The sequence below is a fragment of the Triturus cristatus genome, chromosome 1_1, assembly GCF_964204655.1.
Source record: "Triturus cristatus chromosome 1_1, aTriCri1.1, whole genome shotgun sequence".
Classification (NCBI taxonomy): Eukaryota; Metazoa; Chordata; class Amphibia; order Caudata; family Salamandridae; genus Triturus; species Triturus cristatus.
In genome coordinates this window covers 416,854,800-416,926,888 of record NC_140579.1, presented here as the reverse complement: position 1 = coordinate 416,926,888, position 72,089 = coordinate 416,854,800, and positions in this window count along the sequence as shown.

The following is a 72,089-nucleotide window of genomic DNA, read 5'->3' as shown; positions in this document are numbered from 1 at the left end:
TTACAAGAGACCCACATTGAAGGCTCACGGAGAGATGTCCTAAATACTCTTGGCTATAGGTTGATTGTGGGGACCTCTCAAAGTGTTCAGAAATGGAGGGTGGCGATTTTGGCGAAAGGTAATAAAATACAGTTCATGCAAGTTCAAGCTGACAGACAAGGTAAATGGGTGATTATAAGATGTCATATTAAAAATGGAGGTGTACTGACATTATGTTCTGTGTATGGGAGTATTTTGGACGACCCACATATTATTAAAGACTTATCTAATGAATTAACTCATCGGCCTCTGCTGAAAATGGTATGTGGGTATTTGAATATCAATCAGCCCAGTGGTTGGGATAGGGGCATATCTAAAAAGTAAGTGGGTTAGAAACCGAACATTTTTCGTGCCATAGTGAAGATCATGGGCTTATTGATGTCTGGAGAAGGAAGAGACCTCTAGAGCATGGGTTCACTTATTATTTGGCCCCGCATAGTTTGCATGCCCGTCTAGACAATTTCTTTATCTCAAATACACTTTTGATGAACTGTAGAATTGAACGATACCCAGATTTATGTGAGATCATTATCCTTTAGAGCTGGAAATTCAAGGGGGGGGGGTGAAACTAAAACAAAGTGGAGTTTTGAGCAGGCCTTATTAACAAATGTGAATTATCGCAGTCGTATGAGAAAATGCATCCCAATAGTTTTAAGGAAAATAGTGGTAGTGCACCAATGGGGTAGTTTGGGACACACTGAAGGAGTGTATACGTGGGGAGATGCTGAGGTTCTCATTGAATAGAGAGAAGGAAGAAAAACAACTCATTCAGTGTAAACAAGATATGGTAGCCACTGCTGAGGAGGACCTGGTTAGAATAGTCCAGTAGGGAGGGGAGGTAGGGGAGGCTTAACTAAGGGTCACCTTAGCTAGAACAACACTTAATCAGATTTTTGCAGATAGAGCAGCTGAAAAAATGGCAGCCTGGAGGGAAGGAGTGTATGAATGTAGTGAGCACGCCAGGCATCATCTGGCTGTAAGAGCTAGACAGGAAAGCTCAGCAAATGAAGTGAGAGAAATATGTGATCCTACTTTCGGGGTAGTTTCTGAGACCAAGGGGATCAGGGAGGCATTTCGGGCATATTAGCAACAGCTATATACTGAGAGTACAACAGCCAGCTCAGATCAAATAGCCGATTTTTGAGAGGAATGCCGCTGAGGAAATTGTCCCCAGAAGTTAGAGAGTCTCTGGATGGGGAAATATGTTGGGAGGAGATTTATACCGCTTTAGCTGGTATGGCTAAAGGTAAGGCCGTTGGGCCTGATTCGATCCCAGTGGAATTTTATAAAAGGTTTGCGCCCCAATTGAAAGAACATCTGACTGATTTATTGAACCAAATTTATAGAGGAACTCCCCCTCCAGGATCATGGTCTACGGCCAGAATGGTTGTTTTCTTAAAAAAAGAATAAAGCAGCCACAGTTCCTAGTTCATACCGAACAATAACTTTAATGAAAGCGGATGCAAAGGTTTTTACTAAGATTTTAGCTGCATGGTTGGCACAGGTTATGCCACAGATAATGTCCAGCCGACAACATGGCTTTATAGTAGGGCAGGACACGACAGATCATATCAGAAGAGTGGTCACGCTGTTCAATGCAGTACAAATGTCAGGGGACCATATGGATCTGGTCTTATTGGATGCAGAGAAAGCCTTTGATAGGGTCTCCTGGAACTTTTTCTGGCAGATTATGGGATTTGGGACAAAGTTTATACAAGCGGTTAAGGCCCTATATTACAAACCAGGAGCTAATATTTTGATCTCAAGTGATTTGTTGGAAAATATAGAGATCACACGGAGATCACGGCAAGGGTGTCCCTGCTCCCCCTTGCTGTTTGCACTGTATATAGACCGTCTGATACATAAATAAGAGCTAAATTTAACAATTGCACAAGCGGTAGTACAAGGTTACGAAAACAAAATCTTAGCATATGCAGACGATATAGCCATGGTGACCCCTAAACCTAAAATGGCCCTTAAAACAATCGACAGGGAGGCGGTACTCTTTGAGGAGGTTTCCGGATACTCGTTGAATAAACATAAGACCCAAGTGGTGATAAATGATAAGATAAAGATGGTGGCTAAAAGGGTGGTAAAAAAAGCTGTCTATTTGGGTGTTAGCATCAACTCTGAGGTAGACAAAATTGTTAAAGACAATCTGGACCCTCTCATAGGAAAGATGAAAAAAGATCTCGGCAGATTAGACAATTTACATCTTACAATTGCGGTGAGATGTAATTTAATCGAAATGATTTTTTGCCCTAAAATTCTTTATTTGTTTAGGTCAACCCCTTCAGAATTCTCGAACCATTGGTTGAAGACACTCAAGGCAGTGTTCTCAAGGTTTTTATGGGCCTACTCCAAACCTAGAAGGGCATTGAAATACTTTTCACTTCTAAAAGAAAAAGGAGGGTGAGAATTACCAAACCTCAAATTATATTATTGGGCTACTATATTGCATTATAGCTCCATATTACTTGGGAAACCGCACATTATTAAGCCTCAAGAGGATATACCTTCAAGTTATGAGTTATTGATTGGCAATGAATCCTGGGGTTGCTTCTGGAGACAACTAGAGTTTAGCTATTACAAGAAAGTTAGATTCAAGTGTATTTTGGGTGCCTAAGTCTGGGCCGGGGTACGCAAACTGCTGAAAATAGGAAGAATGAACTTTTACACACCGTTGCTGACTAATTAAAATCTGCCCTTAATTTTTAAGGATCAATGTATACAAAGATGGTCGCAATTAGGTACCAACAGTCTAGGGGCTTTTTATCCCTCAACTCGGATTGTCTCGTTTGATGAGTTAAAACTTTAGTATTAACCACAGAGACTTTTTTAAATATCTGCAAGTCAGGGACGATCTGCAGTGTATGGGTGGTGGCTAGGTGGGCTTTGGTAGACTTGAGCTGGTTGAGAAAATAACAGCATGAGGCGAAAGCAGAATTGGGATTTATATCATATTCTCAGAGATGAAAGATGATCTTGAAAAGTTCTCGTCAAAATGACAAGAGAAAGTATTGTTATCGGATTCGGATTTCTATAAAGCTGTTAATTTCTTGCAATCCATTTTTATGTCAGCTTATTTGCAAGCTCAATTCTTTAAGACCTGCTTTGTGTTATACTGCACGCTCGCTAGGATAGGAAAATGGGGCACGGCAGATGTACGAACTGTCCTCGCTGTTCAATGTTTTGTGCTGATTTAGTGCACATATTTGCCACTTGTAGTGCCATGAGCCCTTTAAAAGACATAACCACCTGTTTTCTTGAATATAAACTAGAGATAAAAGTCATTCTGACCACAAGCCTTATTTTATTGGGAGTTCAAAAAGACGGACGGTTATTGAAGGCAAAGCCTTTTTTGGATTGGCAATGGCTTTTTTAAGACTGACTATAGCATCGGCCTGGCTATATCCGAATCCCCCGTCATTCCAACAATGGTTGAGCCGGCTATTGGCGTGCCACAATCTGGAGAAGGCTATTTATGCTAGGAAACGCAGAGAAGCAAAGAATTGGGGAAGTAAAATTTGGACACCCCTAAGTGATTGGGTAAACAACTATATATGTGAAGGGTTCTTCGGGGGATTTGTATTTACTATATATGGCCGTGGGGGACCCATGAGGTCAGGCTATAACTTTTTACATGTCTTTTTAAAATAGCCAAACTAGATTTAAAGGTTATATTGTGTGGATAGCAAGACGGTTAGGAATTTGTAAATGTATATAAGGATTGCTCCATTGTTTGTATGTCCTGTGGACTAATTGAATGCTAATGGTGTATGACACCCTCAAGTTGAGGGGAGTGGGTCTGTCACCTTTACTGGTATTTTTGGTGGGTTGTATTTATCTTCAATATTTATTCTTGCACAATACACATTAAAGTAGGACAGATGACATAGTTAGAGGTAAATCTGCCAGAGGTTGGTCTGCTCCAACTCTGGGGCCGATTCGGATCCTGGAAAAATTTCCCCGTACGAATTGTATCCGGAGTTTTTTCCATACGAATCGTACAAGTAGCGTACAAACTGCCAAGTACGATTCGCATGGGCAAAACTCCATACGAATCACATCCGGTACATTTCCCCACACGTCCTCAGGTCGGAAAATGTGTCCGACACATCCCCGGACGATTTACTGTACGATTCAGAAAAATGAAGTCGGACCGCGCAAGTACGATCACTCCCGTCCTTTCGATTTTACAACTGTATGGAGAAATCACCGTACGGACCGAACTCCTATAGCAACCATGGAGACATGTGCCCGCATACGCGCCGAACACCCCACCCCAGACCCCGTATGTATGCGCAGAACACCCCCCCAGCCCTCGTATGTACGCGCCGAACCCCCCCATCCCCGCATGTACGTGCCAAACGCCCCCCTGCCGCGGAGGTACGCGCCGAACCCCCACCAGTGTATGTATTGAGTGCACCCACACCCCACCCGTGTATGTATGGACCGTACCCCCACCCGTGTATGAATGGAGCGTACCAACTCCCCACCCGTGTATGTACGGACCGTACCCCCACCCGTGTATGAATGGAGCGTACCAACACCCCACCAGTGTATGTACGGACCGTACCCCCACCTGTGTATGTACGGACCGTACCCCCACCCATGTATGCATGGAGCGTACCAACTCCCCACCCGTGTATGTACGGACCGTACCCCACCCGTGTATGAATGGAGCGTACCAACACCCCACCAGTGTATGTACGGACCGTACCCCCACCCGTGTATGAATGGGGCGTACCAACACCCCACCAGTGTATGTACGGACCGTACCCCCACCCGTGTATGTACGGACCGTACCCCCACCTGTGTATGCATGGAGCGTACCAACTCCCCACCCGTGTATGTACGAACCGTACCCCCACCCGTGTATGAATGGAGCGTACCAACACCCCACCAGTGTATGTACGGACTGTACCCCCACCCGTGTATGAATGGAGCGTACCAACACCCCACCAGTGTATGTACGGACCGTACTCCCACCCGTGTATGTACGGACCGTACCCCCACCCGTGTATGCATGGAGCGTACCAACTCCCCACCCGTGTATGTATGGACAGTACCCCCACCCGTGTATGAATGGAGCGTACCAACACCCCACCAGTGTATGTACGGACCGTACCCCCACCCGTGTATGAATGGAGCGTACCAACACCCCACCAGTGTATGTATGGAGCGTACCCCCACCCGTGTATGTACGGACCGTACCCACACCCCACCAGTGTATGTACAGAGCGTACACCCAGCCCCCCCTGTATGTATGGTGCGAAACACCACCACCGATGGACGGTGCGGCCCAACACCCTGCCCGTGTCTGTACGCACCCTACCCCAAGCCCACACACCAGCACCCTCACCCAACATCGCGCATGCACGAGTCGTACTAAGCCATAGCAAAGGACAGCACTGTACAACAACATGGCCCATGTACGCACCGTACAGACGCAAAAAGCACTCGTACTGAACCAGGACAAACCAAAAAAAGACAAGGAGAGTCAATTCGATGCACACAACACCACAAAACAAATCCAACAAGCCCAAATACATCCTATACACTGACCTGCAACTGACAAACAGCTAAACAGAGGCCCAAACCACTACCACTCCTTATAACACACCCACCCAAAGTTCAAACACAGCCACACCCACAAATGGACCAATAAAAAGGCCCAGCACACACAAACCATGATCCTTTGCAACAGATCCCCTACTGCCAGACCACAGAGACAACGCACTGCACCATACTACATACATCAATACACCTTACACTTGCACTCCTTCACACAACCACCATCACAAACACCCCCTCATCACATTCATACACACACACCTGCACAACCACACTCACACACACACAACCATCCACACCCACACCCCCACAACCATCCACACCCACACCCCACACCATGGCCACTAACAAGTTCACAAAGGAGGAGCTGGAGGTCCTTGTCGACGAAATCGTCAGAGTCGAGCCACAGCTCTTTGGAACATTGGTCAGACGGACCAGCATATCCGAAAAATCTGCCATGTGGGAGAGGATTGTCAATTCTGTGAATGCTGTTGGGTCCACCAGAAGGACCAGGCATGAGTGCCAAGCCAGGTGGTACGATCTGCGGAGGACGGTCCGCCGCAAAATGACGGACGAGCACAACCAGGCCAACATCACTGGAGGAGGGCCGGCCCGCAGACCGGTACACTACCATCCCTGGGAGGAGAAGGTGATGGCCACGCTGCCGCCGGTGGGAGTAGACGGAGTAGAAGGAGTCCGAGAGCCTGGTGAGTACACAAACAACTCACCTCACATGGGGGGAACGCCATACACAACCAAAATACCAATCAAGCACGCAACCCCCCCAAAGCCTGCACCCTACACAATCACACTCCAAAAACACACACATGCCACTAGCGCCTCCATGCCCCATGCCCCAATCAAGGCCATGCCAAGTCACAGGCCACACAAAACACCAACACAAGACAGGATGTCCCCGGTGCCCGGAGGGTGGGCCTCAAAACTAACATAGAGCAACTCTGAAGCACACAACAATGCCCTCAGCCCATATGGCTTAGGTCACAGCCATACAAACAGTGTGTCCCCACACAGTACTGTTTTGCCTGCTAATGGTGGCCGCGTTGCAGGACGACATGGGTATGAAGGCACAATTTGCACATAACAGCAGCTAATGAAGAAGCATCACTCTGAAAGAGTGTCAGCACACACCGCCACAGCAGCAGTGCAGACTCAGACACTCCGCCCAATGGGTGCCCGCAGAGAAGAAACAAACCCACATGAACAAGCCAATGGCCTTTGAAAGACCTGCAAACTGTGTGTGCCCAGGAAGCTGGGCTGAGGTGACAGAGGGTGACACACAGAGGGAGGGAGAGGGGCAGAGAGAGGGACAGAGACAGAGGTGGACACAGGGAGACAGACAGAGGGAGGGAGGAGGCTGACAGAGGGAGGGAGAAAGGGAGACAGAGGGAGACGGACAGAGGGAGAAGGCTGACAGAGGGAGGGAGAAAGGGAGACAGAGGGAGATGGACAGTGGGAGGAGGCTGACAGAGGGAGGGAGAAAGGGAGATGGACAGTGGGAGGAGGCTGACAGAGGGAGGGAGAAAGGGAGACAGAGGGAGACGGACAGAGGGAGGAGGCTGACAGAGGGAGGGAGAAAGGGAGACAGAGGGAGATGGACAGTGGGAGGAGGCTGACAGAGGGAGGGAGAAAGGGAGATGGACAGTGGGAGGAGGCTGACAGAGGGAGGGAGAAAGGGAGATGGACAGTGGGAGGAGGCGGACAGAGGGAGGGAGAAAGGGAGACGGACAGAGGGAGGAGGCTGACAGAGGGAGGGAGAATGGGAGACGGACAGAGGGAGGAGGCTGACAGAAGGAGGGAGAAAGGGAGACAGAGGGAGATGGACAGTGGGAGGAGGCTGACAGAGGGAGGGAGAAAGGGAGACAGAGGGAGACCAAATCACCCTTGGGTGGTGTGGCCATGTCCGCTCGTCAGCAGGTGGACTGTGTGCATGTAGACAAGGTTTGGCAGTGCGTGAACCCCCCCTTCAACCTTTGATAAACACTGGGCCATGTGTCAATCAGTGCACGAGTACATCCGTGCTGCAGGCACAAACAGAACCTTACACCCAGTATACCCACCCACTGTGTTTGTCAGAACCCTGTCACAAATTGTTAATTTACCTACCTGCATTCTCAAATAGCATGGAAAAAACACCATTTGGCCACGTACAGTGCAACACGTAAGGCGGCTCTGCATGGCTTGCTACGCCCGCTCACTACACTGCTGACTGCGTTCCCAAAAGATGCATCAACTAAGATTGTGTCACACATAGGTAAAGTGTCGAAAGCTGTGGCCAAGGGACATACCCATGCACAAGTGCACTGTGAGAGGAATGCTAGCCAAATCCAACCACCCAGAGGAACTGTGCCGAATCAAAAATGAATGAAACATGGATGTCGCATGTAACACAATTAACACTGTCTCTCTCACACACAGGTCAACGTCGTCGATCTCCCCCCAACACTGGGGGGGAAGACTCACAGGACCAGGCTCTGCGTGAAGAGGACCCCACCGGCAGCGACGACTCTCACCACTCCGTGGATGACCCAGACCAACCTGGCCCCTCTGGTGTCCAACCACCTGCAGCACCTGTGTCAGGTACAACTGTGCCAACCACCACCCCCATTCCTGCCACATCCCAGGAGACACCCAGGAGCCCTGCCCGCAAACAGCCAGTCTGTCCACGAGGGACAAGGTGCTCCGGGCACCCAGGAGGAGGCAGGCGACACCGCAAATGCCATCCCTCAGGGGTCCCGGAGACCCGATGTGCCCACAATGGCAGGCCAGGCGCAAGTGGGCAGGGGTGGTGGGAGTGGAGGACGGCGGAGGCGCGAACCTGACCAGTTGGCTCAGGAACCGGTAATGTCACACATCAGCACCATCCTCGACTCATACTGGCGTGACACCAGGGGCATCAGCCAGGTTGTGTCCACCCTCGAGGAGATGAAGACCCTGCAGGCCGAGCAACATGCCAGTCAACAGCTACACCAAGGACGGATGGAGGCAAGACTGGCTGAGCTCGTGGCGGTGCAAACGGACATGACCCGTGTACTCCGTCGGATTGCCGAAAACATGGGCAACCCTCCCTGTGCCACCAGGCGTAGAACATCACCACCCACAGGGAGGGATCAGGAGGAGGAGGATTCATCCGACGGAGCATCACAAGCATCGTCACGGTCTGCTTCTGAGGGTCCCCGCAGGAGGGTGGTTCGTCCACGCAAAAGACCGTGAGAGTCAGCGGAACATCACCATATCCCAGGTCACCTGGCCTGGCACCTGGCCCTCTGGCCCAACAGCAGCACATCAGCAAATGACATTCTCTGCCACATGGCCTTGCTGGTCACTGTCTGACCAATGTTGACAAAGACTGTGGCATAGACTCTGATGACTTTCAATGGCAAGGATACCAACTCCCCTTGTGAACTTTGGATTCTACACTCCCGCCAAGCACCTCTTGTCATCCCCCCCAAACACGAGCCCCACCACAAATAAAATTCATCACAATCACGAGATGATGCCGTCATTTTGCATTGTTCCACTACATGTGTGTGTTGCAAAGTCAAACCATGCCTGATTTCAGAAGTTACTCCAACCATCCATACCCTGGGGTCTGAGTCTGGCACAGGACACTCATGGGTCACAATGTATCATCCAATACAGACATGGAGCACCATACTCACCCGTGATGGGCCAAACCAGCTGAGGGGGTGCCCGCACAACTGTGCCCACAGACCTATTTAGAAGAGCAACAGTCATGCGCAGAGGTCAGGGATCATGTGGAGTGTCCTGGGGTGGGAGTCCCAGGTATGTGTAGACACGTGGCAGAACCATGTCCTGCATGCTTGAGTCAGGTAGATGTGGAGAATGGTGGGCCGGCCAAGGTTGGATGCATGGAGATGGCACAATGGGGTGTGGGATCACAGTGCCACAAGGTTGTGTTGTGGTTGTGGGCTGCATCCTGAGTGTGTGCGTGGATTGAGAAGGTCATCCTGCAGCTGGCAGTGGTCCATTCCCCCCATCTCTGTTGGACGTTGATGTGGCCTGGTCGCCGGATGTAGAAGCAGAGCTGAGCAGATGCACCCTGGATGTGGACAACTATCATGGGAGTTGTGACGCACATGTCCGTAGAGTGCAGGGTAGGATTACACACGGATGTCGTAGTTGTCCTGGGGATGGTCTCCCTCTTGCCTTGAGGTGGATGGATCTGGGGATCTTGTGCATAATGCAGAGTGTGCTGCAGCATGAGGCACAGATGCTGCTGATCAGCATAGCACATGTCAGCAAACAATCCATGATGGACACCAGCTCGTTTGCGTGGACACTGGGTGCCCTTGCTGCAGGGCCTGCAGCAGCATGCGCCATGTCAAAAAAACAATGCCACAAGTAGCACACAAAGACAAGGATCTCAGGAAGGAACTATGCAAAAGGTGTATGTCAAGGAAGGAATGTCTGGTTCAACATGGTACACACACACACAATGGATTCCCATGCAGCACAGTGGCCGTCGTGGATACTGACATGCAACAATACCTACACAGCCATGGACATCATGCACAATACAGATTCTAATCCCTGACAAACAGCTTGCATCTTGCTACTCTACACATAGACTCATATGCACCAGCTCTGAGAACAATGCCAGACATGCCACATGCACAGTGGCAACAGACCACCATTGACAGAGATGAGGCACCTTGGAGGCAGAGGGACACCTTTATTACTCATGTGTGTCGGAATGCTAATGCAACTCTGTCAACACATACACAGGTCATGTGGATGAACACGTGGGACCAACACTGGCACCCCCCTTTGCACCACATATGCTGGAAATCCATAGAACTGGCACACAAGTGACGGGTTACAGCTAAACACCCCCTGCTACTCACTGAGAGGCTGCTATACACCATTGAGCCCCTAATGGGGAATTCACACACCATGTCAAACCGGTGCAACCCGTATGTTTCCGAGGGCAGTGTTACACACATTGATGGCTTCATCACAATCCACAATCCCATTACAGATGACTGTCACCAAGCGTGACCATTAATTCAGGTGAATTCAGCTCCATGTCATGTGCCCCATGTTGATTCTACATGTATGTAAAGTATCCAAACATGAACAGGAGCAGTGCACACACATTCAAAACAAATACCACTCCCAAAAAGCCGTGCTGCATCCCTTACCCTAAGGAGATTTTCAAACGTGTCCGTGCATGTAACGCTGATTCAGCACATGTTGCTGTGTTCATGAGGAATAGCAGGAGCACAACAATGCCACCAGCAGACAGCATGCACAAGTACCTGTGGATGAGAGACACACCAAAAGTCAGCCAAAAGAAGCACATCTGCATGCATGTGCATGTACTCGACACATATAAGGTTGTCAACATGCTAGGTGACAATGATGACTCTGGAAAAACACTTGAGTGACACATCCAAACACACCTCTGACTCACTTGGCAGACATGCAGATGGACACACACATTGCAACACATGCCACACACGGCCCAATGTGTGCACACTCAGACACTGGAACTCACCACTAAGCAAAGAAGTTGCGTATGAGCCGACTCCGGATGTCCTCTACCGCCTCCTCCTCCTCCACATCACTTGCCTCGTGACCAAGCCCTTCATCCTCCACGGGTGGATGGTCCTGCTCATCTGGATCCAGGATGAGTGGCACAGCTTTCTCCACTGCCATGTTGTGCAGCATGCAGCACACGAGGAAGATCTTGCAGACCTTCACCGGTGCATATGGGAGTGTGCCACCGGTCTTGTGGAGGCAACGGAATCGGCTCTTCAGGAGGCCAAACGTCCTAAATGTAAATGTAAATGTAAATTGATACTTGTATAGCGCACTTCTCACCCGCAAGGGTCTCAAGGCGCTTGTACGAATACCGCTGTGTAACCCATCCTGGCTTTCCCTGTGAGGCGTCCACTCCTGGGCACCCCCAAGGTGGAGGCCAGGCATCCTTAGCGTTGTGGGGGCCGTTGTGGAGATTAAGCAAGCTATTGCCCAGAGTTGCAGAGTGGGACTCCATGATTGGAATGGCACCGAGACAAGAATTATCAGGTCCGAGTAATTTTTTAGCCCAAGACCCGCCGAGGCGGGGAATTGAACCCTGGTCCCGGGCTAGACCTCTGCATCAGGGTCTGCCGCTCTAATCATTGAGCCACACTTCTCCTCTCTATCACTCGCCTGGTCCACCCATGGACGTTGTTGTAGCGGTGATTGGCAGCCGTGCTGGGGTTGCGGAGAGGCGTGATCAGCCATGGCATGTTGGGATAGCCAGCGTCCGCTACATGGAAATATCATGGACAACAGTGGTTCAGGAGAAGCAGTAAGACAGGGAGATGACGTTAAATACAGGACTGCCAGAGTATACCCACCAACAATACATGCTTGTTCGTTGCGCAGCTGCAGCATCATTTCAGGCACCCTGCTACGCCTCATGATGTAGGCATCGTGTGCTGATCCTGGAAAACGAGCACAAACATGTGAAATCACCATGTTGGCAAGACACACCACAAGGGCATTAATGGAGTGGTAATGCTTGCGGTTCCTATACGCTACCTCCTGTGCCTGTGGTGGTACCAAAGCCACATGTGTTCCATCTATGGACCCAATGACATGGGGCATCCCTCCCAGGGCATAGAACTCACGCTTGACACCTGTCAACTGCTCAGGAGTTGGGAATTTGATGAACTCATCCAGGTGATCCAACATGGCCTCTAAAAAATCATGCAGAACATGGCTGAACATGGTTTGGGACATGCCACCAACATGGGCAATGGTATGTTGAAAGGTACCCGTGGCAAAGAAATGTAGGGCTGCCATCACCTTCATCTTGGGTGTCAGTGCAGTAGGATACCTGTGTAGCGGTTGGAGGTGTGGTGCCAGCCGTGTCGTCAAGTCCTCAATCAAACATTGGGGGAAGCGGTAGCAGCGTATACAGTCATGTTCCCTCAGGTCAGCCAAGTCCGGAATTGGTCGAGGGAGAGGCGGAGCCCTGCAGTGAATTAGAAGGAACAACGAAGAGTGAGTACAGTACACCACCAATATCAATGTACTAAGCACATGTTCAACAGGCAATACACATATGCTCCATACAGAGTCAGGTCTGTGCAATATGCCCTGGACACGTATGCCAGGCAGGTGACACTCCTACCAAGAGCCAGCTACAAACGATGATTCTCAACCTCAATATGCCATGCCATGAAACTAGCTGTGGGCCAGTGTAAGTGAGCAGGCAGACGCATTACAGGAGTTACAGACATCCAAATATGTGCAGAAGAAGGATGTTTATTGTACAGACAGGTTGCGGAACACTAGAGACACAGGTCACATGTCATAGAAAAAGGACAGACCACACACTTTGCGATGAAGGATTACATGTCAAGACTGATCACACATACATTGAGAGTATGCAGATATGTCCTTGTTTTGAAACTCCGTGTCGATGCATACATACACACCTTACGTCGGATTACACATGTGTGCTGGTGTGCGTAACAGTGTTCCATGCCCATCTACACACAGACACATGTTGGTTGCAGCAACTGCAGATGCATTTGACCAAACACCTACAGCAAACCTATGGGGACACATGACACACACATGACATAGTTACAGCGTGCAACGCGGGCATTCACATGTCAGGGATAATATTCCGTGTACCTGGCATCAGGGGACATTTGCGGGTGTCAGTGACTGTGCCATGCCAGTGACGCATGGCTCAACAAGTCTGTACTACATGCACACATGTCAAAGGAGTGAAGGGGATGTGTGGCACATAGGGCACCATCACACATGACATGTGAACACAGCTCATCATACTTTTATTAGCTTCACACCTCAGGAGTATAGTGCCACATCACAGCCTGACCCACCTGTGCCCGACACATGTAGTACTGCACAGACAATACCTTGATGTCCAGCCTTGGCCAAGTAGGACAGCTCAATTGCTTTCTGTGTGCCGCCTGTCACCACTGTCAGGTGTGAAACGCACCGTACATACGCTCTGAGGGTGTGTGTAGGGTCCCTATCACTATGGGAGTGCTGGCGTATGCGTACGCCACAGTGATACGGACCGTACACGCGTGTGTAGGGTCCCTATCACTATGGGAGTGCTGGCGTATGCCTACGCCATAGTGATACGGACCGACCCTACACACGCGTGTACGGTCCGTATTACTATGGCGTACGCATACGCCAGCACTCCCATACTGATAGGGACCCTACACATGCGTGTACGGTCCGTATCACTATGGTGTACGCATACACCAGCACTCCCATAGTGATAGGGACCCTACACACGCGTGTACGGTCCATATCACTATGGCGTACGCATACGCTAGCACTCCCATAGTGATAGGGACCCTACACACGCGTGTACGGTCCGTATCACTGCATTTGGGGTGCCCTAGGGCCATGGAACGGACCGTACCTGTGTGTAAATATTGAAATAACATAGGGGACACATGAGGGACAAGTATAAGGGCCTAAATGCATGCTGGTTGTCATGGAGACCCAGTTTAAAGTTTGAATTATTGCATCAGGTGGCCAGCAGAAGTCGGTTGGAAACAATATACTTTGTTGCAAAGTGGTTGTTGACTTGACATCATGCTCAATTTTTAAACCATGCAAAGCCACTCAATGGGGTAGGTTTAAAGGGATTGGAGGAAACGTAGGATGCTAATGTGACTGACCAATCATTCTGTACTCCTGTAAATGAAACAGGCCAGCAAGGCAGATATAAGGCAGCCAGGTCCCATGAGAGAGCACTTGCCTGCACATCCTTTCATTCCACAACACTGCTGCTGCTCGTGATTCCTCTGGCACCATGTCCAGGTCTGTGGAGAGGGCCCAGCCATTCACCATGGAGGAGAATATGGCGTTGGTGGATGTGATCCTCCCACAGTACACCATGCTGTATGGTCGACCAGGGGAGCAGGTGAGTGCAGACTCCACTAGCTTAGACTGTGCCCCTTTTTTGTGACTGTGTCTTCTGGCATTGTGTCCCTGTGTGACAGACATGCAATGTTGTTTCGAGTGGGTCCCAGGGTGGGGAAGGCCTCATGTCTCCCATGCAGAGCATGCTGTGGTTCCTGTGTGCACTCCTCACTTGCATTGTGCTTACTGTGGCAATCAATGCATGGTGCATGCCACATTCTGCCTGGCTACTCCTCCTGGGAATGTTGTTGCTACAGTCCTGATGTGATTCTGTGGTCCCCCCAGTGTGACAGGTGACAGTACCCATAGATGTGTGTTTGTTTAGTGTACCTGTGCTGTGAGTGTCCAAATGATGTGTTCGTCCCCTGGACATTGGTCTGTGTGTAAGTCCCCTGTCATGTGGGTGAGTGCATATGGGGAGTGTTGCACACCAGCTGCATGAGGGATGGATATACCCTGCCCATGTGATGTGAGCGGGGAGCAGTGCTGTGTGACTGCCGTGCTGAGCCAGCCCCACACCTGTGACACCCCCCAGTCTAGTGGCACATGGGCAGAGTGAGGTTTGTACCCGCAGTTGGCAATGGCAGGTGATTGTCCTGTGCCTGTGTGTGTCTGTGTACTCTGCTGAGGTAGCGTCAGTGGGCTGGGGCATGTGACTGCTTTGAGGTGCTGTAGATAATCCTTGTGTAGCTTGTGATGCACAGTGTGATCCAGGATCATTGATTGTGTGGCACCCCTCATGCCACCTGTGTACTTTCAATGCCACGTAGTGCATTTTGCCTTCCACAGTGGATTATGTCCCTATGACAAATGTGCAATGAGTTGCCTGCATACCATGGCCTGTTCAAAGAAGACAATTTGTTAATACGTGTGTCTCTGTGTCATTGCTCAGGTGAATTAAAGTATTCTCACTTTTGCATCCTCACAGGTAGGCGTCCATGCCAAGGGGGAGATATGGAAGCAAGCCATCAGTGCCGTGAGGAATACGGAGGGTCGGAAGCGGCGGCTAGCCCAGGTGAGGAAGCGCTGGCAGGATATCCGGTGCTGGACGAGGAGGATTGCACGGGTCCTGCTGGGGGACTCACCTGAGAGCCGGAAGAACCGTGGGCGCCGGCGTCTGACCCACATCCATAAGCGTGTGCTGGCGGTGGTCTTCCCCGACTTGGAAAGGCGCTTACAGGAGAAGCAGCAGCAGGAAGGGGGTAGGTGCATGTGTGTTTGTTGTGTGTCACCAGCTTTTGGAAGTGCGCAGTTGCATGGATACACTGCCAGGGTTTACATGTGCAGTGCATAACCAGTTCCCCAAAGTAAACCGGTGCTGTTCTTCCTCCCTTCCCCTCCTTGCCATGTGTTCCCTGGTCTGTGTGTAGTCACTCTTGCACAAGGTAATCTAAGCTGGCAGTCAATCCAAGTGCCCAATGCTTGCAGCATCATGTGTGTGGGTGGAGTGTAACAGGTATTGGGACCTTGGCTGCGCCCTGGCCAGTTCAGTCATTGTGGGGTCCATGTCAGTTGGCACTGATGCTGAGTCCCAACATAGGAGTGTGTCTTTAAAGTGTACTGCCTTCCCGCATGCATGTCCAATGTTGTGCCCTCTGACATAATGTCCATGAGTGGGATTAATGCATAGTGCAGGGACGGTTGCTTCAGTTGCAGTCATATCCATCCAGGACCATGGAGGTGTGTGGCCACTACCGTCCCCTGGGGCACCTTTTCCTAGGTATCATGTGTGTCATCCAACTATGTGGACATTTTCTGTGTCTTCGGCATAGGTTGGGCTCTGTGGCATTGTACCCTGGCCTCATCTGTATTGACGTAAACTGTGCTACATGTGTCCACTGTACAGTGTGACCCAATTTTGCTTGTGCATACTCACAGTGGGCAGTGCCTGTGTGTCTTGGAACGACAATCTGATGATGGTTGATTGTCAATGATATGTGGACAGGCGCACCAGGGGTATTTTGTGTGCAATCAGGATTTAGTGCAGGCCATGTGTTTTTATCCCAGAGTAAGAGGTGTAAGTACTTCCTCTGTCTCAATCACATTGTCTCAGGTAGGGGGTGCTTTGTGCGGGCAAGGCCTACATGTCCAAATCTGAAGTCTCCCTGCTAGGTCTGGCCTGTGTGTGATGTTTGTCTGGACATACACTCAAGGTGCAGTGACCCAGTCATGTTGTGCATGTTTTCATGTATTAGCTTTGCAGCATGTGCAAAAAGTTAATAGACATGGTTCCTGCTCATCCCTTTTTTGTCAACGCTGTGTGGTACAGATGCTGTGCACGATTGTCCCCAGAGCCTGGCTCCTCTGTCCTATTTGATATCAAGTAATTTGCTGTTGGGTCATGCTCTCCATTGTTTCTCAGTGGCATGGTGGGTCAACCAGCTGGGTGTTGCAGGGCCTACATATGTACCTTGTGTTGTAGATGTTACTCATGTTGCTTTTCAGGCTATGCACTGGGACCTATGTTGATTTGACTCATGTGACATATGTATACAGGTGTCTGATCATTTCCCGTCTCTTCACCTTGCCCACAGCATCGTCGGGGGACTCCGAGGGAGACACTGGCACGGACCGTGAGGAGGGAGCGGGCACCATTGGCAGCAGTGCTGTCTTGTCTGGCGCATCAAGTGGCACGGAGGCCGAGGGGAGTGAGGCGGAGGACCTGTCCAGTAACACCACCGACTATGACGCTGACTGGTCCGAGGCTGATCTCCCAGAGGGGGCAGAGGCTGCTCCCACAGCTGACAGCAGCACTCGATCTCTACCCGCCCCCTCGATTCCCATCACCGGCCTCCCACTTGCTCTGGTCCCTTCCCGCCGTGCTAGGTCACCACGTGTCTCCTTCTTGCCAGGCACCGCACCCCCTGCCCTGTCTCCACTGCTGCCGCCAATGCCGAGTCTGTGGACATCCTGCGCCAGTTGCAGGTTGGTCAGACTGTGATGCTTAATGTCCTCCATGGCCACACACGAGTGCTCACCCAGATGGAGGCATACATGGAGGGCATCTCAGCTGCGCAGTCTGACCAACGCCAGTTGCTGAGGTCCATTGACTCGACACTGACTGCAGCAGTGGGTCTCCTACAGCGCTACGTCCCCCCCTACCCCTGCACCATCCACACTTCCCACTCCCATGCCTGACCAAAGCACACCCAGATGTACCCATGCACGCACCCCACCAGACACAGGCACCACACCACCAGGGAAGGCCAAGCGCACACCTCCTGTCACGCACACACAGGGTGAAGTAGGCACACCCACTGGGTCGGGGGGCAAACGGAAGACACGCAGCCACAGTGGGAGTCCACATTCATCACAACCGACTACCTCAAAATCCACTCCCCTCAGCTCTCCTGGCCAGGATTCCACCAAAGAATCCTTCATGGCCGCTCTGTCCCTGAGCCCCAAACTGACACCACCCCGCAAGCGGTCAAAGGAGTGCCCGGTCAGGGTGGTTGAGTCCCCCCCCCTGTCCACACTCTCCCCCAGTAGCGCTGCGACCCATTCCTCCGACCCCCCCCCTCCTTGGGGCCTGTGGTTCCTTCGGGTGCAGGGGAGACGCTGGGGACCTTGCAACCGTGTGCAGCGCCATTCTGACCTCCACCTTTGGCGCTGCCCCACCCCCTGTGGTGGAGTCCTCCATCCCTGCACCCACAACACCCACCCTTGGCCCTCCTGTCCCTGCGGTGCCTGGTCCTTCCCCCACACAAGATGCCCCCCCGTGGAAGCAAAGGAGGTATGAACTGTGCAGGCAAGCTAGGGGACACCCGTCCCTATGTGTCCCCCACCAGGAATTGGACTATGGACTGCCCTGTGGCCTTGTACAGATTCAACTTTTAATTACAAATCGTTTTTTTATGCTGAATAAAGCTATGTTTTTTTCCCTTTGCACACTACTGCTTTTCTGGTATTGCTGTTGGTGGTGCTGCTCCATGTTTGGGGTGGGGATAATGTGTTAGGTGTCTGGCAAATGTAGTGGTGTGCTGCTCATGGGATGGACCCTGGTATCTGTGTGCCATCACAAGGTATTTGTATTTGCGAAATAACTTTGTTCATGTATGCTCTTACTGCATGGTGACATTGTCCCAAGGTGTGTTCCTTCCTCTGTGGACCCTGACATCTTCCCTGCAGGGTGTTTCCTAAATGTTGTGCTGAGCTGTGTCTACATATCCTTGGTGTGTGACGGATCCGTTCTACTTTGGCCATGCATGCTGGGCAATGTCTCCACCTGCATCATTTGTGGCATCCTTGGTGGTCACTGGACTTGTGTGTGGAGTATATTGAAGTTACTTCATGTGGACATGTTCCCTTTTACACACTATGCATGTGTGTACTCCCAGCCTCGCACACATATTACGTGCTCTGCAGGGTCTTTGAGCACCTGACTGACTATTGTGGGCATTGTATCTGTGGGTACTGCACCCTTTTCTTTCCATGGGCACTGCTGGGGGGACTCTGCACCCACCCCTCCTATGTCTGGGCACTGCTGGGAGGACTCTGCACACACCCCTCCTGTGTCTGGGCACTGCTGGGAGTTATAGGCACCCACCCCTCCTATGTCTGGGCACTGCTGGGAGGACTCTGCACACACCCCTCCTGTGTCTGGGCACTGCTGGGAGTGATAGGCACACACCCCTCCTATGTCTGGGCACTGCTGGGAGGACTCTGCACACACCCCTCCTGTGTCTGGGCACTGCTGGGAGTGATAGGCACACACCCCTCCTATGTCTGGGCACTGCTGGGAGGACTCTGCACCCACCCCTCCTGTGTCTGGGCACTGCTGGGAGTGATAGGCACACACCCCTCCCATGTCTGGGCACCGCTGGGAGGACTCTGCACCCACCCCTCCTGTGTCTGGGCACTGCTGGGAGGACTCTGCACCCACCCCTCCTGTGTCTGGGCACTGCTGGGAGGACTCTGCACCCACCCCTCCTGTGTCTGGGCACTGCTGGGAGGACTCTGCACCCACCCCTCCTGTGTCTGGGCACTGCTGGGAGGACTCTGCACCCACACCTCCTGTGTCTGGGCACTGCTGGGAGGACTCTGCACCCACCCCTCCTGTGTCTGGGCACTGCTGGGAGTGATAGGCACCCACCCTCCTATGTCTGGGCACTGCTGGGAGGACTCTGCACACACCCCTCTTGTGTCTGGGCACTGCTGGGAGTGATAGGCACACATCCCTCCTATGTCTGGGCACTGCTGGGAGGACTCTGCACACACCCCTCCTGTGTCTGGGCACTGCTGGGAGGACTCTGCACACACCCCTCCTGTGTCTGGGCACTGCTGGGAGTGATAGGCACCCACCCCTCCTGTGTCTGGGCACTGCTGGGAGGACTCTGCACACACCCCTCCTGTGTCTGGGCACTGCTGGGAGGACTCTGCACCCACCCCTCCTGTGTCTGGGCACTGCTGGGAGTGATAGGCACCCACCCCTCCTATGTCTGGGCACTGCTGGGAGGACTCTGCACACACCCCTCCTGTGTCTGGGCACTGCTGGGAGTGATAGGCACACAACCCTCCTGTGTCTGGGCACTGCTGGGAGGACTCTGCACCCACCCCTCCTGTGTCTGGGCACTGCTGGGAGGACTCTGCACCCACCCCTCCTATGTCTGGGCATGTACGGTCGGGACATACACGGGTGTGGGTACGCTCTATTCATACACGGGTGGGGGTACGCTCCGTACATACACTGGTGGGGTGTGGGTACGCTCCATTCATACACGGGTGTGGGTGCGCTCCATTCATACAGGGGTGTGGGTACGCTCCGTACATACACTGGTGGGGTGTGGGTACGCTCCATTCATACACGGGTGGGGGTACGCTCCATTCATACACAGGTGTGGGTACGCTCCATACATACACTGGTGGGGTGTAGGTACGCTCCATTCATACACGGGTGGGGGTATGCTCCATTCATACACTGGTGTGGGTACGCTCCGTACATTCACTGGTGGGGTGTGGGTACGCTACATTCATACACGGGTGGGGGTACGCTCCATTCATACACGGGTGTGGGTACGCTCCGTACATACACTGGTGGGGTGTGGGTACGCTCCATTCATACACGGGTGGGGGTACGCTCCGTACATTCCCGTACCCACGATTTGCAGGCCTGGGTACGTACCGTACCCACACCTTAAGAGCGTGGGTACGGGTCGTACCACGCCCACCCCTACGTCACCCCAACAATGGCGGTACGGCCCGTACCCACGTTCTAAAGGCCTGGGTACGGGCCGTACCAGCATTGTTGGGGTGATGTAGGGGTACGCGTGGTACGACCCGTACCAACGCTCTGAAGGCCTGGGTACGGTGCAGCCCCCCAATGGGGTGCCGTAGGGGTACGCACCGTACCCAGCCCTTCAGAGCGTGGGTACGGGTCGTACCACGCGTACCCCTACATCACCCCAACAATGCTGGTACGGCCCGTACCCAGGCCTTTAGAATGTGGGTATGGGCCGTACCGCCATTGTTGGGGTGACGTTGGGGTGGGCGTGGTACGACCCGTACCCACGCTCTTAAGGTGTGGGTACTGTACGTACCGGTATTGTTGTGTTGCCGGTTCGCGTCAACATCCACTTCCGTTGTGGCGGACACTTGCGTTGCTGGACACGCCCCCACCCGCTCGAGGTGACCAGGTCCTGCAGGTCAGGTATGTCCAGGGCATGTGCAATTTGTGACTTGGGTGGGGGTTATGTGTCCTGCCCCTGCCCCCCCCTTTGCCCCTGGGTGTTGTTCTGACCTTCTGCGGCATTTGCGTCGGTTCCTGTAGAGCAGGTGGACTGCTATGAGGGCTGGGATGACACGTAGGTTCGGGTCCATGGCTGTCCGTCGCGTACAGGTGCTCCTTGTGCGCGTCGTCCTGATTTCCCGGCAGTTTTTGCCAGGCGGAGAATTTTATCCGTGCGGGGTGACGTCGGTGCGGATCGTACTTCCTGGTTCGTGAACCGCAGCCTGAATGCATCCCGACATCACGTCGGCGCTGTCTCGGATCACATTGGTATGAATTTTTTCGTTGGTCGGTGTTTTTTACGATTCGTACGGAAATGGTGTTTCCGTGGGAATCGTACTTGCATTTTTGTAATGTTTATTTCCCGGGTACGAGTCGGATGGAGAAAACGCTCTGACAGACGGTTCGTACCCGGTTTCTCCAGGATCGGAATCGGCACCTCTATGTTGTGGTAAAATAGAAAATATTGTATTTTTGGTTATATGAATGGGATTTTTTTAATGCTCTTCATGTATAGTGATTAACTCTGAAAGTATGGGGCAGGGAGGGAAGGGAGGGGGGGGTGGGTTCAGGGTGTTTGTATTGATAGAAAATGTGCAATAAAAATATTTAAAATCAGAGACGAAAGCAAGGGGTTCGGGGGGCAAGCCGAAGAGGGCCCAGTGTGCGGCGAGGAAGCAAACAGATGGAATGATGGAAGAGAACAGGGACGGGGAATGAAAGACGAGGATCCAACCACACAAAACACGCATCTGCCCGACCGATAAAGTATGCATAACACGCAACACATATACACATGCACAGATCTCCCTGTGAAACTGGAACACAATCAGAAAGGCTGCTATTACACTGTCCATTCACAGCTGACTCCAGAACACCTGCTCTGCACTAGACAGTAGGAATGTATGCCACATAGACACACAACGCAGAAATGCCCTGCACAGCTGCGAATACACAAAACATGACAGTCCACTGGCATAAAAACCCCTGCATATATTACGAACAAGCATTTTCAATGCAATAGGTCTCGCATTTGCGAGAGTTTAAGCCATTGGCATTGTAAATGACGGTAAACAGTCAAAATATCGAGAAAAAAAATATCGACTGGACAGAATATCGAGTTTTCAATATAGAATGGACAGAATATCGAATAACCAAAATAAATAGTGGTGAAGAATATCGAAAATCAGGTAAGAAATATCGATTTACATAATATCGAAGTAAGTAATATCGACAGTCATAATATAGTTGTTAAAAATATCGAATTTTTTTATAGTGTTTTAAGTGTTAGTATATGTGTTAAAAGTATGTATTAATTTTGGAATGTATGTTTGAATATTTTTAAAGTAATGAATTTAATGTTATTTAATTTTTTTGTAATTTAATTCCGTAGCGGGTTGTGGGTTTATAGGGGATTAGTGTGGGAAGTAATTTAATTATAGTACAATAAATAATAATTTTTAGGAATTATTAATTATTTGTAATTTAATTTTGCATTTTACTTCTGTAGTGGGTTGGGGGTTTATAGGGGAATAGGGTGGGAAGTAATTTCATTGTTATTAAGTAATTATTAATTGGTAATAACTAATTTATTGTAATTAATTATTGATTGGTAATTAATTTGTAATAATTGGTAATTATTTTTTATTAATTGATAATTAATTTGTATTAAATGGTTAATTGATAATTATGTTAATTGTACTAATTTATTATTTGGAGCGGGTTGTGGGTTTATAGGGTAATAGGGTGGGAAGTAATTTAATTATAATTAAGTAATTATAGAAAATATTTTTGTGTATTGATAATTAATTTACTGTTAATTATTAATTGGTATTTTTTATTATTTATCAATTTTTGGTATTGAAAATTAATTGGTTGTTGATTAATTATTAATTGGTAATTAATGTGTATTAATTGGTAATTAATTTCTAATAATTGTTTAATTGATAATTATGTTAATTGTATTAATTTATTATTTTTAGTGAGTTGTGGGTTTATAGGGGAATATGGTGGGAAGTAATTTAATTGTAAATAATTAATTTGTGAAATTATTTTTGTATATTGATAATTAATTTATTAATAATTAATTATTAGTTTGTATTTGTTTTTATTAATTGTTTTGTATTGAAAATTAATTGGTTGTTAAATAATTATTAATGGGTAATTAATTTAAAAAAATATTTATTGGTATGTATAAATAATTAATTATTAAAGGTTGTGTGATTGGTAAATAATTTTAATACATTTTTTTATTACTATTAATAATTAATTTATTTTTAATAAAATATTAAATTATTATTTTTCCTACTATTGCACTCACTGGAGTGGGAATAGTAATTGTTACCCCTACGCTATCCAACGCTTTCCCTACTATTGCACTCACTGGAGTGGGAATAGTAATTTTTACCCCTACGCTATCCAACGCTTTCCCTACTGTTGCACTCTTTGGAGTGGGAATAGTAATTTGTACCCCTATGCTATTCAATGCTTTCCCTACTGTTGCACTCACTGGAGTGGGAATAGTAAATTTTTCCCTCCCGCTATCCAATGCTTTCCCTACTGTTGCATTCTCTGGAGTGGGAATAGTAATTTTTACCCCTACGATATCAAACGCTTTCCCTACTGTGGCACTCTTTGGGGTGGGAATAGTAATTTTTACCGCTTCGCTATCCAACGCTTTCTCTACTGTTGCACTCTCTGGAGTGGGAATAGTAATTTTTACCCCTACTCTATCCAACGCTTTCCCTACTGTTGCACTCTTTGGAGTGGGAATAGTAATTTTTACCCCTACGCTATCCAACGCTTTCCCTACTGTTGCGCTCTTTGTAGTGGGAATAGTCATTTTTACCCCTTCGCTACCCAACGCTTTCCCTACTGTTGCACTCTCTGGAGTGGGAATAGTATTTTTTACCCCTACTCTATCCAACGCTTTCCCTACTGTTGCACTCTTTGGAGTGGTAATAGTAATTTTTACCCCTACGCTATCCAACGCTTTCCCTACTGTTCCACTCACTGGAGTGGGAATAGTAAATTTTACCCTCCCGCTATCCAACGCTTTCCCTACTGTTGCACTCTCTGGAGTGGGAATAGTAATTATTTCCCATACGCTATCCAACGCTTTCCCTACTTTTGCACTCTGTGGAGTAGGAATAGTAATTTTTACCCCTACGCTATCCAATGTTTTCCCCACTGTTGCACTCTCTGGAGTGGGAATAGTAATGTTTAGCCTCCCGCTATCCAGCGCTTTCCCTACTGTTGCACACACTGGAGTGGGAATAGTAATTTTTACCCCGACGCTATCCTACGTTTTCCCTACTGTTGCACTCTTTGGATTGGGAATAGTAATTTTTACCCCTACGCTATCCAATGTTTTCCCTACTGTTGCACTCTCTGGAGTGGGAATAGTAATTTTTACCCTCCCGCTATCCAGCGCTTTCCCTACTGTTGCACTCTTTGGAGTGGGAATAGTAATTTTTACCATCCCGCTATCCAATGCTTTCCCTACTGTTGGACTTACTGGAGTGGTAATAGTAAATTTGACCTGCCCGCTATCCTACGCTAAAAATTTAGAATATTTTTTATTAATATTACGTTAATATATATATAGGTATTAAAAAAAAACAATTTTAACGTACATTAATTATTTATTAATTGTAAAGTTATTTAAGTATTTGTAAGTATGTTTTAGTTAATTATATGTATTATTTCATTGATTTTACATCACTTTTAAGACGTTTAAAAAATTAGATATTTTGACCAACTATATTTTTTACAACGATATTTTGGACTCGATATTTTTGTACTTACCTGTTTGTAGATAGGGATTCGATATTTTGGCATTCTATATTTTTTCCTCGATATTTTTGTAGGTCGATATTCTTCTGCTCGATATTCTGTCAGTGATCCGTAAATGACAATGCCTTTTATTGCTCTCTTTTGAAACCCACACATAAATAAATAAAAGGCATTGTTATTTACAATGCCAATAGCTCAATCTCTCACAAATGTGAGACCTATTGCTTCGTTGTATACAATATTCAAAATGCTTCGTTCTGACATGATGAGACTATGAAAGAACTACAACGAGTGTCTTCGAAGTGACATCAAAGGCAGTAAAGGGCAGTACTGCTGCAGAGTTTAAGACTTTTTTTTTCACACTGAGGGTGAGGGCAAAAATGGAGAGCCCGATAGGAGCTCGTCTCAGCACCTGCTCTTTAAAACTGCTGGAGCTGAGCACAGAAAAGACCTTGGTCCACTTAATGCCCTGAGTGAAGTGTTTTGTAAAAAAGATTGCAGCATATTTCCTCATAGGTACCTCAAAGATGCGGGGAAGTATCACTACATCCCCCCCTCCCGCCAACTATAAACAACACATGCCCAGGATACCTGGGTTATCACAGGGGGTGGGGAGGTATCTCTTCATCTCCTCCCCGCCAAGTTTACACTACACATGCCCAGGCTGCCTGGGTTATCAGAGGGGCAGGGGCGTATCACTACACCCCACACACACAGTTTACCATAGTCCACTCCTGCAGGAGCCACTTCCGTGCATTGTCACCACAACAATAAACCCGGAAAGTGAGATCAGGCCTATCCCTGGTGCACTGGTGTGTGCAGGCCCAGATGGGACACAGTGCCACGTTCATTACAGCACAATGAAGCTTCATCGGCGTGACTAAGCACCTGGGATCACCACAGCTTGTAAGGGAGTTCGCCCCCCCACAGAGCACACCTGCCGGGAGAGTGCACTGCATGGAAAGGGAGGGAACAGAGAAGGAGGGGCAGTGTGTGTGAAAGGGGGGGCAGGGACTCAAAAAGGAAAGAACATGTGGTGAGGAGAGAATTGCTATAGAGGTTAATGAAGGCGGGAGTAGGTGGTGAAGGGGGGCTGGCGGGGGTAAGGAAGGATTAAGTAAACACTGAAAGAATTATGTAAAGAAAGGCGTAAGAATGAGAAAGCAGAAACGGAGTGGCTAAGGAGTGTCGGGACGAACTAAAAGCAGAAGACAAACATGAGAGAGTAGTAAGGGAAAGTAAAAGGGAAGGATGTGGTACATGTTCACCCCTGGGTATCCAGGCGCCGCATAACAGATGTTTATTCTAATTTCACTTAACGGTGGTTATTGTATTTGTATTTACTATAGCACTGACCTCACTACGGGGTTTCAGGGCGCTTTACATAGGTAGGTGTGAAAAAAACACCAGGCAGAAGTCGACCATGAGTTGACTTGAGTCAAAGCAAATATTTCATCCAATACATCGTCTTATAGGAAAACACAGGATTTGAATACAGTGATATATATGTGCGTTGGGCAATGGGGAGTTAAGTGCCGTGTTTGATTAATTACAGAGGATTTATTGACATTGGGAGGCTGATGAACCGAGGGGACCCGCACGGATTTGAGCCTGTGACCATCGGGTCTAACACACATCCCTGCAGTCGGTGCATGCATTAGTTCGCTGAGCCATCAAACCCACGGGAAGTAGAAGGAAGCAAAAAGGGTGACTGGATTGAGAAGAAGGGAGAGGGCGTGCAGATGGCTGTGTAGAGGAAGGAGAGACAGAAAGGAGGAGAGGTGAGAGAGGCGCTGCAGTGGAAGGAAGCAAGCAGAGATTGTTATTAGCCAGCGAGGGAATGGCGGAGCCCAAGAGAGGGCGAAGGGGTAAGTTACAGTGATGACTGAAGTTGAGGAGTGGCTGCCCTGGCATGAGAGAGGGAGTTCTAACCCCAGTACACTCACCCCACTTATAGAGGTAAAAATCAGTTTGTATGAGTTTATAAGGGTAATCTATTGTAAAAAAAAAATCATGTCTATCTGTGCACTGACCAAACACTTACATTTCCAGAGCATTTAACCTCCAGTGAAAAGAAGCAAAAGAGGTGTAAAGCTCACCTGGCAGGCAAAGCTGTGGGGCTGTTTCTGTCCTGCCTGGGCCCCTCTTTGGAAGAGGGAAACATTTCATGGGTATGGACTGTAACACACAGACAAACAGACATGCATGCACAGAGATACACACTGGCACACACAAGTAACCAGCTTTTACAGTCCCAGGTGCGTAGAAGAATTTATCGGGAAATACCTGCCACTGTTCAGTATTACTACTCCTCGTGACCCTTGGAGAAAACAAAAAAACAGCCCCAACAGTCCATCCCTTTCAAAGCACGATAACGGTGTCACAAAGAACCATTTAAATTAGTGTATACCATGTTCAGTATTACAGACAATATTGTGAAATCGAGAAATCATCAAGATGGTACTTTGGGCCGGGTTAGCAAAAGATGTAAAAGCGTTCAAATTCGTAACATCGCCTTGGAGTAGTGATGCAGCGTGGAATCCAAATTTCTCTCTTCGTCACAGACCAAATACCTCACTAACACATTCAATCAATACATTCACTGGTGGGGCCCATAACACCAACATTCACACATCATTGGTCTGCCCTTTCTGAGAGAAGAATGTTCCAAACGCTGACATGAAACGAATATCTTCTGAACTAACGGAAGTTATATCTTACATAAATATGTCTCAAGTATTTTCATTTCAACACATCTTATACCTGAACTCCTAAATATTCCTTCCACTTAACGATGGATCTGATTTAGTTGAGATGGGTGAGGTTATACAATTCTCTAGTCAAACATTCTCTATGAATAAACAACTCAACTCATTTGTATGTAATCATTAATAAATTTTATCTAATTAATGCAAACCTTTAATAAATCATTATTCAAGTCACAGATCACCATAATTACCTAATCTGGCTAATTGCCGTCCTCTAAGTCAGTCAAGTTGTAAAAGATCTCTAATTCGTCAAAGTCAAGCCGCCATTCAGTCTGTCAAAGATTCAGGAAACAGCTGTCCTGCAGCGTCACCGTCCTCTCCGTCAGCATAACGTCAGGAAATCAAAAAGAGCGCACGAGCAAGCCACACAACTCACTATTCTACCATAATTTATAGTGATTTCAATGTCAAAATGTAACAAGAATGAGTTTTAGACTGTTCTGATTGGCTGGTCTGGGGTCATCCGGTAAAGTTCTCACATAGTCTTTTAGGTTAAGTCATCACACTTGCTGGTTCCGGTTTAAAGACAATCCATTGTTCCCAGGGTCCTGGCAACTTTCCCAGGATGTCCTTGGTGGGTACAGTTTGGCTAGGGTCAAGACGAGGCCACTGTTGCTGGCGTTAGCGCAGATGCACTTCACCCAAAACCTCGTGGAGTGGTGTCTGTCACGTCGAGTGTAAGAGGCGGCCATTTTGTGGCAGGCCCAAATGGTCAACTTAAGCAAAACAAACACAAAACATAATTAATGCATATAAATGGCTAATAAATTGTTAAACCCTCACTAATTCCCCTATGTGTATGTAATTATCTAGCATGATAGCATCATTCAAAGCATTTATACTCACCATTTAATGCAACTTACAATTACGTCACAAAAGCAACATATAACATGCAATTTTCAAATTTCTCTAATATTAGTATGCGTACATATTTTAGTTTATGTATTAATTAGGCCATGCAAATGCAAATCCCACGTGTAATTCATACATTAGTAAGATTGATTAGATAATCACTTCAAACAATTAATACGGTTATAATTAATTGATTATTCTAATTAGTATGGACATGCAAATTGGGGAGGGTATACAAAATTTTGCATTACCCGCTCCAGCAGTAGAACCAGGCTAGAGGTAAATGGCAAGGACTACCCAAAACGCACGTTTCACCTTAGGGACCAAATTCTTTGGAAAGCTAGAAGATTAGGTCACGTGCATTTAAGTTCCTTCCAACGAATACACACAGAATACTAGATCTGAAGTCTGCGGTATACAAAAAAAATTACAACAAATAGGGTACCATGCTAAACTATCGAGGGAATTTTTTTTTTAAGCGGGTTATACAACGGCAGCACTTGTACGGAAATGCGTAGTTATTGAATAAGTGGTGCAGGCCATGAAGCGGGTGGTTGGGGAAAGCGTGACCGAGACAGCACCTTACAGGCAGGTAGGTCAGCCTGTTCACTATGCTCACAGAAGCCGCGATGCCAGCACAAGGAGAGCCAGCTCCGGACATGAAGACAACTCATGACAAAGGTGAAGAGCAGGTGGTTCTCGGCGGCATATCACACTAAAGAACCAAGTGTGTGGCTGATAGTCCCGTCCACTTGAGTGTGCCTTAGTGACAAACCTACTTACCAGCGATAATCTCTTCCACACCAGCCACTGCGGTCTTCTGGCTGCCCACAGTTAACCACTAGTAAAGAGTCAGCATCTCTGCACCCCTTTCGATGGGGCCGGCCCACCGACGGAAGGCGGGGAAGTGCAGCTGCTAATTGCTGTGCCGAGTCCATGTGCTGTATCTAGGTGCCACGCTCATTAAAGTAAAAAAAAAAACAAAAAGAGCACGGTGTCCGTGAAGCGGGTGCCACCCATTTCTAAAGTTAACAAGCATTTGCAATGCAATAGGTCCAATTGCATTGCAAATGGTTTAAAACTGAGCTCGGCGCCGCTTCAAGGACACCACGCTTGTTTTTGAATTTAGTTTTTATATAACTTTAGCACTGAGCGCGGTGTCCTTGAAGCGGGCACTTCGCTCACTGCTAAAGTTAAAAAAATATATAAAGAAACCAAGCACAGTGTCCTTGAAGCGGCGCTGCGCTTAGTTTTAACATAACAAAAAAAAAAACAGAGCGTGGTGTCCCTGAAGTGGATGCCGCGCTCAACATAAATGTAAAATATAAATAAATAAAGTGAGTGTGGTGTTCCTAGCGCGCATTAAAGTAATTAAAAACATAGGGGCAGATTTACAAGCCCCTTGCGCCACTTTTGCATCACTTTTAACATGGGAAAAGTGATGCAAAAGGCTTGTAAATAAGCCCCATACAGTTTAGAGCTCATAGTACTGCACCTGCCATTGTCCCTATCAGTGTCCATTTCAAAAACAGTGCTCACCCACAAGATAAAGCCCACTGTGTAACACGGCAAGTAAACGATCCAGTCCGGATGGGAGGTCCCAAAAGGAGACAGGGAGGTAACAAAGAAGCCTGTGTTTACCATAAACGATGACACCTGCCAATAAAAAAGATGGGCGGAGACTCAACTCCACTTCTAAAACCTACCCTACTACAATATGCCTCGCAGAGCGGGCAGCGCATGCGCGCTGCAACGCTAGGTCTGCGAGTCCTAAAAATGGTCACAACAACAATCTAACAAATTTATAAAGTAGCATCAAAACACAGTACCCCCTCTATAAAGGGATATCATGCCAGTTTCTTCCAGATTTAGGAAAGGTTGAGCTGCTGCTGTCCATGTGGGACCTTTATTGCGTTATGAAGCTTAGTATTATACTTTCCACTGCACAAAGGACAAAACGATTTATATTGCCTATGCTTGCTTTAATGCATGATGTGAGTGAACCCTCACAAAATATGTGAGCAGAATTTACTTTTGGTTTTATGTGTGAAACAAACCGTTTTTAAGTTATTAGTATAAGGGGTTCATAACCTTTTGACTTCTGTGGACCCCCACTAAATCATTAATGGAATGTGGTGACCCCACCTGAGTCATTATTGGAAGACGGGGTTACCCCAGCCTAAGCAATTTTCATGATTTGAATCTCAAAACAATGCACAAAAATACAAAAACAAACATATACCAAACAAATTCTCCAATACTGAAATATTTTGTTTAATTCACAACCCATATAAACTTTAACATTTTCAATTGTGCTTCCTTTTTTGTATACACTTTATTATTTTAATGTATTTATTTTAATGTTATTTCATTTCGTAACACAATCATGGACCCCCTGAGTTGGCCTCGCTGACCCCCAGGGGTCCTGGGACCACAGGTTAAGAACCATTGATCTAAATCGCTTTGCTTTCATTTTTAAACATAGCTGAAAATTGTCTAAAGGTCTGTATATCAACACCAGCCAATTCTGACATTTTAGCCAGCAGCACTTTGACTGCTATGATTATGAGCCCTTAATGAAAGTATAAAAAGGAAAACTACAAGGACCGCAGTGCTGTGGTCTGAAAAGCCAGGAATGGCTGATAGTATCATATGTCATAGTGCTACTAGGCAGGCTTGTGAAATGAAAAAAGGAAAATGACATCCTGACTGACTTGTCTGTTGTAAGGCATCAACAGCCAAGTAGGTGAGAGGACAGAGATAGCCTTTCAAAGGCAAATACCAGCTACTCACTGCTAATGGGTTAACATTAACACTCGTTGAAAATGAGCATGCTAACAAAGGATGCAATTTACCAGAACAGCGCAGCTGTAGCAGAGGCTGGACATGTCTAAAGACACATTTTTAAAGAAAAAACAATGTGCTGGCACCATTCTTCCTGAGGGTAATTTTGCGTGATTTAGATGGGGCATATGCATCTCCACTATGATTAATGCAATCTGCCTTGAACAGATGCAACACTTGTTGCAGGTGTGCTATGTCGATCTCTTGCGCTAATTACACGCCAGTGTTATACCCTCAGCAGGGGTCATAAGTCACCATGGCCGAGTGCGAGGTTGGTGGTCACTGTGACACCTCTGTTCTTCGTGTTCGAGCACTGCCACTGCGCATGATGAGGCCCAGCCCATGCAGCCTACTAGTTCAGTAGTAAAATCAGCACCAATTTAAAATGATGAATTTAGTTTTGTACTTCTCTGCTGTGCTGTCAATCAGCAGGTGCCTGTGTACCAGCTTGCTTCCTATCCACTCAACACCAACAGACCAGTCATGGCTTTGTTCGCCCTAAGTGGCAGGGTATGCCCAGACGTGGGTCCCTTGCTCACTTTGCCACTGGATTCAAGCTAGCCTGGCTGATGAGGGGTGTTACCCCAAACCGGTCCCAGGATTCTTGTTTCAGGTCCAGGGAGGACCTGGCTTGGCAGTTCGGGCTGGACTGTTCCCATGAGGATCAGGGTCAAGACTGATTTGCATATAGCTGGGTCCAAACCGAGGTGGCAAAGTGAGCCAAAGGAGGATGATGGATTCAACCCAAATCTGTGACTGGGGGTGAGTGTCTGAAAAGTTTCAGTGCTCTGTCCATCATTTCCTTGTGTTGGCTTTTTTCGCCAGGTGCTGCACAGACATGCACTTGGGCTCAGCCTTGATTTGCTGAGTTAATGTTATGAAGGATGGTGCAATTGTTAGGGATGATAAGTGTCAAAGACTGTAAGTCACTTGTGCCTTTTGGGAAGGCTGAGGCAGCACACATTGGTGTCACATGTTATTGTGCTTGAGGAGGGTCAGCAGGAATACCTGTAGTTTCATTATTCCTGCACTGGCACCGCCTGTGTAAGCGACACCAGCAATTATCACATGACCACCATGAACGGATGACTGTGGGTAGTGCAGTTCCAACTCTATCCAATCAGGCTGGCAGCAAAGAATTGTGGATGGACAAAGCAAGTTCCACACTTGTTGGTCAATCAAGCAAATTACTGAGTCTGAGCCCCACTGCAAGCAAGATAAATAGGACATATATAGCTTTATTTAGGTTTGGAAACGCAACTAAAGTGCAGATGTGTTTATACATTTAATAGTTTTACAAAGCTCTTAGATGTTGCCCTATGACTACTTTAGAGCACTATGGAAGTAAAGAAGGTGAAAGGAATAGAATTATATGGTGATGAAAAGAATTGGACCACCTGGATATGGTACACATTAGTAGACACGTTACTGGTAAACCTAGGAAAAGGTCTTGGAGGGCATTTATGTCTGGTTTTATATTGACCATGTTTTAAAGGGTCAACATTGAATGCATCTCTGAAAAGGCAGGTTCTAAGGTGTTTTCTGAACTGAAGGCACTTTACCAGGTTTCTCTTAAAAAGGGTCCAGATCGTTCCCAAAGTTAGGCTTCACGCACACCAAGCAGCTTCCTCATTTGTCAGTCTTCTGGGCTTGTGATGAATGAGCTGTGTAGCACTGTCGGATAATGAGGTTTTCATAGGTTGGTAAGGTGAGGCCAGATGCTTGACTGTATGATAAAGAGTGACTACTTTCATGTGAGTGCAGATGAGTGACTGCATGGATGAAAGCATAGAGGTACTTTCAGTTGTAAGCCAGACTAATTGACTTACGCAATGCCTTCTCATTGTGCAGACATCACGATACAAGGTTTAGCAGTTCCAACTTGATTCTAATTCATGATTTGTTGATTAAATACAGGTTTCTTTTGCAGAAGCATTAGCCCACCAAATCAGATTGCAACAGGCAGCACTACCTCTGAATATCTAGTTTCACATAAAGCGCCCAACTCCCTGGCTCTGCACATGCCCATGGAAGTCCAGGTTCACACCTGCTCCCACGATTCTGAAATATGAGAAAGCTTTGTGCAGCATGAAAGGGTTATATCACTCATTCCTCTTGCATCTTGTAAATAGCTCCGCTTTGCTGGCCTGGGGACCTCATCTATGACCCACATGTGGACGGGTTCTGAAGGAGTGACTGGAGCAGTGCTTTCCCATCGAAACTTAAGACAGAGTGAAAATCAAGTCAAACAAGTTAATCTTTGACAGCCCTCTTTACAAGTTCATGGCTAAATGCCAAATACTTCACAAGAACTCTGTGACCACAACACCTGGAGCCACTAACATACTGGATAAAAAGGAAGCTCTCCTTTTCGACTCTTTTCATACAAATCATCTAAATCATTTCCATGTGAAACATTTAATATGCATCTCATTTGGTTTTGTCTAGAACAGCTCATATTTAGGTTGAGTATTTGAAACCTGTTGTAACTTCTCTTGTGTGCTTAAAGCCATCCCCCTACTTTTGATGTGTTTGTTTAAGTGTCCTTAAAATATTCTTGATTGTTAGTGGTCAGTCCTGCCTCTTTGTCTCTCCTTTTTCTCTCCCGTGCCTCCCACGCAGTAGGGACTAAGTACTGTCGTATTACATTAAGGTTCTTTACCTGTTCTCTGAGGGACTGTTTTCTTCTTGGTTTCCTACCCTGTTGCTGTTTGCCTGTGTACAGCTTTGGCGTGATACCTTCTTACATTTTAATATAGCATTCCTCCCTTCCACCTTCTCTTAATGCCACAGTTGTGCAAGTGCTGCCTCCTGCTCCTCTGCCTGTTTTCTTATTATTATTTGTCTTTTTGCAAATGTCCATGTCGACTGTCATTTTGGCTTCTTTTAGTAGGAACTAGTTAGATTTTGGCTTCCTTTAAAGGGGGATTAGGCTTGTTTTTTAACTGTAGTGATGGACATGCTCCCATCATACTCTGCTTTGGGGCACTGGAACTGCAGCACAGACGAGAAAGCAGGAACCTTAAAGGATGAGATAAAGGGGAAGATGGTGTCTGGTAGAGGATTAACGAGGTCTGAGGTAGATTGAAGACTATGCGACTTTAATTTTCGGTAAGCTAACATTTAATAGTGCAGAACGAGGGCTTCTGAGGCGAGTTTTGGGCACCAGACCTCATTGTTTTACCCATTAAGCACTGGGTATGGTACTCAAAATTCCATGCATGGCACATGCACAATACTGCTGCCTAAAAAGCCAGGACATGTTAAAGTTTTCAGGTGATGGGACTACTTGCTGGTGTGCAGCAAGCAGTTCAGTGTCAAGCTCAAGTAGCCCTTATATTGCCATGTAAACAGAATGAAATACACCTGAGCATGTCGTTAAATGGTCAGGTCACATTTTCTCATTATCTCATTATTTGCAAATAAAGGTCATCTTAGAACCATGGTTGTTTTTAATTAATACGAACAAAGTTTTTCTTAAACAAGTTTATGAATTTAAAAAAGTAAAATCAATACTATTCCAAGATGGCTGCTGCATTTGCCTGTATTTACCAGCACTATCATTGGCAAAGTAGATGCTAAGTCTCAGGATGCCTGTCTAAAGCTGCTTCGACCAAGTACGAGAAATAGGAGACTAATGTTTAGACTCAAATAAAAGTAATTAAAATTAATAGTACAATTTATTGTTTTTATGAGTTCATACATTTCTTAATATTTCATAAAGTATTTACAGCTGTGTATAATGCACAAATTGGGTTTGGAAGCAAAGCTGGGGGTGTTTAAGTGTTTTACAAAAGTAACTGTGAATTAGAAGGCTGCCGGTGAATTCTACACCAAAAGATCACGTTATCTTATTGCTAAAATCTCCTGTTACGTTTAACCCAAACCACAAGCGATTGTCATTATGGATGAAAGCACGATTGGAGATTTATAAATGCATTTATCCTCATGGATGGAATGTCTCTAGGTCGAAAGAAGGTACACTCCAAATTGTGATTTCAATAGCTATTTTCTTTTTGTTTGCATTGAGATGCTTAGGATATGTGGGACTGGGTGAACGAAAGTGCACCAAAACCGCGCTAAATGCATAGTTTTACGAATTGTATTGGACAACCTCATATGTATACTCGCCAGGGACTGATCTGCTCAAAATTGAAGGATCTCAGTATTTTGGGTGTTCTGCAGTCTGTAAAACATATTCAGAAGTGTTTCTTAAGACACCATGTAATGTATCTATCCCTCCGGTTTCATTCTGAACACTGAGTTCAGCCCACTTCAATCCAGCCCATGCCGACGTGCAGAAGGCACAAGGATCCTCTTGCATTTCCTCCTGCCCTTCAGATACTGTCTACTGTCCGCTGCACGAAATTCATAAAATTCCATCCACCTCCTGCGTTACTTGTTTTGTCAGGCACTGGCTTCCTTTTGCGTTTCCCCCTGTAGTTCATTATGCTGCAGTACTTGCAGCATGTCCCTGCATCGTTATGCTGACGTTGAAGTCAAGACTGTCCAACCTATCAGCCACCAGTTTGTTATTAACATCTAACATGTTTAGCTATCCTTGAACAGATGATAAAGTATGGCTTTCAACACTGGCTGCTTCACCCTAACTGTTTTGTTTATAACCGTCAGACTATTTTATCAGTAACCAAATCAATAACAGGCTTTGCTGCCTTTTCTGCACAAAAGGCACTCAGCCAACAGGAGGTTTATTTTAAAAACAGAACTGTAGTTACCTTCATTTACTGAGTCAGCATGTTTAAAGCTTTTCAGCTTTCCTTTGTTTTTCGTGTGTTTTAGATTTTTTTGGGGCGGGGAAATACAATACATCATGTTTGGAATTGACAGTGATCAAAGCACTCTCCTGTAACACCAGTGATTTCATGCTATCTCGGGGGTTTTCACCAGGTATAAACAAATAACCCACTTATGCTGCAGTCCCAGGTATGACCATCTTCCCTCAACTAAAACTCTCGGCCACCAGTCTTCCACTAAAATTTACCACATGCTTAACTATCTTTGCAAAGGCAGTAAAGTATGGCCTCTAACACTTGCTGCTTCACTATAACTGGTTATCCATAACCATTAAACTATTTCATGACTAGCTGACACAGTCCTAGCCCTTTCACATTAAAATAGGCAAAGACAACTGTATCTGTTCCAATGTTATCTTAATTAGATACATTCAAATGGACATCTCTTAATTCTTACTGACTCCATCATTTCCCATCATGGCGAAAAACAATCTGAGGATGGAGTCGATGCCCATGCGCTCTGTCGTCCAGGGGAGGAGTCACCCGTCTCATGACTGCGGCGGACTCTTCCAGGACAGCGGCAGGGTGCAGGCATCCGAGCCCAGCACCAGATGGCGATGTATGCATGGTGTACAACTCTGCCGCTCTACATGCCAAGAACAGATGCATACAGGTAAGTAGCATTTTCTTTATCTTTTTACGTATTTCTTGCTTCTTAAAATAAATCTTGAAAGAAGCTTATTTTTATAGAATTGGTGTGGATCTCTTTTTTGAGTCGTGTGTCATGAATGAATCACTGTGTGCATAACAAATGTCTGTTCGGCCACTTTACCACCAATTGAGCACTTTGGGTTTACATTGAGCCTGTACACTTCTGGAGGAATCTCTGGACTCTTTGCACTCTATAACCACTTAGTGGAATATCAAATAAAGAGCCAGCTTCCTACACCAAGACCTGTGAATAGCCCCAGGCAGGTTCTGTGGTATCGCTAGGTGGGCTTTCACCACTGCTAGTGTCTGGCATTGGCTTGTAGGCAGTTGACAATAGCCTCCTTTGCATGGCATAAGAGGTGCAAGCCTTCACTGATTTTGCTCTTGATGGAACGGTAAGTATCTTCCCCCTGCTGCCTGGCCACTGGTTTCTAGAAGATGAGCTTTTAGGAAAAGCAATAAATGCCCAAAGTTTCAGGGTCAGTCCGTAAGCATCACAAGCGCCTTCCCCTCCTATACACATTGTGAAGGGATGTAGGATGGATTACAGAATCCAAGCCGGCACTCACAGACAAGCTAGGCGCAGAATACAAAAGAACTGCGGCACCCATTGATGTGTCACAGAACAGCCTCTACTGCTTCTGCTTGAGGCTTAGCATTGTGGACCTATAGTCCTCATCGGTGAGTCTTATTACCTCTAACCTATGATTGACACCCAGAAATAAAACTTTGGTTCGTTGAAATGAAAATTTCAGACTCCAACCACTAGCTGATTTAATAATTCATAGCATTTGACTCTAAAAAACGTTACATTTGCAAAATTATGTATATGTGTAAGAAATTTGTTTATATTCTACAGAGTGAACTACTGTTGTTGGGTCAGAGAGCTCCAGGTACCTGATGCAGCTCAGCCGTTTTGGACGCAAGTGCATATTACTGGCAGAAGTGTTTTGTTGTGGATTGTGATTGTTTATTATGGTTACTGTTGTGGGCTTTGTGATCACCAGGTACATGGGGATCTTTAAACTGTGCTATATTTGTGTTCAATGTTCTACCTAGTGTGTCCTGTTGGCTGTTGTCTGTTTTCTAGTGGTATGGACTATAGTGTACATGGTGACCTTAAGTACTAGACACATCCGCAGAGCTCTGCACTCCTAGGTGAATCATCTGGACTGTGCACAAATGTATTGAGCTTGGTATATCTCACTTGTGTTGGATATTTGCTCATTGTTCTGTGCTCAAGCTGAGTTCTCTGTTTGCTAGTGAAAGTTGATGTTGTTTGCACAGTGACATCCAAGAGGATGTTGCATCTACACAGCTCTGCACTCATGTGAAGCCTCTTCCGTATGCACTGTTAATTGTTGTGTATGTTATTGAGAGATCTTTGATTACCGAGTTATAAGAAATGTCTGGGCTATTTTTGAAGAGTTTGCAGCATACAGTGTAATGTGGAGTGTTGGTTGTTGTCATTGTTGTGTTGCCAAGAGGAGTGCAGTGACATCAACATATTCAGTGTACCTGCTCTATTTGTTAAGTTCGTAGTATAAATGCTTACTGCTGGAGCTACTGGTCTACATGTTGTGCTCTTAGAGGTGTACCGTATAACATGAACGGGCTAGTTTTGTATGACCTACAGAATGAGCCACCTTTCAAGCATTGCACACAGGTCAAACAAAAGTGTGTGCTACCAAGCATACCAACCACATCTGCTGTCTTCCCATTATCCACCTTTAGGACACATAACAGGAAGGAAGAGGAGTTAGCCTAACAGCTAGGGTGTTCGACCTCGAATCTGGGAAACTGGGTTCGAGTCTCAGCAAAGAAGCTCATCATCCTGTGATTCTGGGCCAATCACTTAATCTCCCCGTGCCTAACAAAAATGAATGTGTCCTCATGTAATGCAACTGGTGCTATGTAAAGCGCTCTGATACCCGATTCGGGTCAAGTTTGCGCTATATAAAACTCTGTAAAATAAACAACTGAAGCTTTCTTTTAAATTTGGTATTGTAATTACCTTCATTTAGAAGCTTTATAAAATTCTTTATGGTATTTGTACTTTTAAATGCAAGCCTCCTAGGCAGCACATGATGGTCGTCCCAACCGTAACAGTCTTTTAAAAAAGCACTCTTTTCTTACATTGTGGACTCCACCCCAAAATCTGATTTTGAAAAGCTATTTCTTTGCAGTCTACCTAAAACAAGCTCATCCGATAGGTTTATTTCAAATACGAAATTGTATTTACCTTCATTTACTAAAAACGTGCTCAGCCAATAGCAGCTCTATTTTTTTCATTTGTATTATATTTTTATTTATTGGGAAATACAGTACTTGTTGATTGGATTTACCAATAATACAATTGCTGTCAGGTTATCCCAGTGAGCATACATGAATTTGTGTAATTTCTGTTGCTCTCACCATCGGTTTGTCACAAGGTATAATAACACAAATAAGGTTCTTACGGTGCAGTCGCAGGTATGATTATCTCCCCCAACCAAGCCTATCATCCACCAGTCTACCATTAACATCTAACACTTGGTTAACTATTCTTGCAGACCCAATATGGCCTATAACACTGGCTGCTTCACCTTAACTGGTTGTTTATAAGCAAACTATTTTATAGGTAACTGACTCAGTCACAACCTTACATGCACCGATCACGCTCCATACCAAAACACATAGGTAAAAGACATTGTAATTTACAACGCCAATAGCACTAACCCTTGCAAATGTGAGACCTATGGCATTGCAAATGCTTGTTAGGAGAGCACGAACCTGCATGTCTCCATCCATTTAAAAACTTAAAATAAGACTCATACTGTTTAGACTGTTATTTGCTCTTATTTACCAGAACTGGGCAGTTCAGTATATAATTCAGAATCTTATATTTTAACTTTGAAAGATACATTGCAGCAATCAAGTCTGTACACGAGGCATACATGCAACCACACGCACTCACACTGCATGCCCACACAGATGCAAACACGAACATGAACACAGAGACCTGCCGTGGAAAATAAGGGCACACACATACTCTCACACAAACAAAAAAAAAGCATACAGTTGTCCAAACACATGAACATCCACATAATGCATGCCCTAACAAATGCACCCACAAGCATGCACACATGCAAACACACAGAAACGTGCCATGAAAGACAAAGGCACAGACACTTACAGAAACAAGCAAAGGCAGGTGCTTGAACAAAAGTAAGTAGGTATACAAACATGTGCCCTCCACAGCTCACGATGAAAGTGGCACAAAGGCATACATGCTTTTTCTCAGACGCACAAACACAAATATATGCTCACACACCACAGACATATTAGCGCACATAAACTTGAATAACATTTCAAGAAAGATTTTACTGTAAATTACTTTTAAATCGTGCTTCCTAAAATAACTCTCCATGAACGTAATAAAAATGTGTTTAGCCAGCGGTAGGAGATGGCCCAGATAAGAATTGTAATATGAGCTAATTTCAAACGCATTCTTTCTTTGTTTCTTCTCCTGACTCCAAGACGTGAGGGATACAATGGCTGGCTAAGAATCACCGATCTTTAAAGCGTGCATTTCAACCAGCAGCTCTGCTCGGCGCGCTGCTCCCTTTGCCTGCTGGAGCAGAGGTTCTCCTCTCATGGAGTGGGCGGGGCTGCTGGGGGCTCGTCCAAACTGCCCAATAGGCAGGACCTCCGAAGTCTGCCGAACACCAGGGGATACCGGTTCCCGAGGGGATACCGCATATTACACAACACCGGCTCCGCCATTTGGGCTCGTTGTGTGATCCTGTACGACAGTTCCATTATCTGTAGGTATTGGATGATTTTAGAAACCCGAATAGCCAAATTAGTTAGTGCTATTTAAAGAAGGGGCCATTCGTTGACATTTCCACACCCAGCTCAACGGCTGCTCACCACACGTAGGTATTCCTACAACCGATAGGATATTTCGATAAAATGTAGACATCTCAATTTGTTTCTGTTGACTAAAGTAAATCCAAGGAAACCTGGTAATTGTTGACTCCTTTTCGACATCCTGTAACCATGTCAGGCGCGCAACACCCATTGGGCTCACCGGGCTTCAGCCCCCCCCGTCATGTGTGTCAGCCCGGCTGAGACAGCCTCGCGGGCTGGCGTCCGTCTAATTACAGCCGCACCTGAGTACTTCACGAAGTTCACGGGTCTTTAAAAGACCATTTACACGTTAATGAGGCTTTTGTTGCGTTTTCGCCCCTTCTTACAGCCACTCTGCATATGGCTGGAAGACTTAGCCCCCCCCGAAATCTTTTTTAGCCTCCCCGAAATTTGGCTCTAGTTGCCCGCCTGAACCATGTACCCCGCTAATTCAAACGATTTAACGCTCCCCAAATTTCACAACACAGGGTGTAAAGCGGGAACACGACAGAACCTTATACTATACGTAAAATTCTTGAAAAGTTAACAAAAGTCACACATTGGCAGATGGGTTGGGCAAGGGCCTAAGACAAACGGGCCTTGCTGGCAGGTGCTCGAGCACTGAATATTCGGGGGTGTCGGTTATCTTTCACTGGACTGTCCCTCCCCACTACATCCATCCTGATACATGAATTTGTGTCTTTTTTACTCCTCTTGCGCCATTTAAGTGTACTGCCAGCGCCCAGATGACTGGTCTCCAGGCGCAGTTCACGATATAGTAAAAAAGAGGGCCTGTCACCATTCGCAGTTCATGCTAGATTACAAATCATTAAGCGCCCAGACGGCCGGTCTCCAGGCGCACTTCATGCTATAAACACAAATAAGTGCTCGCCTCTGCGTTTACGCTTTAGACCATTACAAATGTGAACACAGCCACAGGGGAACTAGGTTAACCTTCCAAAAATATCAAAACACGCTGTGCCCAATTTCACAATTATTACTGTAAACATTTTAGTGAGCCCCAGTTTGCATAGCCAAGGCACTGTCCTAGCGAAAACAGATTAGCTTTATCACATTTCTGTCACCACGCTGTTACCAGGCACTTTCCTGAAGTTCGCAAGTTTCACATTTTTAAATAGGTATTTTAATTACAAATTCAGTAGTTCCTGTCACCACTATACATTTCATCCTGCATTTTTAGGTCTCGCCTGAGCCAGCGCTTTAGCGCTGCTCTGGCGAGAGCTTTAGTAAACGGGGGATTTGGAAGTGCAAACTAGTGCTTTTCAGGCCTCCAAATACAGTGCATGTGCGCCGGGCGCGCGCACCATTTGGCTTTCTGCCTGATCACTTTCGCAGCCGCTTTGATGTTCTCAGTGAGCCGCGCGGCCACTGAGAACATCAAAGCGGCCGCGAAAGTCCTCACCATTTGCCACCCCCTCCCTTATCCCACTTCCTGTTAGTTTCTCGTTCCTGTTCGCCATCGGCTTCTCCTGCCTTAGTTTCCTCCCTCTTTGCTCCAGTTTAAGATGCTCCGGCCTCCCCCCCAGGCCCTCTCGTCGCTCGTATTTCCTTCCCTCCGGGATGTATATTTCTGTTTTTTTCTCATTCCTGTTCGCCATCGGCTTCTCCTGCCTTAGTTTCCTTCATCTTTGCTCCAGTTTATGAAGCTCCGGCCTCCCCCCTCAGGCCCTCTCGTCGCTCGTGTTTCCTTCCCCCCTGGGATGTATATTTCTGTTTTTTTCTCATTCCTGTTCGCCATCGGCTTCTCCTGCCTTAGTTTCCTCCATCTTTGCTCCAGTTTATGAAGCTCCGGCCTCCTCTTTGCGCTAGTTTCCCATCTCCCAGGGGCTCCCTTCTCCCCTTCTATGCTCTGCTTTGGATAAGAGGTGGAGTCTGCAGCATGCGCCAGTGTTAAGATGCGGGAGCCTGTTAAACACCCCTGATAACTCCCCCTCCCCCTCTTCAGGGTTTCTTGGATCATGCTAGTCCCGTGTACTCTTAAGAGCAAATGCCACTACGAACAATTTTGGGATGTCGGTCTTCTTTATGCATTAAACGTGAACATTTAATTGTGCTGTTCGGATAATCCCTTTACCATATTTGAGTCTCCATTCCGGAGGTAAATTACAGAAAAATTAACTACAATATGTACAAGTCTAACCTCTCAGTAGTACTTTTTGTATGGAAACAGATGCACACCAGCAGGCAGCGGAAGACCACATTCCTATAGTAAGTATACTCGGGGCATTTTTACTCACAGTTGCATCTTCTGTTGGCACACAATCACATAAACTGTGCTTATAAAACTCACGTGTTTCACATGCAGGTTTTACGTGTGCAATGTTGGGAATTCATTTATTTAAAATCACAAGATTCGAATGCTAATAACTTAGAACTAATTAGGCTAGCCTAATATAATTTAATATTTGCTTCTTCAAAGGCGTAGCAAAAGTAGTGGGGCTTCAGTGCTTCTGATGTCGGCCAGGGAGTCTCACCTGAGGCTTTCACGCTCATTGAAGCCAAAGGCACTGGGGGACGCAGCCCCGTGATAATCACCTGTTAAAAACACATTAGACAGGCTTGTGCGGGTCTGCGAGGCCGCTGAAGGTAAGTGTGCGAGAGAGCGTTTGCTTCCCTTTATTAAACCAAAATCGATTATGCTTTAAACTCCTTTTGCTACTCTGTGCTTCACATTTTTTCCATTCTTCAGGAGTCACATTTTATTGCTATTCGTTCTAACATAAATTTTTCTCTCTGAGTTGTTTATCTTAAAATGCCACAGTCGGTTGCATAATTGCCAATTTTTAAGTTTTCCACAAAAGGGAGTACTTGTATTTTTCTAATTCCATCTTACTGGAGCTGGGTATGTTTTAGAAGGAGAATAACATAGTGATTTGTGACTGGAATCTCGGAGTATCTGGTGAGCCCCGGGATGCAGGGCCTGTCTATCTGCATCTCTGTGACTCTCTCTGTGACCGGCTGAGGTGTTCCTTCCCACACTCTGATCTCACTCTGCCCCCCCACACACCGAAAAACATCAACATCATAAACTCTATTTTAATCGTAGTGTGTGGAAAGTTACTTAAGCAGCACGAGCGTTGTTCTAAGTAGCGTGCTCATTTGGCAGGCTGCATACTGTGATTTAAAAACAAAAACAACCAGCATTGGCATAGACAATAGGTCTCGCTTTTTGGACCCTATAAGTATTTAGTTATTCAGCAGAATATCCTTGGTGCAACAACACCAACTGTTGCATGGCTACATACTTATAAGGTCCCAAAGGCGAGACCTATTGGCTATGCCAATGCTTGTTGCTATAGGGCAGTTGGGCAGCGCGCCGCTCTCTCCATACAGGGGCTTAATAGCTGCATTCCTCGTTGGTCACGTGCTTTCGCTTCACTTTTGGTTGTTATCTGCTAATGAAATTTATGGCCTTTCCAGATGCTGCTGCCCTTGGTTAACTTAGTATCCTGTTACTAAATGATTTCCGCCCGGCTTTTCTTTGAAATGCTTGTTGTAATTGAAAGCAGTCCCCAAATAACCTTTTTCGTCACTGTTTTTGTCCAAGCTTATTAAATAATAATACACAGTAGAGCCGTGTGCCACGTTTTACAACAGTAGTAATGAAAATGTTGTCCTGAGCACAAAAATTAACTCGAAGAATGCCTCAAACTTCCCTCTCAAATTTGTTTCAACAGAAGGTGCTCGCGGTATGCTATAGGGCAGTTGTGCGGTGCGCCACTCTCTTCATTCAGGGGCTTAATTTCACCCGGTGTTTGCCGGTACGCTCATGACCAAAACATATTGAAATATGAAAAAATATATGGCTAATATGTATGATATGCTATAGGGCATTTATGCAGCGCGCCACTCTCTCCATACAGCGGCTTAATAACTGCATTCCTCCTTGGTCACGTGCTTTCGCTTTGCTTTTGGTTTCTCAACTTTTTAAGTCTCGCCTGACCCAGCGCATGCGCTGATCTGGCAAGTCTTTTTGAGAGGGCTCCAAAAAGTGCTACCAGGCCAGCCTAGAGCTACAATGCATGTGCGCGGCCGCGCACGCCGCGCTTGACCGCGATTACTTTCACTTTCGCGGCCGCACGGCCGCTTTGATGTTTGATCGAGATCACTTTCGCGGACGCACGGGCACTTGGCATCGCCAATAGGTCTCTCTTTTGGGACCTTATAAGTATTTAGTTATGCAACTGTTGCATGGCTAAACACTTATAAGGTCCCAAAGGCGAGACCTATTGGCTATGCCAATGCTTGTTGATTCTTGTCCTGAAGAAGTCCAGTGGTCTGAACAAAACGTGTTGGCTGTTATCTGCTGTACATACCTTTCATATATGAATCTTGACAGAATTAAAAGAAGCCTGGCACACATTTTTTTTAATCGTATTGGACTGTTTGATCATTTCCATGTAAAACATACAATTATCATGTGGTGCACCTTTTATTATGTTTGAACCTGTATAGTCCTGTTGTTGGACTGCACCTTGGCAGCGGATGCTATAATTGAGTGCAAAACTCAGGTACACAGTGTTGCCTTGACATATTGGGGATAACCGGTTAGGTGTGGTTTCTACTAGGAGTCCCACTGTCGAGTTTATGTTTCAAACTGAAAATGTTTCTTCTAGCCCTCCCAACATGACTACTACTAGAGGGTCGATTCCGATCCGGGTCGGATAGCTCTCCGAGAGCTGTTCGTAGCCTTACCTTGCGACCGACCCGTACCCGGAGCCGGCCCGTCCTGTTGATGAAGTACGATGCGCGTAACTGCCAAAAACCCGACCGACAAGTATGCTGTGATTCAAGCTTCATTCTCCATCCGAGCCGTAACTCCTAACGCCGAACCGAGTCACCCGGAAGCAGTATCCATAGCAGTTTCCGCCCTGACAAGTACGATGCGTACTTCCTATGCGCTGGACGGGTCGCCACGTACGGCACGTCACAGCATCTGGAAAAGAAACATATCAGCTATGATTCACGCCACAACTCAATCCATGGCTATGAGACGGACCAGCTTGCAACGGGTACGAGACGGAGCAACAAGCAGCATGTACGAGACAAGCACATCATGAATCCCATCGCGCAGGTCATACCAGTACTCTACATCTATGACCCAATCAGGAACAGACGCGGACGGTAAGTCAGACACCCACCACACAAACAAACGACACGTACCCGCAAAATGTCACACACACACAGGGGATCCATATCCTGGCCACTAACAACAGGCCACCATAGGGGTTGCATGGCCAGCACCACAACCACCCCCACCCATAGGGCTTATGTTGCCCAGCACTCCTGCCACCCCCACCCATAGGGGACCTGTTGCCCAGCACTACTGCCACCCCCACCCATAGGGGACCTGTTGCCCATCACTCCTGCCCCCGCACTCATAGGGGACCTGTTGCCCATCACTACTGCCACCCCCACTCATAGGGGACCTGTTGCCCAGCACTACTGCCACCCCCACTCATAGGGCTTATGTTGCCCATCACTAATGTCACTCCCAACCATAGGGGACCTGTTGCCCATCACTTCTGCCACCCCCACTCATAGGGGACCTGTTGCCCAGCACTCCTGCCAGCCCCACCCATAGGGGACCTGTTGCCCATCACTTCTGCCACCCCCACTCATAGGGGACCTGTTGCCCAGCACTCCTGCCACCCCCACCCATAGGGGACCTATTGCCCATCACACCTGCCACCCCCACTCATAGGGGACCTGTTGCCCAGCACTACTGCCACCCCCACCCATAGGGGACTTGTTGTCCATCACTCCTGCCACCCCCTCTCATAGGGGACCTGCTGCCCAGCACTACTGCCACCCCCACCCATAGGGGACCTCTTGCCAATCACTCCTGCCACCCCCACTCATAGGGGACCTGTTGCCCAGCACTACTGCCACCCCCACCCATAGGGGACCTGTTGCCCATCACTATTGCCACCCCCACTCATAGGGGACCTGTTGCCCAGCACTACTGCCACCCCCACCCATAGGGGACCTGTTGCCCATCACTCCTGCAACCCCCACTCATAGGGGACCTGTTGCCCATCACTACTGCCATCCCCACCCACAGGGGACCTGTTCCCAGCACTACTGCCACCCCCACCCATAGGGGACCTGTTGCCCATCACTCCTGCCACCCCCACTCATAGGGGACCTGTTGCCCATCACTACTGCCATCCCCACCCGCAGGGGACCTGTTGCCTATCACTCCTGCCACCCCACTCATAGGGGACCTGTTGCCCAGCACTACTGCCACCCCCAACCCTAGGGACTATGTTGCCCAGCACTACTGCCACCCCCACCCCTAGGGACTATGTTGCCCATCACTAATGCCACCCCCACTCATAGGATGTGTGATGCGCCACACATCCATCATACACCAACATCATGTAAGTCAGCAAAATACATCCCCCCTAACATCATGACAACCGTGTGTAGTCTGTGACAAATGCCCACAACAGTGATCATGACTTCGAACATACAATGTAACTACCATCACATGTGTGACCAAAAAATGAGTGTGGCCTACACAAGGCAAGCATCACTAGCACTGAGGCAATGTAAAAATAACACCCCCTCACTGTGTAGAACAAAAGTTAAGTGTGGGGTTCCAAACTGCAGCAGATGTTGAGCATTGTGGTGATGGGGTCTAAAACCCCCCTCATCACAGTGACCAAAAGGTAAGTGTCATCATGGACAAAGCTGCAAATCCCAAACAGCATGTATGATTCCTGGTCCCAACACATGAAACACTTTTGGGCCAAAGTAGTGGTTGTGTCCCATACCCACAGAGATGTGGTGAGGCTAACAGTGCTGTGATAACCTAACATACTCCTGTCCATGTGCAGACAAGCACCACCCATGTGGGATGACAATGCATACAGTGTACAATGACACAAAAGCAGAAGTGACTATCACAAAGCCTACACACATCCCGAAAATAGACACACTAATCAAAACAATCTGTGTAGACTGTAGGTGTCAGGTCACAAACTCCCATTCCATGCCAGCAATGGCACCTAACAACCAGGATGAATGTGCAGAATGATGTGATATGACTCACAGGGACAGCAGGGTAAATCACAAAAACAGCATCCAGACAATGGCACACAACAGCAATACCAATGCACTGGTGCAGATGCACAATCACAAACAGGCAACCTCACACTGCACATCTGACACAACATGTGTGTGTGTCTCAGTATCCATTATATAGGGGCAACTTGTTTTTGCCCCATGCCAAAGGAACTGCTTATGTGAGAGCTTCTTTCCTTCTTATTTCAAATCTCATTTTTCTCATATTTATCTGTGTAAACTTCCACTTTCTCATTCTTTTCTTTTCAAATCACTTAATTCCACACGCTCTTAGTCATGCCATTTTTCTACAGTTTCTCATGTTTTTGATGTGCCCATCCAGACCACGCTTCAAAAACACGTACTGATGCATATGTAGATCCAGAAGCAGTGTTTATTAAAAACCCAATGCATTTCGGGCTACTGGGGCCCTTTGTCAGGGGTCACTACAAATAAACAATAAAACAAATATTTATAATTTCATTTCATCAATATGTAAATATCATCTGTGCAAACATTTAATTAGCGGTATAACACACTCCTCTCCCTAGTACCGACCGTATTGCTCAAGAGTCAAATATTTTACTCAATGTGTAATTAATCTTTCCACATGTGTTTGTGAGCAGGAAACCTCTTGAGATTATTATTTTAAACAGCTACCCTTTCGTAGTAAGCACCGTTTACTATCGTCACATTTAACCATTCAATCCTTCACGTACTACCAAGATTTCTTCCACAGCCAACCCCTCTAATAATAAAACAACCCTTCCCTTTACCCAACTGTCGTCAGCAAAACTCCTCACATTCATCGTAAACTAAACACGACCCGTCTCCTCCCCATCACTGTTATTCAAACATCTCTCTATTTTCCTAATGCAACTCAGTCCATACGCATTTATTTTATTCTATACCAGTTGCAAACCCGTATCCTTTAATTTACCCCCTTTACCACGAATTTTGCTATTCTTCACATTTACTTCACATACCTGCTTTTAAAACTGTCCGCCCTCATCTTTCTGAAAAAAGGAAGTGTTTCCTGACCATTACCATCCTCTGATTTAAACCGAACCCTGGTGCTATGAACCCCTCCCACTTAGCTGTGATACTAATTGGCCACCCGGTTTCCTCACTTTACTATTCGCGCTCTTGAATTAGTCACTGAGTACTACAATACCAAAATGCAATAAATATACTGAAAAAATCACCACTGTGCAAATGTAACGAAACGGATACGGGTTTGCAACTGGTATAGAATAAAATCATGCGTATGGACTGAGTTGCAAGTGAAGGATTGAATGGTTAAATGTGACGATAGTAAAGCGTGCTTACAACGAAAGGGTAGCTGTTTAAAATAATAATCTCAAGAGGTTTCCTGCTCACAAACACATGTGGAAAGATTAATTACACATTACAAAAAAAAAAAAAAAAATTACACATTGAGTAAAATATTTGACTCTTGAGCAATACGGTTGGTACTAGGGAGAGGAGTGAGTTATACCGTTAATTAAATGATTGCACAGATGATATTTACATATTGATGAAATTAAATTATAAATATGTGTTTTATTGTTTATTTGTAGTGACCCCTGACGAAGGGCCCCAGTAGCCCGAAATGCATTGGGTTTTTAATAAACACTGCTTCTGGATCTACATATGCGTCAGTACGTGTTTTTGAAGCGAGGTCTGGATGGGCACATCAAAAACATGAGAAACTGTAGAAAAATGGCATGACTTTGAGCTTGTGGAATTAAGTGATTTAAAAAGAAAAGAATGAGAAAGTGGAAGTTTACGCAGATAAATATGAGAAAAATGAGATTTGAAATAAGAAGGAAAGAAGCTCTCACATAAGCAGTGCCTTTGACATGGGGCGAAAACAAGTCGCCCCTATATAATGGATTCCATATCTAGTGTCACCTGGGCAAGACACTTTTCCAAGGAGCACGCAATACTAAAAAAACATGGATGCATTTGGATTTTTTAACATTATAGAAAGGAGTGCATTCCCTACCTTTACTAAGTACTTTTGTGTCTCAGTATCCCCAGGCAACTACACAACACATGAGGGGGCCTGAAACACAGTGAGACAGATGTGGACACAGTGCCATACAAAAGTAACCCATCAATGGGCCCCCCTTAGTGGGCAATCAGGCATTGTGAGATGAGAGGGAGAACAATAGACACATGTGACACAAGCTGGAATGAACACAAACTAACACAGCAAGAGACTGACACACAACAGTACTACCCCAGGGACCAGACATTGGGGTGACACAAGCATGCATGACACCTCCACTGTGCTGACAAAGGTAGATGTCGTACAAACTGAGAAACCCAGACATGTGTCCTGTGCCACAAACGTACATCACACCTACACAAACACATATCACTCAGCATGGCCGTCATCCATGGACAAATGGGAGCTAGGGGCACATCCATGCAAACATTTACATCAGTCCACCCTCAACACCACACACTCTGAACTGCACCAATGTGCATCTGTGAAGCCCACATGGACAGGTGACATTGCATATGCACCCATGACAAACACAGTAATGTTGGGAGGAACTAAGGTGCCCAAAATCATCACACAAGGGCAGTCTACAACCCCGGTGAATGACAGACATACTGCAAAGTATGCGGTACATGTCCATGACGTCAAAGCTCATGTAACCTGTGGAATACCTGCCACAGTCCCAGCACAATGCAGAAGCCAAGGAAAACCACAAGGCACACATGCTGACACCTGCAAACATTGCAGCCCTGAACGGGACAAGTGGGAGCAGTCACACACACATACACATGTCTCAAACACCGAAAGGTACCACCTAGGGACAACTACATGATTTTGCGAACAAACAAGTGCCTTGGGGACCCCTGAATGTGTCCCATCTGCGTCTGACAACATCATCACCACTCAGAACTGACAAATCCCAATGATGAAACGCCAATTAACAGTAGTGTGTCATGCACCCACACATCTGGTAGCCCATGGCAAAGTTGTGGGATGAACACAGTACCACTCAGCAAGCATCAACAACAGGAACATATCAAGGGAACACTGCGGTGTATGAAAAGTGAAGTGGACACACACACACATGCTCACACAACACACACCATGGGCCCAGGCAATGTCACGGAACAACACACTTACTTGAGGGGACTCAACTCCTGTGGAAGCTCAGCTGTGCCAAACATAGTCCGAGCAGGTCTCAGTCATGTCAGCGGAACACTTGGTCAGTCAGCCATCAGTTACCACACAATGAAGCCTCTGGTCACAACAGCCTGGGTACAGGAGTCTCCCTTAAGTCATCTGGACATACTCAACACGTATGTCCAGCAAGTTGCACAGAGGACCCAGTTGCTCCTACACCAATGATGCCCACACCTGTAGGTCCAGTAGAGATGCGCCCAAAGTCAGGGAAATAGACAAATTGGACAGTGGGAAGCACATCATATGTGCCTGTGTGCAAGCCACAAATGTGACCATGCAAATGAAATGTTCACAGAGATGCCACAAATTGTTGATCATGACACACCCAGTGAGCTGCAACGGATGACATGGATACCGACCAGAATAGGATACATATCTCATGGACCACATGGAGTACCTCACATCAACACCTCAGTATTCAACATTTGAAATCCAGCATTACAACTGCAAGGTCATGGTAAACATCATCAACATAATGTACAGCTAAATCAAATTCACAAGGATAAAGAAAAAAGCTTTATTCAGCAGATGAAAAATTAAACGTCCGTTCAAAACAAAGGCCAATGGCCGGTCCAGTATCAAATGACAAGAAGTGAACTTGAGTGACAACTGTCACACGTTGCTTGCTTGCACTGCTAAGGACAGGGAACATCCCCTCGGAGGGGCATACATGGGGGCAGGCCAGGCACCGCAGGGACAGGATCAGGGCGCAGCAGAAGGAGGCAGTGAAGGGGTGGTGGATGCAGGAGAGTCACTGGCAACTGCAGTGGAGCTGACTGAAGTAGGGGGTGCAGTCACAACTGTGGGGCACAAGTCAGATGGGGTGGGTGCCAGCACAGCTTCAGTGGGCAGGTCAGATGGAGTGGATTGGGTCCCCACTGCAGTGCCCAAGTCAGACGGGATGGTCGTGGACTCCACTGCAGTGCCTAACTCAATGTGAGCGGAATGGGGTTCAGGTGAGCTCGGCAGGACAGAGGGAGGGACACGGTCCCCACATCAGTGGCACTAACCGTCTGACCGGGAATGGAAGAGCAAGTGGTAGGGGGGAGGGCCTCAGCATTTTGGGGATGGTGTATCTGTGGGTGGGCAAACCTGGGGCAGGGTGTGGCGGGGAACCTCTGGAGTGCGGCCTGGGGGATGGAGGATGGAGACTTTGCCGTGGAGCTGCGGGCAGGGGTGGGGTCTTGCTCTTCCAGCTCCGGGGGGACTTGCGGGTGGGGGTCTCAGTCTGACTGCACCTGGGGGAGGGTGTCCGGGTGTGAGGGGCACTCCCCTCTGTGTGTGGGGACTTCCTCTTCCCCTTGTAAGATGTATCTGCTGGGTCGGTGGGGAAGAGGCCAAGGTCACAGAGGAAGAGCTTCTGTGGAGATGGGGTTGCAGGTGAGGTAAGGGAAGGGGGTTGGGAGGGAGAGGTATCGGAGGACTGCGGAGTGGTTGTGGATGACTGTGGGTGTGTCTGCAAACCATCCCCTGTGAGTGTGGTAACAGTCCCCTGTGCTTGCTTGTGTGCACGTCTAGCCCTTGTTTTGGGTGTTTGTGTGCTGCCCTTGTCTGTGGGTTTGTGTGAATGTGCAGGTGTGTGTGTGCTTGGGACAGGTATGGTGCTAGGAATCGTGGGTGGTGCAGGGGTAGTAGGGGTGTGGGACTGTTGGAGGAGGGACACTGCTGCCGTCAGAGAGGAGGCCACAGACTGATTGGTCCTCTGTAGGGCAGACATGCCCGATGAAATGCCCTCTATGAACGACACCAGTTGCGTCAACAGACTGGTGTGTGCATGGAGGACACTCAGCATTGATGTCTGCCCTACATGGATCTGTCTAAGTAAGTCCACAGACTCCTCATTCAGGGCAGCAGGGGACGAAGGGGCAGGGGGTGCGGTGCCTGGCACAAAGGTGACATGCTCCCGAACACGGGAGCCTCCACGGACCTCTGGGATGGGAGCCGATGGGAGGGTGGTGATGGTGGTTGGGGGGCGGTGGCGGGGATATCCTCACTAGCTGGGGTTTGGTGGCTGCTGACACCCGCCTCCACAAGGGAGTCATCCTCTGAGCTGCTGTGGCCCTCAGCTGGGGTGGATGGTGCTGAGGACTCCTCGGTGTGGCTCCACTCGCCCTCCGTGCCACTGGGTCCCCCCGACTCCTCTCCTTCTGTCCCAGTCAGGCTCTGTGGCTCCTCCTGGTCTATGGAGCTGTCCCCTCCTGTGGCCGTGGATGTATCTAGATAGAAATAGGAAGAAAGAGAACAACATCAGTCACCTGCACTGACTGCACACACCACAGTGAGTACATCACATCACAGGTGAACACTGCTTAAAGTGCTCACACTGTTTAGAATAAGCCAATTGTCAGTCTCCCCATCAACCATGGCACATACATCCCTCCTGGACTTGCACCCATATGTCTGTTGCATGTTGGATGCTAATACCCCAATGTGCCGACATGCACCACCCACACATTTTTTGGACATGCAAGTGAACATGTAGGAGTATTTCACTATACACACAGCACATCTCTTGCCACTGACTCAGTACAGGTGTCTGGATGAAGGGATGGCCAGAGCCTCATTTCACATGCTTGTGATGCATGCCAGCAACACACACTATGATGTTCTCATGTCCTGATAGTCAAGGCCAAAATGTGGTGCATGGAGCACACTTGAACACAATGCAGGATCACTCATAGCAAGTTAAATGCCATGGCACCGGCATGCCTGGAAAGTCAGTCAACACTGTCTCCTGACACAGGGGCAGGGCATCCAGACAACAACAGTATGCACTGTGTCACAATCATAGCTCATGGGTAAAGCAAACTCTGCAGCTGACAAGTGCACTTGCCCATCACCTGAAAACAACATATCCCGGACCCAGAAGACCCCACATCATACAAATCAGACATATGAGTCTCTGCGAACACAACTCCCTGTACATTAGCACATCACAGTCTGCTGTGCATGTAACCCAGCTGCCTGAAGTGCACAGTTGCATACACCAGTATGCACTGCCAAATGATCACACACCTATATGTCACACAGGTCTTGTCTCTCATAGTCACATCTCAGATGTCCTGCTGACCCTCAAACTCATGAACACCCCAGTTGTACGTAACAGGAAGCCACACCACAATGACACAGAGGCAGACGCCTAAAGGCACATGTCACTAAGCACAACCTGTAAATTGATACACAGGAGTGGGATTACAGAGTGTTTCTAAATGCCCTTGAGTAGGCATGACTGCCCAGGTCTACGTGAAACAGTGTTTAGCCCTGGACAGTAGTCAGGTGGTTAAGCAAGTGTGACACACTTGATATACATACTCCTGAGGCACACAAATTGGAGTCCCCTGCTGCATGGGTTTGTTTGAAATACCCCAGCCACATGTGGCGAGTGAGACCAGCAATTGGAATACATATCAAGGGCACACGCAGATCACATGTCAGATCTCAGGCATTGGGTAAACAATTGACCCACCCATGAAACACACAACAGAGTCACGGGAACAGATGCTGTCGGGAAGCTGAAGCATAGCTGACTGCAGGGACACAGTGCCCTAGAGACACAAGCAACAGACTGTAGGGGCCACACCTGTGGATCAAATGAGGAGGGTGCATCACACAATTGAGGGACATGAGTATTGGACTACAAGACCTACGTAATGTGGAAGTGTGACCAGGCCAAAAGACTGCAATTAGCATGCCAGACATAGTACACAGATTGGGCATGGATTTACCCCCTCCTTGATGCTGTCTGGCCTTCAGCTGCCTATCCAGGTCCGGGAAGACCACCGCCAGTATCCGGAGCATGTGGGTGGGTCAGGGTCCGGTGTCTGCCCCTCCTGCGAGGGGGCAACAGCTTCAGCTGGACCCTTGCGATCCTCTTTATCCAGCCCGAAGGTCCTGCCACCTCTTCTGGCAGTTGCGGATCCAGCGCTTGTAGACCCCCACCGAACGAACTGCCCGGGCGATGGTCAGCCATATCTTCTGCTTCTGGTGGGCATCAAACTGTGAGGATGACAAAGTTAAAAGTCCATTAACACACATGACCCATGTTTGTGCTGCACACATTTGGATATACATGTCATCATCACAAAGGAAAATGAGTGACACAGGTAGTGCACCCATGGAAAAGGACAAATGCCATGCATGTCTGACATGTTAAAAATGCCTGGGAAGTTTAAGCTTGCACAAATGCACTTTAGCTGCAGAACACATGTTCATTACATGTACCTACACACTTTGGGGATGAAAGTACTCAGTGAGTATGCTTGCCACTGGTGTACACACTGTTAGTACTGCTAGTCAGACAACATGCATAATTAGGAAGGCAGTGGACTGCACACTCACCTGCTCCCCTGGTTTCCCATACAGCTTGCTGTACTGTGGAAGGAGCCCGTCCAGCAGGGCCTGGTTCTCATCCTCAGTGAAGGCTGGGGCCCTCTCCAGAGTACGTGCCATAGCAGTAGCCAAAGGATGCAGAGACAGCAGCAGTGGTAGCAGGGATGTGGTCCAGTAGCAAGTAGTGCAGGCAAGTGAGCTCCCTGGGGGACAGCCAGCCTTATATCTGTGCTGCAGAGGCAGACTCTGTGCCATGTGTCCCCAGTGATAGGTCCAACACAGTTGCATTCTAGGAATCTGGCCAATCCATGAAAATGTACGACTCGTACACGTCTTCCGCATCGTTCACATCTTCACCTTCATAAAACCCTAGGAATTGCAACATTGTTGTAGGCATCCAACTGAATTTCCAGCGCACAACTCGTACAAGTTTTGAATCTGCATCCGTCTCCATGACAGTCCAGAGCCAATGGGTGCGCCCGGCTCAGTCAACTGACTGTACAATGCGTTTTTTGAAAATACACATGCACCCGTCTCCATACGATTCAAGGCCAAGGCGCACGCCTGTCTCGGACCATGCCTGCCCGACGCGCATGCATGATAGTCACCCGCTTCGGACCTCATTGCAGTCAATGGCAAAGCGTACGCATGGCTCGGCCATGAACCGTGCAATGTGTACGCATTGTCACCCGCGTCGGACCTCATTGCAGTCAATGGCAAAGCGTACGCACGGCTCGGCCATGAACCGTGCAATGTGTACGCATTGTCACCCGCGTCGGACCTCATTGCAGTCAATGGCACAGCATACGCACGGCTCGGTCATGAACCGTGCAATGCGTGCGCATTGTCACCTGCGTCGGACCTCATTGCAGTCAATGGCAAAGCGTACGCACGGCTCGGTCATGAACCGTACAATGCGTACGCATTGTCACCTGCGTCGGAGCTCATTGGTGTGACTATTTGACGGTTTCAACACACAATTACTTGCCAGGGACACATGTGCACATCTACCACACTACAGCATTGGCCACACAGTGTCCCATGGCATGTAAGGCTGCATTCCCTTTGTGTTGGGGGGCAACATTTGGTTTGTTGTGTGGCACTTTTGTTCAGCCACTCCCAGGCTGTGCAAGTGTTCATGGGGGCAGAATCCTTTGTTTGTTGTGCACATTACCACTGTGATGTGCAACTGTACAGGTATGGGCATGAGTCATGGACACAGTTGCAGGTTGGATATGTTTAGGACATGTCACATGCACCCTGAGTCCTGGGGGTGATGGCATGTACGTCACCGTGAGACCTGTAGCCACAATTCTGATGTGCACCCACAGTCCGTGTGCATGTTGTGTCTCAGATGTGGATGATCAAATGTGCCCAATGGGAGACAGTCTCCACATCCATGTGGTATGTGCAGCAACCTTGATGGTGTGTGTGTGTCTAAGAGATGTACATGTAGGGCCTGCAGAGACAACAGTAGCCACTACCTGAGGGACTCATGCTTGCCATGTGGCATGTATGTGATACGCCATGTCATGCCAGTGTCGATGTGGCAATACAGGGACCCTGGGTATATGCATGGCAAAGCTCTGTGATGCCTGGGAGACATCAGGCCTCACTTGTCACTGTGGTGTGTGTTTGTAACGTGCAATGATTGGCCATTGCACTTCATGGGACTTATGTGGACATGTGGAATTGAGAGGTGAGGTGATGGTCATGTAGGTGACATATGTGTCCATGCCCAACAGCACACACCTCAATACATTGTGTAATGTCATGATGTATCATGTGATATTTAGCCTGGTCATGGCCACCTGGGTGGATGAACCAACAATCGTCTTTTGTGCATGTCTGTTCTGCAGGGCACCAGCTGTCCATCGACCATTCCCAGACCTTGAAACCATGCAGGAATGCGACTGCATCCGACGGTACCACTTCACCAGGCCACTGATTGAGGAGTTGGCGGAGCAGTTGGCGCCACATCTGCAACCTGGCCGGACATACCCTACAGCACTGACCCCAGAGGTGAAGGTGATGGCAGCCCTGCACTTCTTTGCTCCTCGTACCTTCCAGTACACTGTGGCTACTGCTGGTGGTATGTCGCAAACTATGTTTAGTCATGTGCTACGCGATGTCTTGGAGGGGATGTTGCATTTCCTTGACCTGTACATCAAGTTCCCTAGCCCAGATCAACCCCCTGAAATAAAGGATGCCTTTTAAGCACTGGGGAGGATGCCGAACGTCATTGGATGTATTGATGGGACACATGTGTCCCTGATACCACCACAGGCATATGAGCAGGCATACCGGAACAGGAAACATTTCCACTCGATCAATGCTCTGGTGGTATGTCTTGCAGACATGTGTATAACACATGTGTGTGCACGTTTCCCCGTTTCTGCGCACAATGCCTACATAATGAGGAGTAGTCGCATTGCAACACTGATGTCACAGATGCCAGACCAGCGTGCCTGGCTTGTCGGTGTGTACTGACTGTTTACCATTGTGTGTGTTTGGCAATGTTGTATTCCGCACTCCTACAAAACTCAGCTAATTGTTCAATTATTTGTGTTTAGGTGACTCCGGATACCCCAACATGCCGTGGTTGCTGACACCCCTCAGGAACCCTGTGACACCAGCCGAGATGCGCTACAATGAGGCACATGGTCGGAGCAGGAGGGTGATTGAGTGCACATTTGGCCTCCTGAAAAGCCGCTTTCGCTGCCTAGAAAAGACCGGAGGGGCCCTCCCATATGAGCCTGCAAAGGTGTGCAAAATTATCCTTGTATGCTGCATGCTACACAACATGGCAGTGCGGAAGAAGGTGCCAGGATGACGATGACCGACCTCTGCCACCTGTGGAGGATCCCGGCCTGGGCCACGATGCCAGTGATGATGAAGATGAGGGTGACGTCCGCACACAGCTCATCAACAACTTCTTCACCTGAATGTGAGTTTACAGGGTTGTAATGTCAATGTATTGAGTTAGCCTGAAATGTGTTGTGGCTGCTCGGTTGCTGTCTGAGTGTGTCTGTGTGTCACTTGACTGGATGCTTGCAGTGATGTGTCCATTCAGGTGGTCTGTACTCCACAATAGGGTAGTACTGATAACTTGTTTCTGTGTAGGTTTCTTGTGACATGTTTTGTGCATGTGTATTGCATTTCTCTCCTGTTCTGCTGTGCTTTTGACTGTGTCTTGTGTCTGTCCTTCCCAGAGTACTTTGCCTGTTGTTTGGTCAACACTGACCCCCAACACCCAGGATCCAACACCAGTGTGGGAGTAGTCAATTGCCATCAAGTGATGTGCCACACACCCCTGGACTTAAATTCTCAGACAGTCTGTGACCGTGTATCTACCGTAACGTACAACTGCCTTGCAACTATTTTAGAATGAACATTTTGCTGATGTGTAATGAACCTGTGCTATGCTTTGTTAGGTGCGTTGTCTGTCTTCCCACATCTGAGTGACATTTGCTTACCTCACCTGTGGACTTGTTACCACTGACTGTGGATAGGTATTGTGTCTGTGCATACCAATGTGTTTCAGGTCAACATCATTGTGTGGGATGAGTAACGTGGCCATGGTGAGTATGTGTTGTGTTGCCATAGTGGTGTGTCTCCCTCACATGTGTCACACCACCATGACTCACCTAACGGTGGTCACATTGTTGTAGTATTTGGCATGCACTGTGTTGTTTAGCAGATCAACATCTCCATGACACATGACAAGTTGGAATCACAACAGAGGCAAGTATGGTGTACTGTTGAGTTTATTTTTGAACATGTGTGAGGAAAGTGCACAGGACGGTGGGTGCTATGTGAGAAGTTGGCCTGGCATATGCTGGTCACTAGTTATAGTGGCCACCTTGCACCAGTCCAATTCGACTGTTATGGTAGATAGGTTTAAGACAACCTTTTAAAGAAAGCTATCCTAGTGGTGGAGAGCAGTGGAGAGCAGCCTTCAGGCTAAGTCTCAGAGGAATGTAAAGCAGTTTGTTTTACCTCATAATCTCTTGAATTACCAAATGAAAGGACACCACACAAGTATATATATCAAATATATATGTTTTTATTTCTAGACACACTCTACTAATCTCTTTATGAGATTAGAAGTCAGGAACATATGCAAACATCAACGTTTCACAATAAGTTAAGCACAAATATGGCTGGGGCCCTAGGGTCGTACCAGACCATATACTAAAAAAGAGGTTTAGGAAAGTTGACTTGCAAGAGGACAAGGCCTGGAGCCTGTAGAATCGCTGGGGCTTCACTAATCCACCCAAGGCAGGTAAATAAAAGACCCACGAGAGACGCGTGCAGTGTGAGAACACAGCCGCGGGTTCCCTATTGGCTTCAATAGAGCAAGTCGCGGTTGGATTTTTAAAGTTTAAGGGTACTTCTAGGAAGTCTACAAGCAAGTCACTTACAAGGTAAGTAGTTCGAGGGCCAAGCCCCACAGGAGCACCGGAGTGCACGAGTTACCTCACCCAGGGAAGCCGGGTGCATAGGTGTCTTTTGGTGTTGGGTCACGTCGCTGTTTTCTATGGAAGCCAAAGAAGATTTGCTGCTTGTGAAGACTGAAGAATTGTCCGGTGGAATCCAAGGCTGGACTCAAGATGAAGAAGACCTAAAAGCATAAGGGACAGTGTTCACAGTCACTTGTCAGTGACCCGGGGCCAGGAAGATGGATGCCCACGGAAGTCGGGTGATTTCAGGTGTGTTTCATACGCGTCGGTCGCGGAGATCTCTATTACTTGTGGGCCCTGTTTTCTGTGCGTTTCGGTCATGCGGCTTGGGCTCCGTGCGAGTCGGACTGTGTTTTCACGCATTGCATCGTACTGCGCGGATCGGACATCACGGGTACGTGTCGGTCAGGTTCATGTCGGTCGGTGCAACTCGCGTCGGTTTTCCTGCCGGATCACTATTTTCCCTATGGCTCGGTCGTACGGCTTGTATTCCGTACATGTCGGTTGTAATTCACACGTGCTGCATCGTACTGCACGGGTCGTACGGCGCCGGTCCGTGTCGGTCGGTCTCTGGTCCGGGTCCGTGTCAGTCGGTACGTTTTGCGGCCGGAATCGGATTCGGCCCCTTAGTGTTGAAGACAGACAGCAACCCAGAAGCAGATGTCCAGGAATGTTACCAACAATAGCTGTGATAACACTGATGTCAAAACAATTTCTAGTGAGTAATTGAAAAACATGAACTACATCTACCATATTGTCTTATGAGAATGTGTACTCATGTGTAAGCAGTTTGCTCCCCTTCGCCCCCTTGAGCATTGGGCTCCTCCAGGAGACTTAAGGCCGAAAGCATCCATGGGATGTCCCTGCATGCTTGGGAGCAGGAGTACACGTGACAGTCAAACAGCAGCACTTCTGAATCTCAATATGACAGCTACTTCCTGATGAAGATGGCAATAACCTAGAAACACTTGTCTGGGATAGCAATCAACCCAAGCTGTGCCAACATTGATGGCAAAACACTTAATTGAAACTGAAAAGCAAAAACTGCATCTACCATAGTGCCTTGGGAGAATGTGTGCTGATCTTCTGTTACTGTGCTCCCACCACAGCCTTGACTGTTGGGCTCCTGCAGGAGCCGTGAGACTGACGAGCCTCCACTGAATGCCCGTGTATGCTTGGGAGTTATACTATATCTGATAAACTAAAATCAGTACTTCAAGCACCCACAATATCAAAGGATAGCTGGAAAAAATACCCCCACTTTGAACCACAAGCACAAACTAATCTAGAATTCAAGGGTGAGAGCTTTGTAAAGTACAATTATAAAAAATTACTAAAAATCTTTTTCCAGAAATTCATTGAGCAGTGCTCAAAAAACCATGGTCTGCTTGCTAAGGCTGACCCGGCACAGGGTTTTGGGTGTTCCCTCGTAGGAGGTAATGGTCCGTATGAATGAATAACATCCAAATGGCGCTTGTCTATTTTCCCACATTCCAAATGCAACAACCGAGGCATTTGAAATGATTACTCATTAAATGGTGAGCTGTCAAAATATCGAAAATTAAATATCGACCTACACTAATATCGAGGGGACAGAATATCGATGGACAGAATATCGACCCTAAGGTAAGTAATACGATTTTTTTAATATCGATGTTAGTAATATCGAAGTTAGTAATATCTATATCAAATATATCGATGTTACTAATATCGATGTTACTAATATCGATATTTATATTATTGTTATGTATTTTATTATGTATTTAATATGTATATGTTATATGTTTTTTGTTAAGTGTTCTACTGGTTTTAAAATATATGTATACAATTTTTATATGTCAATAATGTTTTTTAAGTCAATTTTGTGTTTTAGTACCGTAGCGGGTTGTGGGTTTATAGGGGAATAGGGTGGGAATTTAATTATACTAAATTAATTATACCTTTTTAGGAATTATAAATTAATTTAAATTAATTTTTGCATTTAAGTTCTGTAGCGGGTTGTGGGTTTATAGGGGAATAGGGTGGGAAGTAATTTAATTGTAATTAAGTAATAACTTATTTTGATTTATTGGTATTGTTAATTATATTATTGGAAATTATTATTAATTGGTAATTCATTTTTATTAATTGGTAATTAGTTTTTATTATTGATTAATTGATAATTATGTTAAGAGTATTATTTTCTTATTGGAGTGTGTTGTGCGTTTATAGGGGAATAGTGTTGGAAGTAATTGAAATCTAATTAACTAATAATTACATTTGTTGTTGGGTATTGATAATTAATTTATTGGACATTAATTATTAATTGATAAATATTTTAAATTATATTTTTATGGTTATGAAAAACAATTTATTGTTGATTAATCATTAATTGGTAGTTAAATATTATTAAATATCACTTATTTATATTTTTTATTAATATATTAATAAGTAAATATTACTTTGTAATTAATTTTTAATGATTATTATTTTGGGTATACAAAAATATTTAATTGTTTAATATGTTTTAATTGGTAATTATGTTTTAATAATTAATATGTTTTTGTTATGAAAAATATTTTATTGTTCAATATTTATTATTTGGTAATTAATATTTATTGATTATTATTTATTGGTATTTATTATTAATTTATTGTTAATTAGTCCTTGGTAAGTATGTTTTTAATAATTATTTAATGGTATTTGTAAATAATTTCGTTATTTAATAATTAATTCATTAATTATTTTAAATAATTATTTTATTTATAAGTATGTTATTTTTTTTTTCGACGCTATCCAACACTTTTCCTACTGTTGCACTCTCTAGAGTTGGAATGGTAATTTTTACCCCTACGCTATCCAACACTTTACCTACTGGTGCACTCTCTGGAGTTGGAATAGTAATTTTTACCCCTACGCTATCCAACACTTTCCCTACTGTTGCACTCTCTGGAGTGGGAATAGTCATTTTTACCTCTACGCTATCCAACACTTTCCCTACTGTTGCACCTTCTGGAGTTGGAATAGTAATTTTTACCCCTACGCTATCCAACACTTTCCTTACTGTTGCACTCCCTGAAGTGGGAATAGTAATTTATACCTCTATGCTATCCAACACTTTCCCTACTGTTGCACTCCCTGGAGTGGGAATAGTAATTTTAAGCCCTATGCTATCCAACATTGTTTGTATGTATGTATGTATCCAACATTTTCCTTACTGTTATTTTTTTGGAGTTGGAATAGTAGTTTTATTCCCTCCGCTATTTAATATTTTTTGTATTATTTTAGCTAATGTAGTATATAATTAATTTTAAAAATATTCAAAGTAAATTTAATTTTTGTAATGTGTTATATATAATTATTTAATTTTTATTCATGTTATTGTTTTATGTGTATAGATGTATTTGTAATGTATAATCTTTCTTCATAATTCATAAGTTATTAAAATAATTATTAAAATTGATTATTAAGTAAGTATATATATATATTATATTATATGTATATGTTTAATTAATGTTTTATTAAATTATATATATACATTTTTAATTTTAAACATAAAGGTGCCGATTCCGATCTGGTAAAAAAATGTCCCGTACGACTCGTATCTGTATATTTTTACGTACGAATCGTACAAGTCCCGTCCCACCGGTGAAGTACGATTCGTACGTGAAAAATACATACGAATCGCTTCGGGAAAAGGTCTACAAGACGAACCCGGACAGTTTTACGTACAAATCGTAAAACTGAAGTCCGAGCGCACAAGTACGATCCGTACCGCCCTACCGATTACACAAGCGTATGTAAAAACGTCCCGTACGGAGCGAACTCTGTACCACTTGTATCCTGGGTAAACTTGTGCCCGGGATACGAGTCGTACAGCCCCCCTTCCCCCTGCATATGTCCGCACGTACCCCCGTATGTCAGCACCGTACCCCCCGTATGTCAGCACCGTACCCCCCATGTCCGCACCGTACCCCAGCTCTGTACTTGGACGCACCGTACCCCAGCACCGTACCCCAGCCCCGTACTTGGACGCACCGTACCCCAGCCCCGTACTTGGACGCACCTTACCCCAGCACTGTACCCCAGCCCTGTACTTGGACGCATCGTACCCCAGCCCCGTACTTGTACGCACCGTACCCCAGCACCGTACCCCAGCCCCGTACTTGGATGCACCGTACCCCAGCTCCGTACTTGGATGCACCGTACCCCAGCACCGTACCCCAGCCCCATACTTGGATGCATCGTACCCCAGCACCGTACTTGTACGTACCGTACCCCACGACTGTACCCCAGCCCCGTACTTGGACGCACCGTACCCCAGCACCGTACCCCAGCCCCGTACTTGGACGCACCGTACCCCAGCACCGTACCCCAGCCCCGTACTTGGACACACCGTACCCGAGCACCGTACCCCAGCACCGTATCCCAGCATCGCGTATGTACGGACCTTACAACAACATTGCGTATGCGAGCACGGTACAACAACATCGCGTATGTACGCACCTTACATACGCGAAAATTATCGTACTGAACCAGGACACTGTAAAACAGCACATAGAGGAACAATTCGACTCGCACAACACCACAAAACACATCTACAGTAGAAAAAACATCAAAATGACTGACCTGGCACATCCAAACAGGCAAACAGAGGCCCAAACTCACAACCACCTCTTATAACACACCCACCAAAATTTCAAACTCAGGCACACCCACAAATGGACCAATAAAAAGGGCCCACACACACAAACCATGAGCCTTTGCAACAGACTCACTGCAGCTACAGAGCACACCCCAACAACTGCACCCATACACCTTAACATATACACCTTCACACAAACTCCTTCACACATACCCCCTCTTCACATTCCCACACACACCTTCACATTCACACCCACACACCCACAACCATCCACACCCTCACCCCACACCATGCCCACAGACAAGAATCCAAAGTTCACATGGGAGGAGCTGGACATCCTTGTCAACGAAGTCATCAGAGTCGAGCCACAGCTCTTTGGAACATTGGTCAGACAGACCAGCATAGCCGAAAAATCACGCCTGTGGCAGAGGATCGTCGATAGGGTGAATGCTGTTGCACCCATCAGAAAGACCAGGAATGAATGCCAAGCCAGGTGTTACGATCTGCGGAGGGCAGTCAAGTGGAAAATGAATGAGGACTATGCCCAGAGGAACATCACTGGAGGTGGGCTGCCCCGCAGACCGGTACATTACCATCCCTGGGAGGAGAAGGTGATAGCCCTGCTTCCACCGGTGGGAGTACACGGACTCGAAGGAGTTGCAGAGCCTGGTGAGTACACAAACAACTTACATAACATGGGAGTAATGGCATCCACACCCCAACTACACCAAATGCACGCAACTACCCCCAAGCCCTCACCGGACACAACCACACTCAAAAACAACGCTCATTCCACTAACATGTGTATGCCCCATTCACAAAGCAAGGCCATGCCATGTCCCAGGCTAAACGAAGCACTAACCCAAGACTGGATGTCCGGGATGCTGGGAGGGTGGGGCTCACAAAACACATTGTTCAACTCTGAATCAGACACCATTGTCCTCAGCCCATATGGCCCAGGGACATACCCATGCACCATGCTCAATGCACAGGGACTGGCAAAGTACTGACAAGGTAGCAGACACATGGCCCTGCTGTAGGCAGCACAAGGCCCTCCAGTGACCACTGCAAACTCAAACACCAACACAACCAGCTCAGATATCTAGGACAGGAACTCACACTCACTGTCATGGCAGCATGCTCCATGGAGGGACAGATACATCACCTGGGAGACCCACTGCCAAATCACACTACACCCACCAGCAGGCCCTGTCACACACACCCCTTACACAAGCACACACCCCCGGGGCAGGCAATGGATTTACCCACTCTCACAATGGACATGTGACACAACAAGATCAATCCATAGACAAAGAAGCATCCAAGCCAAAAATCTACATGTCAAACACTCAGGAGAACATATCAATCTGTCCCCTGCAACATACCCATCCACAAGTGAACATTGAGGAGAATGCTAGGCACATACAACTACCTGGAGGAACTGTGCCAACTTGAATATGTATGAAACATGTATGTCACATGGAACAGCATTAACATTGTCTCTCTCTCATACGCAGGGCAACCTCATGGATCTTCCCCCAACAATGGGGGGGAAGAATCACAGTCCCAGGCTCGGGAGGAACCTGAGCCCACCGGCAGCGACGCCTCTCAACACTCCGTGGATGACCCCAACCCACCTGGACCCTCTGGTGTCCATGCCTCTGAAGCACCTGCTTCAGGAACATCTGTGCCAACCACCACCCCCATTCCTGCCACATCCCAGGAGACACCCAGGAGCCCTGCCAACTGAGCCAGTCTGACCTGGAGGAACAAGGTTCGCTGGGCACCCTGGAGGAGGCAGAAAACCCCGCAACTGCCATCCCTCAGGGGTCCCGTAGACCCGATGTGCCCCCAACGGCAGGCCAGGCTTGTGTGGGAAGAGGTGGTGGGAGTGGAGGCAGGCGGAGGCAAGAACCTGACCAGCCAGATGAAGGGACTGGTATGTCACACATACGCAACATCATGGACGCATACCGGCGTGACACCAGGGCCATCAGCCAGGTAGTGGAGACCCTCACAGAGATTAAGAACCAGCAGGCTGAGCAACACGCCAGTCAACAAGAACACCAAGGACGGATGGAGGCAAGACTGGCTGAGCTCCTGGCGGTGCAAACGGACATAAGCCGTTCACTCCGTCGGATCGCCGACAACATGGGCAACCCTCCCTGTGCCACCAGGCGAAGACCACCACCAGCCACAGGGAGGGAGGAGGAGGAGGATTCGTCTGACGGAGCGTCCCAAACATCGTCAAGGCCTGCATCTGAGGGTCCCGCGAGGAAGGTGGGTCGTCCACGGAAAAGACCGTGAGAGGCAGCGGACCATCCACATCTCCCAGGTCACCTGGCCTGGCACCTGGCCTTCATGCGCAACAGCATCACCTCATTCACTGACATTCTCTGCCACATGGACTTGCTGGCCACAGTCTGACCAATGATGACAAACACTGTGTTCTGGACTCTGATGACTTCAAATGCCAAGGATCCCATCTCCCCCTGGGAACTTTGGATTCTAGGCACACTGTATAGCACCTATTTTTCCCCACAAAACACGCCCCCCACCGAGAATAAAACTAAATTTCTTTAATTAGATGTCGCAGTCATTTTGCATGAGTCCACAACATACGTGTGGGGAAATGTCAAACTATGCCTGAGTGTTGAACTAACTCCATCCATCCATACCCTGGGATCTGAGTCTGGTACAGGACACACATGGGTTACAATGTATCATCCAATACAGACATGGAGCACAATACTCACCTGTGATGGCCTCAAGCTGCTGAGGGGGGGGGGGGGCTTGGAATACTGTGCGGACAGACCAATTTGGAGGAGTATCATTAAGGCAGAGAGGTCATGGCTCATGTGGAGGTTCCCAGGGAGGGAGTCCCAGGTATGTTTGGCCAGGTGGGAGAACTATCTCCTGCATGCTGGAGTTCGGTGGATGTGAAGAATGTTGGCCAGGGCAAGGTTGAATGCACGGAGTTGGCCCAACGGGGACTTGGATGACAGACGTCCAAGGTTGGTTTGGGGTCTGGGGTTGTGGACTGCCTCCTGAGTGTGGGTGAGGAGTGTGAAGGTCATCCTGCAGCAGACAGTGATCCATTGCAGCTATCTCAGGTGGACGGTGATGTGGCTGGGGCGCGGGATGTTGAAGCTGAGGTGTGCAGATGCACCCTGGATGTGGACAAGTTTTCAGGGAGTTTGGCTGTACTTGCTCTGTAGAGGGCGGGGCTGTAGTTGACACGGCTGGTGTTGTGGACCTGGGGGATGGTCTGTCTTGCCTTGGAGTGGATCTATCTGGGGATCATGTGCATCATGCGGAGGGTGTTGCAGCATGAGGCACAGATGCTGGTGAGTTGCATGGCAATTGTGAGCAACGAGTCCATGATGCACACCATCTTGTGCGCATGGCCACTGGGTGCTGGTGCAGTGCCCTGGCGGGTGGGACACAAGGAGTTGACCCAGCTGTACGGCGACAATCCTCAGATGATTACCTCAGTCCTGTACATGTCCAGCCTCAGGTGGCTGATGTTCAGCCATTCATCAACGGACCTCATGCCTTCTTGAAGGTTGGAACTGGCAATGGCTGTGTCTTTGGTGAGGGTGAGGAGCAGCTGGCTGTCAATGGCATACGAGATGATGTTGAGGTTGTGTGCGCATGTGATGGTGGAGAGGGGGGTCCTGGACACATTGAAGATTGACACGCTGAGAGATGAGCCCTGGACCATGTGCCAGATGACGCCACTGTACTACATGCTGAAAGCTTGAGTCCCACTCCCATGGCCCTGCTGGTGAGCTACTTGGTGATTTCATCCTGGTCCATCCCCTGGATACCAGTGTTGGAGATGTGTGAGCTGACAGTGTGTGAGGACATCGTGTATAATGCTGTGGAGAGGTCAAGGGGGGTGGCCTCACCATTGTTGAGCAGGGCAAAGTTGTCGTTGTTGGTGGCAACGATGACGGTTGCAGTGGGGTGATTACTGTGGAAGACGGTCTTGTGCAGGTTGCCTGGAGCTCTTTGCGTGGAGGAAGTTCATCAGTTGCTCATTGATTGTCTTCCTGATTACATTTGCTGGCTAGGGAAGCATGGTGATGTTCCTTGAGAGCCAGCATTCCTGCCGTCCATTGTCTAAGAAGGGCCTGGGTCACTGCATGCCTCTATCTACCATGGAATGTGGCTAACTCCAATGATACATACATGACGTGCTGGACGGGGGCTACAAGGATGGGGAATGAAGTGGTTGAGATGTTGTGTGGGAAGGGGCCTGATGGAGATCCCCAGGGGATGTTGCACATGAGCCGGGTGTTGTATCTGCTGATGATGGAAGTCCAAAACCAGAGGGAGGTTGGTCCAGCGTATAATAGTGCGTTGTGCCCCTGTGTGCCAAGGCTTGCGTGTATGTCCATGAGCTTGCAGTGGTAGAAAGTTGCAAGGGATTGGCTCAGCCTTGCAAGGGTGGGGTGTCTTTTGGATGGAGAGCTGATGTCAGTGCACTCACAATGCTGATGAGCTCCTTGATGTCGTGCGTTTTATTGGCCTCGGCCCCATCTGAAGGATCTCCAATTGTCCTTGCTGATGATATGGTGATGGCTCTGTGTGCCGTTTTCCAGGGTTGTAAGGCCACTGATGGTTATTTGAGTTGCAAGCTGTGCACAAGAGTCCTGCTAGACGTTTATGAGTCCAGTATGTCTGCCTTGTCCCAGGTGGCTTAATTGTTGATGTGCGTCACAGGAAAGTCCGTCAACGTGGCTAGATTGTTGGATCAGCTGCTGATCCAGTGTGTGAGGTGGCAGGGTGTGGCGGTGGTGTTGGTTCCAGTGTCCCACACAGCATGTCTGTGTTGACTAACATCAAGCATCTTTGGGGGATTGGTAGCGGGGTGTGTGGCAGTGTGTTGCTCGTCAGAGACGTGGATGCTAATGTGGATGGACCAATGATGGATGCTGGTGTGGTTCTCATCCAGCCAGAAGTTCCGGGCCCACAGCCACATGTATCCTGTGGATGTGAGGGTGTGCGTGACGATGGACGTGTTGATGGCTTTGCGGAATTGTGTATGTAGGCCTGGAGATCTGTAGATGAGTGTTACTCTGAGGGTTTGCAGGGGGTTTGTGCCAAACTGTATTTGTGACCCTGAGTGCGTACGTGGGAATAGATATCAATTCATCCTCCGGGATTGTTAGTGCCGTCCCTGCGGGTGCTCTTGTATCTGTCTGAGATGGCAGTGAAGAAGTTGTGTGCTGAGGATGCTTTCATCCAGGTTACTGTCATGAAGGTGATGTGTCGCCCTGTTGTGTTGAGGAGGTAACAGAGTCCAATGGCGTGCTGGTGGACGGACCTAGTGTGGAGTAGGAGGCACATGACCTGGTTGGTGTGACAGGGCCTGGAAGGCGGGGCAGCGCTGTGTAGGCAGTTGGACTTGCACACTCAGCATGCGAAGGTGTTGTGTGTGCGCTTAGGGTATGCCTGAGAGCAGGCGGTTGATTTTCGGTTGGACATTGCTTGGAGGGTGGCTGCAACATGAGACTGTTGTGTGTTGTGTAATGTGCACGTTGCATGCGCTGACGGTTCTGCCTTTGGCACCGCGTGGCCGCAACAGTGGCACAGACAAGCTGATGACATCCTGGAGGCGTGTGGGTTGCAGAATCCGGGAACTTGGTGGGCCCTTGCCACAGGGGCCACAGCAGCAGGCGGCATGTACTGCAAACTAGGCCGAAAGTAGCACACAAAGACAAGGATGTCAGAAAGGACAACTGCAACAGGCGTATGTAAAGGAAGGAGTGTCAGGTTACTCATGGCTCACCCAGAGAAAATGGATGAACAATCACCAAAGATGACTGACACAGGATCAGGAAACAGTAGGCCGAGCTGCGCACAGGAGACACACCTCTCAGCAGGCGTTGACGGCCCGATGGGGGGAGCAACCTGCCCAAATAAATACACAACCATGGACTTCATGCACAATAGAGATTATTAGCCATGAAGAACTGCATGCATGTTGCCGAACTACACATACACTCATATGCACAATCTTTGACAACTATGCCAGAGATGATTCATGCAAAGTCGCAAGAGACCTGCATTGACAGAGATGAGGCACTTTGGAGGGTGAGGAACACCTTTATTACTCAAGCTCACACTAAGGGAAATGCATCAATATGAACAGACTCACAGGTCATTTGACTGAACATGTGGGACCTATGCTGGACACCCCCTTCACAACACAGATGTTGTAAATCCAAATGACCTGGCACACAAGTTAAGGGGATGAGCCAAACACCTCCTGCTGCACACGGAGAGGCTGCAATTCCCCATTGAGCCTGTTATGGGGATGTCCCATACTATGTCCACCCGTAGCATCCTGTATGTTTCAGAGGGAAGTTTTACACACATTGATGCCTTCATCAGAATACAAAATCCATTACAGATGACTGTCACGAAGGGTGACTATCAATTCATGGGAGTCATGCTACATGTTATGTACCCCATGGTGAGAAGACATGTATGCATGGTAACACAACATGCACAGAAGCAGTCCCCACACATTCCAAACACGTACCACCCCCAAAATGCCTTGCTGCAATCCTTACCCACGTTGCAATACTCATGAAGAATAGCAGGAGGACAACGATAACACGAGCAGACAACATGCGCAAGAACCTGGGAATGACAGACACACAAGAAGTCAGCTAAAAGATTTTTCTCTGCATACATGGTCATATACTAAACATGAACAATGTTGTCCCCATGCTAATTTAAAAGAAAGTGTCTCAGCTAAAATGTGTGGAACAACATTATCACTCGAGTGACACATCAGAACACACATCTAAGTCACTGAGCATACAGTCAGCTGGACACACACATTGCAACAGATGCCACCCAAGACTACAAGCGTGCACACTCAGACCCAGTGACTCACCATTATGAGAAGAAGTTGCGTATGAGCTGACACCGGATATCCTCCTCCTCCTCCTCACTTGCCTCGTGACCAAACCCTTCATCCTCCACGGGTGGATGTTCCTGCTCATCCTGCTCCAGGATGAGTGGCACTGCCTTCTCCACTGCCATGTTGTGCAGCATGCAGCACACGAGGAAGATTTTGCAGACCTTCGCCGGTGCATATGGGAGGGACCCGCCTGTCTTGTGAAGGCACCGGAATCGGCTCTTCAGGAGGCCAAACGTCCTCTCAATCACTCGCCTGGTCTGCCCGTGTGCATTGTTGTACCGGTGATCTGTAGCTGATCTTGGGTTGCGGAGAGGCGTCATCAGCCATGGCATGTTGGGATAGCCAGAGTCCCCTACATGGAAACATCATGTAAATAAGTGGGTCTGGAGATGCCGTAAGAGCCAAAGATACCGCAACACACAGGACAAACAGAGTATACCCACCAACAAGACATGCTCATTCGTTGTGCAGCCGCAGCATCATTTGTGGCACCCTGCTACGCCTCATGATGTAGGCATCGTGTGCT